Source organism: Oncorhynchus nerka, linkage group LG8 (genome assembly GCF_034236695.1).
Source record: "Oncorhynchus nerka isolate Pitt River linkage group LG8, Oner_Uvic_2.0, whole genome shotgun sequence".
Classification (NCBI taxonomy): Eukaryota; Metazoa; Chordata; class Actinopteri; order Salmoniformes; family Salmonidae; genus Oncorhynchus; species Oncorhynchus nerka.
This window is the reverse complement of record NC_088403.1, coordinates 22,970,168-23,042,256: the sequence shown is the minus strand read 5'-3', so window position 1 is coordinate 23,042,256 and position 72,089 is coordinate 22,970,168. Positions and strand designations below refer to the sequence as shown.

At 43.5% G+C, this 72,089-nt stretch overlaps 1 protein-coding gene across 4 annotated transcripts; it reads right to left on the bottom strand.

The window, feature by feature from the left end:
- Positions 1-30,220: 30,220 nt before the first annotated feature.
- LOC115132965 (sodium-coupled neutral amino acid transporter 4-like) lies at positions 30,221-68,036 on the bottom strand. Of its 4 annotated transcripts, none has more exons than XM_029665719.2 (16): positions 67,930-68,036; positions 52,809-53,033; positions 52,294-52,390; positions 51,871-51,986; positions 50,447-50,520; positions 50,222-50,314; positions 50,059-50,140; positions 49,807-49,889; positions 49,617-49,675; positions 47,528-47,779; positions 47,210-47,289; positions 46,999-47,099; positions 41,428-41,552; positions 34,751-34,895; positions 34,392-34,489; positions 30,221-34,055 (listed from the first exon to the last, which is right to left on the bottom strand). In XM_029665719.2, exons 2-16 carry the CDS (start codon positions 52,919-52,921, stop codon positions 33,951-33,953), a joined length of 1,623 nt encoding a protein of 540 aa, XP_029521579.1. In that variant the 5' UTR covers positions 52,922-53,033; positions 67,930-68,036; the 3' UTR covers positions 30,221-33,950. The 4 variants fall into 4 exon arrangements, with proteins under 4 accessions (XP_029521579.1, XP_029521580.1, XP_029521578.1 ...); XM_029665720.2 differs by having other exon boundaries at positions 67,926-68,031; XM_029665718.2 differs by lacking the exon at positions 67,930-68,036 and adding an exon at positions 56,567-56,692.
- Positions 68,037-72,089: the final 4,053 nt, after the last annotated feature.

Sequence of the window (72,089 nt, the reverse complement as noted above, 5' to 3'; positions counted from 1 at the left end):
ATATGTAACTTTTAGGTTCCTTTACACTGCACAACGGTTCAAAGACAGTTTTTTATCTACTTAATGCTGCAATATGTAACTTTTAGGGCGACCTGACCAAATTCACATAGAAATGTGACTTATAGATTTGCCATTCTCATTGAAAGCAAGTAAAAGAAGTGGCAGATCTGTTCTGTGTGCTATTTCTATGCCTCTCATTTTTGCATTTTTACTTTTTTACTTTTTTATTTCACCTTTATTTAACCAGGTAAGCTAGTTGAGAACAAGTTCTCATTTGCAATTGCGACCTGGCCAAGATAAAGCATAGCAATTCAACACATACAACAACACAGAGTTACACATGGAATAAACAAAACATAGTCAATAATACAGTAGAACAAAAGAAAACAAAAAGTCTATATACAGTGAGTGCAAATGAGGTAAGATAAGGGAGTTAAGGCAATAAATAGGCTATGGTGGTGAAGTAATTACAATATAGCAATCAAACACTGGAATGGTAGATGTGCAGAAGATGAATGTGCAAGTAGAGATACTGGGGTGCAAAGGAGCAAGATAAATAAATAAATACTGTATGGGGATGAGGTAGGTAGATAGATGGGCTGTTTACAGATGGGCTATGTACAGGTGCAGTCATCTGTGAGCTACTCTGACAGCTGGTGCTTAAAGCTAGTGAGGGAGATAGGAGTCTCCAGCTTCAGAGATTTTTGCAGTTCGTTCCAGTCATTGGCAGCAGAGAACTGGAAGGAAAGACGACCAAAGGAGGAATTGGCTTTGGGGGTGACCAGTGAGATAAACCTGCTGGAGTGTGTGCTACGAGTGGGTGCTGCTATGGTGACCTGAGCTGAGATAAGGCGGGGCTTTACCTAGCAGAGACTTGTAGATAACCTGGAGTCAGTGGGTTTGGCGACGAGTATGAAGCGAGGGCCAACCAACGAGAGCGTACAGGTTGTAATGGTGGGTCGTGTATGGGCTTTGGTGACAGAACGGATGGCACTGTGATAGACTGCATCTAGTTTGTTGAGTAGAGTTAAGGAGGCTATTTTATAGATGACACCACCGAAGTTGAGGATCGGTAGGATGGTCAGTTTTACGAGGGTATGTTTGGCAGCATGAGTGAAGGATGCGTTGTTGCGATATAGGAAGCCAATTCTAGATTTAATTTTGGATTGGAGATGCTTAATGTGAGTCTGGGAGGAGAGTTTACAGTCTAACCAGACACCTAGGTATTTGTAGTTGTCCACGTATTCTAAGTCAGAGCCGTCCAGAGTAGTGTTGCTGGACGGGCGAGCAGTGATCGGTTTAAGAGCAGTTGGAGGCCACGGAAGGAGAGTTGTATGGCATTGAAGCTGATCTGAGGATAGTTAACACAGTGTCCACGGAAGGGCCAGAAGTATACAGAATGTATACTTGGTAGGTTCATTGATAATTTGTGTGAGATTGAGGGCTTCAAGTTTAGATTGTAGGATGGTCGGGGTGTTAAGCATGTCCCAGTTTAGGTCACTTAACAACAGCACAAGCTCTGAAGATAGATGGGTGGCAATCAATTCACATATGGTGTCCAGGGCACAGCTGGGGGCAGAAGGTGGTCTATAGCAAGTGGCAACGGTGAGAGACTTTCTGGAAAGGTGGATTTTTAAAAGTAGAAGCTCAAATTGTTATGTAAAATGTTCATTATTTTAAAAATAATTCTACAACAGACATAGCATTGATTTAATTTGCAGGTGACCGAAGCAATGCTTTCCAAAACATGTACATTTCAGTGATGAGGTGATGAGGTTAGGCATTTAGGATTTTTTATTTTTTTATTTTTTAAAATTTTATTTCACCTTTATTTAACCAGGTAGGCTAATTGAGAACAAGTTCTCATTTGCAACTGCGACCTGGCCAAGATAAAGCATAGCAGTGTGAACAGACAACACAGAGTTACACATGGAGTAAACAATTAACAAGTCAATAACACAGTAGAAAAAAAGGGGAGTCTATATACAATGTGTGCAAAAGGCATGAGGAGGTAGGCGAATAATTACAATATTGCAGATTAACACTGGAGTGATAAATGATCAGATGATCATGTACAGGTAGAGATATTGGTGTGCAAAAGAGCAGAAAAGTAAATAAATAAAAACTGTGGGGATGAGGTAGGTGAAAATGGGTGGGCTGTTTACCAATAGATTATGTACAGCTGCAGCGATCGGTTAGCTGCTCAGATAGCAGATGTTTGAAGTTGGTGAGGGAGATAAAAGTCTCCAACTTCAGCGATTTTTGCAATTCGTTCCAGTCACAGGCAGCAGAGTACTGGAACGAAAGGCGGCCGAATGAGGTGTTGGCTTTAGGGATGATCAGTGAGATACACCTGCTGGAGCGCGTGCTACGGATGGGTGTTGCCATCGTGACCAGTGAACTGAGATAAGGCGGAGCTTTACCTAGCATGGCCTTGTAGATGACCTGGAGCCAGTGGGTCTGGCGACGAATATGTAGCGAGGGCCAGCCGACTAGAGCATACAAGTCGCAGTGGTGGGTAGTATAAGGTGCTTTAGTGACCAAACGGATGGCACTGTGATAAACTGCATCCAGTTTGCTGAGTAGAGTGTTGGAAGCAATTTTGTAGATGACATCGCCGAAGTCGAGGATCGGTAGGATAGTCAGTTTTACTAGGGTAAGCTTGGCAGCGTGAGTGAAGGAGGCTTTGTTGCGGAATAGAAAGCCGACTCTTGATTTGATTTTCGATTGGAGATGTTTGATATGGGTCTGGAAGGAGAGTTTGCAGTCTAGCCAGACACCTAGGTACTTATAGGTGTCCACATATTCAAGGTCGGAACCATCCAGTGTGGTGATGCTAGTCGGGCATGCGGGTGCAGGCAGCGATCGGTTGAAAAGCATGCATTTGGTTTTACTAGAGTTTAAGAGCAGTTCGAGGCCACGGAAGGAGTGTTGTATGGCATTGAAGCTCGTTTGGAGGTTAGATAGCACAGTGTCCAATGACGGGCCGAAAGTATATAGAATGGTGTCTTCTGCGTAGAGGTGGATCAGGGAATCGCCCGCAGCAAGAGCAACATCATTGATATATACAGAGAAAAGAGTCGGCCCGAGAATTGAACCCTGTGGCACCCCCATAGAGACTGCCAGAGGACCGGACAGCATGCCCTCCGATTTGCCACACTGAACTCTGTCTGCAAAGTAATTGGTGAACCAGGCAAGGCAGTCATCCGAAAAACCGAGGCTACTGAGTCTGCCGATAAGAATATGGTGATTGACAGAGTCGAAAGCCTTGGCAAGGTCGATGAAGACGGCTGCACAGTACTGTCTTTTATCGATGGCGGTTATGATGTCGTTTAGTACCTTGAGTGTGGCTGAGGTGCACCCGTGACCGGCTCGGAAACCAGATTGCAAAGCGGAGAAGGTACGGTGGGATTCGAGATGGTCAGTGACCTGTTTGTTGACTTGGCTTTCGAAGACCTTAGATAGGCAGGGCAGAATGGATATAGGTCTGTAACAGTTTGGGTCCAGGGTGTCTCCCCCTTTGAAGAGGGGGATGACTGCGGCAGCTTTCCAATCCTTGGGGATCTCAGACGATATGAAAGAGAGGTTGAACAGGCTGGTAATAGGGGTTGCGACAATGGCGGCGAATAGTTTCAGAAATAGAGGGTCCAGATTGTCAAGCCCAGCTGATTTATACGGGTCCAGGATGTACTACTTTGAACACCGTTTGTCAAGTTTGTCACGTTTAGAGGGGAGAAAATAGGTTAGTGAGTGCCATTCCACATTGGAGACACAAAGGGCTAGTAACCATCAGACTGAAAGGCAAACATGTCGCCAAAGAGGAAGTGAGTTTTGTTTTGGTATCACACACACACACACACACACACACACACACACACACACACACACACACACACACACACAGTTGATCCTAAAGAGGAAGTGAGTTTTGTTTTGGTATCACACACACACGCACACACACACACACACACACACGCACACACGCACACACGCACGCACCAGTTGATCCTAATCGGACATGATGTCTGTGCCGGCCAGGAGACAGTGCGTAAACATTGCCTACATCAACACCATCACAAAGACTGGAAAACCAAAGCATGAGGGGACCCACAACATCAACACTACTGTCTGTCATGTGGGATGACGGCTAAAATGAAGGCAGAATCATTTGACGCAGTGGAAAAGTTTTATTTTACAGAATGGACCATCAACTGGTTGTCGATACTTAACAGCAATACAGTAAAGAGTGTTAAAAACAATGTGTAGTATATTGATAATGTTAAGGTCTGTACATTAGGTCATGGACATTATAGAACACATTTAGACTTTTTGACTATTGACTCCAGGGCTAAGCATCCTATATTCAATATTCATTTCCATCCTGTTCAATTTCTATGCTAATAACGGTCATTTGCTTCCACCCATCTTATCTCTCCCAGCATGTGACCTAAACTAGGGTGATTTGAAAAGGTATACTTATGCAGGCTAAAGTGCTTTTACAGTGATTACTACAGTATCAGTTACTTTTGTGGACTGACATGGTTTGCAACATGGTCTGGACCGTCACGTGGACATACATTAGGTTTTCATCACAGTACAGGACAGTGGCGTCCATGTCCAGTTCGAAAAATCTGACACCAATCTTCTATATTTTTAATTAAATTCAGCCTCCCAGCGGCTAGATCGGCCGTAGCATCTTTTTGATATGAAGCATTACCTTGGTAATCCTCTTAGTGGTGGGAAAGTGGTTTAGAGGTGCATTCTTTATAACAGCAGCACAAATTGGGGGGATCACTGCCCCGAGGGGCCTGGGTAAGTAGGCCACTCCCTCTAAGGCTTTTCGAAACTTTCCATGAAGATTTCCTGGGATGGGATCGCCCTCCTGCATCGCAGTGAACCCGCTGACATCTCTGCATCAGTGTGTGATGTGATGGGATGGAGGGGTGGAGGGAGGGAGCGAGGGGAGGTGGGGGCCGGGGTGGTGGGGGGTGGTTTGGGTTCAATCCGGACGGGAAACTCAGGGAAATGGTGTTGCCGCGGGAATGCAGGGCTGTTTGAGCCATGGTGGCTGAGAGGATTAAGGGGATCAGGAGCGGGAAAGGTGGCCAGACACACACACATATACTCACACAAGCGTATACACACACATGTACACACACAACTAATCAGGGCACGTCAGTCGCAACATTCTCTGCAGCCCACGCTGGGACACGATGTCCTTAGGTGGGGAAAGACAGAGAGATAGAGAGACAGATTTACGATGAGCATTGGTGTAGTGGGGGCTATACGACGTATACCCACTTTCTTTTCAGTGGGAATTGCATATTACTTCTTAATCCGCACTAATGTGTATCAAAGTAGTATAGTGAAGGTAAACACCATATCAATTATGTAGTACAATTGTGAAATCATGCACAAAGTAGCCTACACAATCGCAAAGTATGTGAATATAGGCTATTCACATTCACACTGTACACATAGCTAGTTTTAGCAGAATATCAGGCAGCAAGAGCACATAGCTCTCAACTTGTTGTTGATGCATGGAGCAGCTCATAGAATTGAAAGACATCAGTAGCCGGTTATAGACTTCAAACTTCACATTTCTGAAGTTTTTCTATTAAAAAGTGTAATTTTGAGAGTGAAAACATTAAACAACTATAGGAAAATGTTAGGCAAAATTAGAGTATACCCACTTCTCCAAGCACCACTACACCACTGACAATGAGACTCAATGAGACAGACAGACAGACAGACAGACAGACAGACAGACAGACAGACAGACAGACAGACAGACAGACAGACAGACAGACAGACAGACAGACAGACACAGAGAGAGAGAGAGAGAGAGAGAAAGAAAGAGGTGTACAATGAGACTCAATGAGAGACAGACGGACAGGCTTAAGACGACACTAGAAAGACAGGCTTAAGACGACACTAGAAAGACAGGCTTAAGACGACACTAGAAAGACAGGCTTAAGACGACACTAGAAAGACAGGCTTAAGACGACACTAGAAAGACAGACACTAGAAAGACAGGCTTAAGACGACACTAGAAAGACAGGCTTAAGACGACACTAGAAAGACAGGCTTAAGACGACACTAGAAAGACAGGCTTAAGACGACACTAGAAAGACAGGCTTAAGACGACACTAGAAAGACAGGCTTAAGATGAGACTCAATTAGACCACTAATACATTGGCCTAACTCTTTGTAAGTGTTAGAGAAAGTACTCTGAGACTTGTAAAGATCCAACAGCATACGCTGAGGTAATTAGACACAGAAGTGATACACTCAACAAGTGGTAGAGCATGAAAGAAACATCAACTGAGACAAGGCTGTGAAGAAGACATGCAGACTCCGTCTACTTACAGATGAGTGCACTGTTTTCCCTCTGCCACAGCAACGGCAGTCAAAGTTCCTGTCTTCCAGTCGTTGTTGCGTGATTTTGGTCTCTTTGCTCAACAGCATTGTCGCAGTGCACCATGCCGGAAGTGCTGTGAAATACCATCTCCATGACCATTTCCTGTGGAGGACAGGAGGTTAAGGGGACAATATGAGGTGGGCATTATGACACAGCTTCCTGTCTGAAATAGCATCAGCATTTGAGAAGATAAAAAAGAATTATCATGAAGAACTGTAAGAGGTGTTTTCAAGTGTCTTCTGGGAAGAGGAAGGAAATGTGGTGTTGTGATGTTAATCAAGCACATTTTTCATTGTGGCTGAAATGTTGCCTGAAACAGTGGCTAAAATGGTGGCGTAAACATCAGACCGGACTACTACTATTTCTACAACTAGTAGACCAATAGTTCCTCATTGCAAATGGTTAGTGCTCTTTTCTTCAACAGAGTCAGACAGTGTCTAACCACATCAGACAGAATGAAAACAGCACCACATTAGTCTGGGGTTAGTTTCAAATCACTTCTGAACACATTTCAATCCACAACACTTCCTGTTCTCTCATTGCTTACATGTCATTTTTTTGTTGAACAACTCTTTTATTTTATTTGAGCAGTACAATCCTTTAGAGTAGACAAGCTTTTCTTGGAAAAGACGTGTTGACAAGCCGACATGGGTTAATTGTGTGAGTGTGTTACTAGAGCTGAACATTGGCATGTTGGATTCATTTCCTGTCTATGATTGATTTAAGTGCTCACTTTGCTTCCAAAATATGAACAGAAAACATTTAAAAGGTTGCTTTGTGGTTTGCACAACAGTTCTAATGATAAATGTTAAAGTAATTGTGTAACGTGGGTGATGGATTGTGACAAAAAAGACAATTTAATGTTTTATTGTTGAGAAACGTGAAGAAATGTAAATGGACAATAATAATCATAGTAATGTGAATTGCATCCAAAAAATATGACCATCAACTTTCTACATAAAACATGGAGGCAGATTCATGACGGCATGCTGATAGTATATCCGTCATAATTCCAAAATGACCTACTTACAGAGTGGTGTGAATGTATTGTAGGTTTGAACCTCCCAGTGTAGACTGTTTGAACCTCCCAGTGGAGACTGTTTGAACTTCCCAGTGTAGACTGATTGAACCTCCCAGTGTAGACTGTTTGAACTTCCCAGTGTAGACTGATTGAACCTCCCAGTGTAGACTGATTGAACCTCCCAGTGTAGACTGCTTGAACCTCCCAGTGTAGACTGTTTGAACTTCCCAGTGTAGACTGATTGAACCTCCCAGTGTAGACTGTTTGAACCTCCCAGTGTAGACTGTTTGAAATTCCCAGTGTAGACTGATTGAACCTCCCAGTGTAGACTGCTTGAACCTCCCAGTGTAGACTCTTTGAACCTCTCAGTGTAGACTGTTTCAACCTCCCAGTGTAGACTGTTTCAACCTCCCAGCGTAGACTATTTGAACCTCTCAGTGTAGACTGTTTCAACCTCCCAGTGTAGACTGTTTGAACCTCCCAGTGTAGACTGTTTGAACCTCTCAGTGGAGACTGTTTCAACCTCCCAGTGTAGACTGCTTGAACCTCCCAGTGTAGACTGTTTGAACTTCCCAGTGTAGACTGATTGAACCTCCCAGTGTAAACTGATTGAACCTCCCAGTGTAAACTGATTTAATTTCCCAGTGTAAACTGTTTAAACCTCCCAGCGTAGACTGTTTGAACCTCTGTGTAGACTGTTTGAACCTCCCAGTGTAGACTGCTTGAACCTCCCAGTGTAGACTGTTTGAACTTCCCAGTGTAGACTGATTGAACCTCCCAGTGTAAACTGATTGAATTTCCCAGTGTAGACTGTTTGAACCTCCCAGTGTAAACTGTTTGAACTTCCCAGTGTAGACTGATTGAACCTCCCAGTGTAAACTGATTGAATTTCCCAGTGTAGACTGATTGAACCTCCCAGTGTAAACTGATTGAATTTCTCAGTGTAAACTGATTGAATTTCCCAGTGTAGACTGTTTCAAACTCCTAGTGTAGACTGTTTCAACCTCCTAGTGTAGGCTGTTTCAACCTCTCAGTGGAGACTCTTTGAACCTCTCAGTGTAGACTGTTTCAACCTCCCAGTGTAGACTGTTTGAACCTCCCAGTGTAGACTGTTTGAACCTCCCAGTGTAGACTGTTTGAACCTCCCAGTGTAGACTGTTTGAACCTCTCAGTGGAGACTGTTTGAACCTCCCAGTGGAGACTGTTTGAACCTCTCAGTGGAGACTGTTTGAACCTCCCAGTGGAGACTGTTTGAACCTCCCAGTGGAGACTGTTTGAATCTCCCAGTGTAGACTGTTTGAACCTCTCAGTGGAGACTGTTTGAACCTCTCAGTGGAGACTGTTTGAACCTCCCAGTGGAGACTGTTTGAACCTCCCAGTGTAGACTGTTTGAACTTCCCAGTGTAGACTGATTGAACCTCCCAGTGTAAACTGATTGAATTTCCCAGTGTAAACTGTTTAAACCTCCCAGCGTAGACTGTTTGAACCTCTGTGTAGACTGTTTGAACCTCCCAGTGTAGACTGCTTGAACATTTACATTACATTTAAGTCATTTAGCAGACGCTCTTATCCAGAGCGACTTACAAATTGGTGCTTTCACCTTATGACATCCAGTGGAACAGCCACTTTACAATAGTGCCTCTAAATCTTTTAAGGGGGGTGAGAAGGATTACTTTATCCTATCCTAGGTATTCCTTAAAGAGGTGGGGTTTCAGGTGTCTCCGGAAGGTGGTGATTGACTCCGCTGTCCTGGCGTCGTGAGGGAGTTTGTTCCACCATTGGGGGGCCAGAGCAGCGAACAGTTTTGACTGGGCTGAGCGGGAACTGTACTTCCTCAGTGGTAGGGAGGCGAGCAGGCCAGAGGTGGATGAACGCAGTGCCCTTGTTTGGGTGTAGGGCCTGATCAGAGCCTGGAGGTACTGAGGTGCCGTTCCCCTCACAGCTCCGTAGGCAAGCACCATGGTCTTGTAGCGGATGCGAGCTTCAACTGGAAGCCAGTGGAGAGAGCGGAGGAGCGGGGTGACGTGAGAGAACTTGGGAAGGTTGAACACCAGACGGGCTGCGGCGTTCTGGATGAGTTGTAGGGGTTTAATGGCACAGGCAGGGAGCCCAGCCAACAGCGAGTTGCAGTAATCCAGACGGGAGATGACAAGTGCCTGGATTAGGACCTGCGCCGCTTCCTGTGTGAGGCAGGGTTGTACTCTGCGGATGTTGTAGAGCATGAACCTACAGGAACGGGCCACCGCCTTGATGTTAGTTGAGAACGACAGGGTGTTGTCCAGGATCACGCCAAGGTTCTTAGCGCTCTGGGAGGAGGACACAATGGAGTTGTCAACCGTGATGGCGAGATCATGGAACGGGCAGTCCTTCCCCGGGGGGAAGAGCAGCTCCGTCTTGCCGAGGTTCAGCTTGAGGTGGTGATCCGTCATCCACACTGATATGTCTGCCAGACATGCAGAGATGCGATTCGCCACCTGGTCATCAGAGGGGGGAAAGGAGAAGCCTCCCAGTGTAGACTGTTTCAACCTCCTAGTGTAGACTGCTTCAACCTTTCAGTGGAGACTCTTTGAACCTCTCAGTGTAGACTGTTTGAACCCCCCAATGTAGACTGCTTGAACCTCCCAGTGTAGACTGTTTGAACTTCCCAGTGTAGACTGATTGAACCTCCCAGTGTAAACTGATTGAATTTCCCAGTGTAGACTGTTTCAACCTCCTAGTGTAGACTGTTTCAACCTCCTAGTGTAGGCTGTTTCAACCTCTCAGTGGAGACTCTTTGAACCTCTCAGTGTAGACTGTTTCAACCTCCCAGTGTAGACTGTTTCAACCTCCCAGTGTAGACTGTTTGAACCTCTCAGTGGAGACTGTTTGAACCTCCCAGTGGAGACTGTTTGAACCTCTCAGTGGAGACTGTTTGAACCTCCCAGTGTGGACTGTTTGAACCTCCCAGTGTGGACTGTTTGAACCTCCCAGTGGAGACTGTTTGAATCTCCCAGTGTAGACTGTTTGGACCTCTCAGTGGAGACTGTTTGAACCTCCCAGTGGAGACTGTTTGAACCTCTCAGTGGAGACTGTTTGAATCTCCCAATGTAGACTGTTTGAACCTCCCAGTGTAGACTGTTTCAACCTCCCAGTGGAGACTGTTTGAATCTCCCAGTGTAGACTGTTTCAACCTCCCAGTGTAGACAGTTTGAACCTCCCAGTGTAGACTGTTTAAACCTCCCAGTGTAGACTGTTTGAATCTCCCAGTGGAGACTGTTTGAACCTCCCAGTGTAGACTGTTTGAACCTCCCAGTGTAGACTGTTTGAACCTCCCAGTGTAGACTGTTTCAACCTCCCAGTGTAGACTGTTTCAACCTCTCAGTGGAGACTCTTTGAACCTCTCAGTGGAGACTGTTTGAACCTCTCAGTGGAGACTGTTTCAACCTCCCAGTGTAGGCTGTTTCAACCTCCCAGTGTAGACTGTTTAAACCTCCCAGTGTAGACTGTTTCAACCTCCCAGTGTAGACTGTTTAAACCTCCCAGTGTAGACTGTTTCAACCTCCCAGTGTAGACTGTTTCAACCTCCTAGTGTAGACTGTTTCAACCTCCTAGTGTCTTCAGGTTGACCCATATAAGACATGTTCCCATCTTTGTTGTTTCTTCTTCTCCTTGGTTTCTGACCTTCATGGTTTTCAAGAGGAGATTCTGTGGACTTTACTCACAAGGCCATCACACTAGGAGCTCCTGACACACACAGACACTCCACCCCGCCTCCTTTCCACACGCCAGGTGGGACCTAAACCCACTTTCAGCCATATTTAAACTCTAGTAAACTCGAATATAAGCTACATTATACACTTCTTTTTTCCATTTTATTGTAGAAAGACTGATAAGCACGATACAGTAAAATTCTATGCAGAAATGTAATTGACAAAAGGACTCAGGAGTAAAAAAAAAAGTTTAAAAATAAGAGGATTGTGACTATGCATTTTCATGGCTTACCATAGCTAGCATCTTTGAACTTCTACAGTGGACCATACTTTGATAAGAGTTTTGTTTGGAATTTCATGATTGTTTCTTTACTTGGGGGTTCATTTTAAAACTTCACTTCTAATGCTGTTCAGTCATAAATTATTGTTGAGTTCAAACCGATTCCAGCAGCATTTGCAGACTTGGTAGTGAGACTGTAGCTTTTAGTTCAAAATGGAGGATACCATATGTGACTATTCATGTCCTGCCTTGAGGAAGACTATGAAAATCAGAACATAGTCTGGAAGAACTAAAAAGTATGGATTGCAACGACCATCAAGTGCTTCTAAAACCAAGATGAGCCAAGAGAACTGGGTTGACTTGAGTTGCGTGAACCTCTGGAGGGGTGAGAAAGAAGAGTTGGGTTACCAGGTGGCAAGAGGCCCGTTGGCACAGTTATGGAAGGGTCAGGAGAGGCTGTGGAATCTGATAGGGGTCAGGGACCCATGAAAACCTGGAGCTTTCTCTCCACTCAGTCACTTCTTCCTCAGACCCCACAGACCCCACTGGCTCTCTGACTGTCTGTTTCTGTGTCCAACGTTGATTATATAAGTCTACGGTGTCCGTTCACCCACCCACTGAGATAGAGCATATGAGACAGTGATACATACTGCCGATGATCTCTACCGCTGTGCAGGGGGTAGAAACAGTTTATTTGTGCAGTCTCATTATTACATAGGCACTCACATTCACTCAAGTTCTTGGTATGTGCTGTAGGAAAATAGGAACTTGTTCACACACAAACTTAGCTGTCATCATAAGTCTTTGGATCGTTTTTCTCACAACAACATATTGATTGTCAGAATGTTGTCTCCAAAAATGTGTTCAGGCATGACCTAGCAAGTATAGGGACCCTACCTGCAGTTTTCCCTCCCCAAAAAAGCAAAACCTTTAGCTACTTTCAAAGATGGATTCAGTTACTTAAATGATAGTAGAGGGTAAAGATGAAAAGTCAAGTATATCTTAAAATGTGTCCCTTTTAGGTGCTGTCATTGTTACGCCCCTGAAAACAGGGGAGAAATAATCACGACAGTGATACGGTGTTGTATTCTCAATTCAACGTATAGTTCAAATCATTTCACAAAAGTAACACATTACAAAACAACAGAAAACCCATTATACAAATTACACAGCAAAATATCTTATTAACAACGCGCATGTTCATTCACAATCGACATAAAATGGCAGCTACTCTCAGTACGATGCTATTCTTCACTTCAACCGAGCAGGGCTAATATTACTCTCTTCAAACTTAACTCTAACTTCCTCAAGACGTTACTAAAACACACCTTAAACACTCTTGACATGTTAGCGAGTTATAACATTTAAATGACTATTTTTATCATCAATAAAGTACCTGAAAACAGGGGAGAAATAATCACGACAGTGATACGGTGTTGTATTCTCAATTCAACGTATAGTTCAATGAGAAAAGACTGCGATTTTCCCCAGGAATATGGGTGGAGACCAGAGCAATCGATCTCCGGCTCATAGATTAAGAACATTTCGTAGATCACAGATTAACGCTTTTAGGCACTACAAAATAAAGTAATCAATATAACGTTTACACATTACTCTCACAATTCGTACCCTTTGACAGATTTTAACTTTAACACAATTATATGAATGTTATCAATCTCTATCAACTAATACTGAATGCATCTTTTTAACCTTAGATGTTTTAAGATCCTCACATACTATGAATTTACTAATACTTTTTAATGTATAACAGGCTATGAATATTTCCTTTAACCTGTCACACTCTCCCCGACAAAATAAATGTTGTCCCAACATTACCAACATCGTCTTCTTCAACAGTCCGTATGCACTGGACCTAGAAAATCCTCTTCTGTAAGGTAGTACTTGAGCAGAGGTCAAGGGTCACAGTTCAAATATAACTAACAAGTTATATTCACAGTCCATATCTGTTGACCAGCTATATAACATAAGCAGTATTTTCTCATACTATTGATCAACAGTCCATAAATTTTAATGATCTATATGCATAGTCTGTAAATTGTCTCTTTTGACAGTCTGTGAAATCAGATAGTAGTCCATGGTCAAACATGTCAACTCTGTAGCCTCATGTTTGCTGAAGCCCATACATGTAAGGTGGCTGAAAGTAACATTGCTGTAGTGATGGCAGCCATGGAACCAGTCCTGGTGCAGAGTAGACAGGGAACAACTGTGGCTGTGGCTGTATAATGTAGCAGGAAGGGATACCAAGCTGATCATAGGTGATACGTCTTGGAGGGTGTCTCTCTCTTTGTGGCAGCTGGTAGGCTGGTTCCTCAGGTTCAGCTGCATCAGTATATGAAGGAAAGGCACTTGGTGGACGATCATCAGGCAAATTTTCAGCAGGCAAGTCGATCTCCTCAGCAGGCAGGTCTTTAACTGTTGTTGTCTCCTCCAGCCGCTTTTCAACAAGAGGCTGTGCTGGTAGCGTATCAGGGACTGGCACTGCAACTGTCTGTTTCACTGTTGGGGGCCTGTGTTCCCACTCTCTCGCTGGTTCAGCATTCCTCTCCTCAGGTACTGTAGGAGATGTGGGAACCTGTAGCGGCTCATGATGAAGGTCATATTCATCCCCACTTTCTTCATCAGAATCTAGAGTCTGTGATGCAGGCTGGTGTCTCCTCGTTTTCTGACTTTTGTCCACTTTGGTCATTTCTGGTTGTGTCTCAAAAGGTAAGTGGTCACAGGACATGAGCAGATTTCTGTGCAGGACCCTGGAGCGTCCCCTACCCTTTTCTGGTCTCAATTCATAAATCGGCAGGTCTGAACCCATTTGTCTCACCACTGTGTGAATTGTATCTTCCCAATAGTTACGGAGTTTTCCTGGTCCTCCTCTTGGTGTCAGGTTTTTAATCAGAACTCGCTCGCCAGGCTGTAGCACTGAACTCCTAACTTTAGTGTCATAGTACTTCTTACTTCTTTCAGCGGCTTTCTTAGCATTTTCATTTGCAATGGCGTATGCTTCTTCCATCCCTCGTTTCCAGTTCTCCACGTATTCTCGCTGGTTACTGGAACCTGCCTCTGTGCACAATCCAAAGAGCATATCAACTGGAAGCCTGGGTGATCTCCCAAACAGAAGATAAAATGGTGAATAGCCAGTCACTTCGCGCGGGTGCAGTTATAGGCATAAACCAGTTTGTTCAGAGACTCCTTCCAATTTGACGTTTGTGTCTCAGTTAGTGTCTTTAACATTTGCAACAATGTTCTGTTCATGCGTTCCGCTTGACCGTTTCCCATCGGGTGATAGGGCGTTGTCCTGGACCCCGCCATGCCACTGAGTTTCTTTAACTGATGGAACAACTGATTTTCAAATTCTCCCCCTTGGTCATGGTGGATGCGGGACGGGAACCCAAACTTCAGGGCAAAGTCATTGAAGATGAGATTTGCAGCAGTTTTACCTGACTTTGATGTGGTGGCGTAGGCTTGAGTGAAACGTGTAAAATGATCAACAATCACGAGGATGTACTCCTTTGCATCTGTCGAGATGAAGGAAGTCAATACATACCAGTTCAAATGGCTGTGTTGTCACAATGTTTGTCAGAGGAGCTCTTGTTGCATGGGCTGGCTTTTTCTGCTTGACACAGCTACAAGTTTTAGTCACATAGTGCTCGATGTCAGATTGCATATATGGCCAGAAGAAGCGGTCACGTACTAGTGATACAGTGCGGTCAGTACCTTGGTGTCCCATGTTATTGTGCAACTCTTCCATCACTTTACCTTTGTACTGCTCTGGTAGAACTAACTGCTTGCGGGCTGTAGTGATTCTGTACAGAATGACATCACTGTCTATTGTCAATTTGTCCCATTCTCTGAATAGGCATTTTGTCTTTGGACTGAATTTCTTTTGCTCTTTAACTGGCGGTTTGGAACCCGACAGTTTGAAATTGAGCACAGGACGGATGACCGGATCAGATTCTTGTGCTTCTCTTATCCCATCTTTTGGGATCGAGCTGGTTGTTGCAGTGGTTGTCTCACCTTCAGCTGATACTGACATAGATGCAGCTGAAAATGACCAAGGTACAACAGCCTCTTTCTGTACCTCAACTGCTTGTATCGTGGCGGCGATGGTGTTTGGTGGAAGCTCCTCAGAACATTCTCTCATCAGTGACTCTACATCCAGTGGCATCCTTGACAAAGCATCTGCATCACCCTTCTCTCTGCCTGGCCTGTACTTTATTGTAAAGTGGAAATCAGCCAAGTCTGCAACCCACCTGGAAGTGGTTGCGTTCAGTTTTGCAGTCGACAGAATGTAGCAGAGCGGGTTGTTATCGCTGTATACAGTGAAGGTCGGAGCATAGTACAAATAGTCATGGAACTTATCAGTGATTGCCCATTTTAGAGCTAGAAATTCTAGCTTGCTCGAGTGGTAGTGATAGTTCTTCTCAGCTGCTGTTAAAGTTCGAGAGCCATAAGCAATGACCCTAAGCTTCCCCTCTTGCTTTTGATAAAGAACTGCTCCCAAGCCTTGGTGTGACGCATCAGTGTGTACAACAAATGGCTGAGTGAAATCAGGGAAACCTAAAACTGGTGGGTGAAGCAAACACTCAATCAGCTGTTCAAGTGCCTGTTGATGCTGGTCAGTCCACAGGATTGGCTTGTTTGAGGGCACCACATGACTTACTTTCTTTGTTTTTGTTTTCCGTGGGTGGTCAGGTAATTTCTCTGAATCTGCTTTCAGGAGGTCATACAGGCAGCTGGCACTCCTAGAAAAGTCTTTGATGTACTGTCTGTAGTACGTGAGTAAACCAAGCATTTTTCTGAGCTGGTCCACAGTCTCTGGTCTGATTTCTTTCAATGCTCTTACTGCTTCAAAATCGGCTGGGTCAACTCGGCTGCCCTCTGCAGACACTATTCTGCCCAAATAACGGACCTGGGGTTTAAAGAGATCACACTTACTTGGTTTGAGTTTAATGCCATACTCTCTGAGACGCTGCAAAACTTTTCGCACATCATTCACATGGCTGTTGAATGTTTTACTGAAAACTAGCGTGTCGTCCAGATAAGGAATGCAGATGTTATCCCGGAGCCCTTCCAAACACTCCTCCATACACCGCTGAAAAGCTGCAGGAGCGTTCATGAGGCCGAATGGCATACGTATCCACTCATAGAGTCTCCACGGTGTCACAAATGCTGTCAGTGGTCTGCTTTCTTCAGAGATGAACCCCTGGTGATACGCTTTCCCCTGATCTAAGAGGGAGAACCAGGAATTACCACCTAAACTGTCCATGATGTCTTGGACCCGAGGGATGGGCTGGCGGTCGGGATGTGTCTTTCTGTTCAGGTCTCTGTAATCTATACACAACCGGAGGGTCCCGTCCTTCTTACGAACGCACACGACAGGTGAAGAATATGAAGAGTTTGACTTCCTAACCCAGCCCTGGACTATGCGGTCATAAATGTAACCCTTCATCTCCTGATACAGTGGCCTGGGCACTGACATGTATGTGCGCTGTACTGGTTCAGAGTCCTTTAGAGAAATAGTCATTTTCAATCGTTCAATGCAGCCAATGTCATTGTCTGATCTGGAGAAGGAGTGACACTCTTCTCTAAGCATTTTCCTAACAACCTCTCTCTGCTCTTCGGTTAGGTGAGTTAAACCTACTGGTGGATCCCACTGTTCAGTAGCAGTACATGGGGTTCGAACGCTGGTGTGATTCACTGTGGCTGAGGTGACAGTTTTTTCAAAGACTTGGGCAGGTAACACAGTCATAATGGTTTGTACTGTACCGATTATTGTGCGTCCTAGCAGGGCAATGTCGTGGTCAGTGGGGTTAGAGACATCAAGCAGGATAACTGGAAAAACACCTTTCCTGACTCTGACTAGTGTGTCAAAGAACTCAAGGTCGTCTGGCCACTGCGGGTTCAGGTCTGGCTGGAAAAGCATTGTCATGTCATCTTTGAAAGGCTGGGAAGCTACACAGCACTCAATCTGAATGCTACTGTGTTTTGGTACAGCAACCTTCTCTTTCTTGGTTTTCACTGCGTATTCATCTGTCTGTTCTGCGCTAACAGCCTGTATAAAAGCTCTCACCTTGTTTCTTTTGAGGCTTGGGAAAGCTGTTTTTACTGTACTGTATCGTTTAGTATTTTCGGTCATTGTCAGGATGTGCTCGATAACATTGAAACCTATGATGGGATGAGATAGGTGATAGCCTTTCATTACCAGCACTAGGATGATCAGTTCCTTTGTTTGGCCAGTTTCAGAGGCTAGCCGAAAAGTTGTTTCAATCCATCCCAGGTACGGCATTTCAGTCCCATTTGCTGCAGTCAACCTTAGATCATCAGGTGAGTCCAGGATTTCTGAAACATCTCTCAGCCTTGCGTTTGGGAGAGATTCCTCTTTCCATCGTTCATCAATGACCGATACCTGAGATCCTGTGTCCCATAGAGCTTGGAGGTGGTGGCGATTCAGGTGACACTCAATAAGGCACTGTCTGCCGACTAGCGAGGTGACCTTACGGGGGTGGCAACCTTGAGCTAGGGATGGTAAGGAGTGGGCATTTTCCTCTGTGCAGGAAAACCTTTCACTGGTAGAGTACATTTTCAGGTGAGTGCATTTTTTCTTATGTTTAGTCCAATGTTGGTTTTGACATACTTTGGAACAGTACAGTGTCTCTTTACATGATGAACATTGTTTCAGGTTCTCAAATGACTCTTCTCTGGCACAATTTGCACATTTCTGGGACTTTTTGGTAGCTACGGTTAACACTCGTCCCTCAGCGGTAACCCGTTTCCGTTTAAAGGGGCCTCCCTTGATAGGTCTGGCTCCCCGGATTTTACATCCAGCTTGAAAATGTTCTCCACTCCCACATCGGAAGCAGTGTGTGCAGCGTGCATCTGTTCTGGCCTGCTGGCAGACAAAACACCTCCTTGGAGCTTGAGCAGAGTGGTTGGTATACCGGTTAGATGCATATTGATGCTGTGCAGGGTCAAGTGCTTGGGACCGACTGTAGTTGCTGTAATACTGCTGCTGGGAAACAGGTGGCTGGGGGTCCCTATCTGGCCTCCTAACTGGGGGTGGGGCATAGGCACAAGGCGGTGACTGAAACATAGGCTGCTGTAATGTCTCCTTAATCTGAGCAATCTCTGCACTGAGACCTTTTAGAGAGGCTACACCTGTCTTCAGTTCAGCTAACTCTGTTAAAAGTTCTGCGGGTATCGTAGTTTTGGCTTCCTTCACAGGACACTTTGCAGATGGCGTATCTTCTAACTGGACTACACTTACAGTTGTAGCAGGCTGTGGGGCATTAAACCGCTTTTTGTTTCGTCTTTCTATCTCGTTAGCACAAGCAATGTTAAGCTTCTCGAGCAAAACCTCATCTGATGTTTCGCTCTCTAGCAGGAGAGGCTGCATGTCTATCCTGATACTGTCACTCTGGAGACCCGTAAGGACTGTGTGAAAACACATGCTCTGGACTAGAGCAGGGTCATACTTAAGCCCTGATTCTGACTCCTGGGATGCAAACAGTACTTTTTGCCTCAAATCTAAAACGCGCATCAGGAAGCTTTGAGGGGTCTCCTTGCTATGTTGTGCTTCTGAAGCTAGCTGTTTGTAAAGCTCTGTAGCACTCTTCTCTTGGAAGTGGGAACGCAGGATACATCTAAGTGTGGGAAGAGTTAGCTGGGGTTTACCTTCCAAGTAGCTGCGTAGCTGTGAGCCTGGAGAAATAGCCCTGACTACTGCGTCTACTATTTCTACCTCAGGATAGCCTCTGTTAAGTCCATTTTCAATCTGATGGGCAAGGCTGGGCTGTGCATTGGGTGAGAGCGGCACGCTCCCCTGAAGATTGGCATGGTGTTGGGGCTGACGCAGAGAATCACTGACTTTGGCTGCAGAAATCTGCTCAGTTCCCACCCCTTGTTGTGGGGTTACAGTTCTCAGTTCCTCTATTCTGTGATGTGTTCCGGCTGGTTCAATATCATGGTCAATTTGCCCTGTTTTGTTATCTATGCCACTGATCATCTCTGTCATTTCGTCTTTAAGTAGCAACAATTCCGACATGCCGCCATCTTCTAACTCTGCGACTTCCTCTCTTCCAAGGAACATCATAATGCGAGTCAATAATGATATGCAGGATTTATCTTTAACATCTCTTCTCTGTTCGCCTGATATTTCAAGGAAATCACATACCTCTAGTAATTTGTCTTTAGTCAGGGTGTGCAATTCTCCTACTACCTCTTCCTGTAGTTCTTCCAAGGCGCTTGTCATGTTGACAGAACAGGAGGAACTTTTACTGTGCAGGAGTTGACTCTGAATTAGATGGTCCTTACTGTCTCTGATGGTCGATCAATGGCCTCAGTTGACACGTACTTAACCACTAACTTCCAACTTCCCTCGAACAGCAACACTTTCCTCACTGCAGCCTGCCTGAGTTGTTATGTGGAGATTTAGCTGGCTCGGAATTCAGCGACCAGGGTGTGGAAATTGGACATCTGAGCAGCAATCTCAGCGGAGCCTCCAAAAATGTTACGCCCCTGAAAACAGGGGAGAAATAATCACGACAGTGATACGGTGTTGTATTCTCAATTCAACGTATAGTTCAATGAGAAAAGACCGCGATTTTCCCCAGGAATATGGGTGGAGACCAGAGCAATCGATCTCCGGCTCATAGATTAAGAACATTTCGTAGATCACAGATTAACACTTTTAGGCACTACAAAATAAAGTAATCAATATAACGTTTACACATTACTCTCACAATTCGTACCCTTTGACAGATTTGAACTTTAACACAATTATATGAATGTTATCAATCTCTATCAACTAATACTGAATGCATCTTTTTAACCTTAGATGTTTTAAGATCCTCACATACTATGAATTTACTAATACTTTTTAATGTATAACAGGCTATGAATATTTCCTTTAACCTGTCACATCATGACGTTGGCCGGTTGGGGAGGTTTATGACCCCCATAAATACCTTTCCCCCTTTCTCTCTCTCTACTTTATAGAGTTGACTCTTGTAAAGCCTTTGTAACATAGAGAGTCTGGTAACATCAAAAGGTGGGAAACGGAATCATATTTCGGTAATCCAACCAGTTGAAAATATGCATTGGTACTTAATGAATATGATCTCAGATCAGTTGTTGTCATAGACAGACATTACTACTAATGACAGGATGACATAAACCTGTATCTTGGAAAGTCGACACATTCTAGTTATCAGATTCACATGGAATTATTGTGCAATTTAAATGTTTAAATATGAAACTATTTGTAAAAAGATGAAATGTAATTTTAGCTTCTTAAATCAGAAAATGGTTTGTCATAGAGAAACTCTGCTCACTCAGAGGCACCACCCAAGTGAACAGACATTGGTTGTAAACTATGATATGAAACACCATTCTCTTCACCCCGATATAAGCCCGTTGACGAAAATCCAACTTTCTGTTCCGAGGACGTGAGGACGACGGACCTATGTTTAAAGGGCTCAGATAATAACCTAACAAAATTAGCATCGTGTTCAATGTAAAGGTGACGATCGACACGCCGAAAGGATGAATTTCGACTATACCAGCCAGAATATAGCACGAGCTTAAAGGTATGGCAACTTGGTATGAACTTTGAACTCTTATGTACTCCAGAAGTGATACCTCCTAGCCGTTGAGTTAGCAGCAGCCGCTGTGAACGTGGGCAAGGAAAGGACGGACGAAGTAACCAGTCTAACACACATAACGATACTACAACGTATCCAGGTTACCACCAGAGAAATTCTTCAGAGGACAAGAGATCCCTGCTGGGCAACCAGGCCTTCTATCTACAACCAATCTAACGAAGCGTAGCTCAGAGTAAATATTTATTGCATTTTCCTTTTCCAAATGGGCAGTTATTTAGAATGCATAAGATACTGTATTTACAATAGCATAGCTGCCTACGGCCCGATAGAGACACAAAACCTTTTTGTTCCTTAGTCTTCCCGCTCTTTCATTCAGAACCCAATCCCCTTTCTTTGTGTAACCAGCCGTCATATCTGTTCCGTCCGCAAGGGACGTTTTCCTTTATGACATAATTTGTAATCAATGTATGATCCATTCTGTGTCGATGTAATTCTGTGTGGTTATTTAGGTATTTAGTCAATAAATAATTAAACCAACATTTTTTCAACTTGATAGCCAGGGTTTGTGAAGATAACTAAGAATTTACAACTTTCAGATGAGACTGAATAAGGTGACGATGAAATATTGACTGCTATTGAGGTAAAAGATTACCAGGTCTATAAGAGTTTATTCAGAAGATAACATCTCTATAAACATTATTTTGTGGTGCCCCGACTTTCTAGTTAATTACATTTACATGATTAGCTTGATCAGGTAATATTAATTACAGAAATTATTTTATAGAATAGCATGTCATATCACTTAATCCGGCATAGCCAAAGACGCGACAGTGCCATTCCTTAGAGGTTGGCACAGTGGATAGTAATCGGTAGCGTCTGGGAACACAACAAACAGGTTACCCTCATGTTATAACATCATGGTTCCGTCCACAGCATTATATACAGATAGGCCTGGTTCCACAGTCATCTAGTTGCTTTACTGCTACTTTCCTGGAAGATCCATGTGGCAGCACCAAGCATTGCATATCCTGTGACAGAGCACAATGCTATCAAGCCTCCCTATTGGCATTAACATTCCCCTTCAGCCTACATAACCATAATGAACATATCAGTCTAAACACACTAGCTATCAGCATTATGTCAAGGAAAAACATGCAATAACCTAATTACTGGTCTAGGATCACCTATGATCGACACATTATGGCTATAAAGAAGGAGAGAATGTGTGCGGTGTAGACGCCTCTCATTGTATGTCTCTAGTCTAATTTATTTCCTGCACAGTCATTTCCCTCTGGTGCTCTCAGGTTTACACCTGGAGAGAACATCAATGGCCACTCTATCGCAACTCCGGATGACTCTGCGTTTACTTTTTGAAAACATTTGCTGTTGCATACCTCCCAAAAAACAAACAGTGCCACCAAATAACAAGTGAACAGCTTTTGAAGTTCACACCGGAAAGATACGGTTAGCTAACGAGCACTTTTCAGATAAAGTTTGTCAACTCACGTCCAGCATCCTGATACCAATCCAATCACTGATTTTTACCTCAGATAATGTAGCTATTGATAAAGTAAGTTTAAAATGTAGAGCGATTGGCTTGAAAAGCTACGTGCTTGGTTCCGTTAGGAATGACCCATTATGGTTCCGTGTGGCTCAGTTGGTAGAGCATGGCACATTCAATGCCAGGACTGTGGGTTTGATTCTTATGGGGGACCAGTACAAAAATGTATGCACTGTAAAAAATAAATAAACTGTCTTCCGGTAGGTGGCGTCACTCCTATCCAGCGCTAGTCTGTCAGACAATGTGAATGACCTAAATAGATACTTCCTTTTGGGACAGTGCTCTTTCTCTCCTAAGAGCTGCCAGGATCATACAAATACAATCAATTTCCATGGTATGAGTTGGTCACAGGATATACTGTCAAAGACTATTGTCCTGTCACATTATAACAACAAAGTGTACTGTACATAGTGGTCTGAAAAGTGTCTCGAAGACCATTCTGTGGCCAAGGGTTTCTTTCAATCTTACCTTTGGACTGAACCATTGATTTAGGTGGGAGCAATCTGCTGCACGGGATGGCTTATCACTGTGTTAGGAATGTCATTGGAAAAGCTCACGTTCTTTCAAGGCTACAACACCAGTGACTCAGAAATGATCAAAGCTGTGTATCTTATCAACAGGAAGCAATAAACGGGATTCCACCATAAAACCCATGTTGCATCATTTTCAGTGACTCAAAGACTGAACGTGCCATGATGAATCTATTTCCTGTTTGTGACAAGAAGGGGCACATACAGGCACCACTTGAAGAATGCTCCTGTGATGGACCTTAGTGGAAATCAACTTCAGGATTTGAGGTCCTTTTAATACTTACGACATCCAGTCCATCAGCATATATATTAAGGCCATCATTTGCACATGAAGACTTTATGTCCTGGTGCTGTACATTTTGTCCTGGTACATTAGGATCATACTGTGACCATCAACTGGTATACTAACATTTCAGACAGACGCTGCCTACGTACAATACTGTATGTGTCAAGACTGTGGCATTGAATTGGCCAACTAGCCTAGTTTCCAAGGCCATTGCCCAAACCTGCTTTCATTCACGGTTCCATTTGAGTTGTACTTAAATTTAGAAACACGGAAAGCAAGCCGGTTTGTTTGCCTTGACCTTCAGAGTCTGATGCATGTGAGACTCGTTTAGCAACAGTCAACAGTAAACATTGGAGGCAATGTCATCGCATTGGATTGTCATACACAAATAATACTTTATTTCTACATATCTGTAGCCTATAGTCATGGAAGTGCTCTTAGGATTGTTTAGCCCAGGGACGGGAAAATGCCTATGGGCTCTCGTGGCTTCAGAAAAGCCAATGGCTTCTCATTACACCTTAGCCTGTGTCTCTGTGATTGGACCATTTGTCAATCACATGTTGACCAGGTAACAAGGGTTCCTGAGAGGTCAGAATCATGGTCATTCTGAGTGGAGGTGGTGGTCAAAGGTTGCTCTCTCACACCAAGTGGCTGCTTCTCTCACCATATCGCCATTTACAGGGTCTTGACCACCACTTGTGTGTGACACAACAACTACCAGTAAAGGACGTAGGAGCAGTAAACCATTCAACTCCACCAAAACAGATCAAACGGGGTATACTGAAATAGCTTATCATGTACAGTATAGGCTATAAGTAACTAAAATAGCTGATCATAACAACTGATATCTCTAAAGGCTAATGATAACATTTCAACTGTTATATCTAAAATAACTGATCATCACTGATATCTCCAAAATAGCTGATGAAAACGTTTCAGCAGTTGTCGCTAACAGAACTAGAGAGACAGGCCGTCATCACAACAGTTGTCCAAACTCAAACAAATAATCGCTGTCAGACAACCCTACATCCGACGTTCAACCTTTGTGTAAACGTTAACAGAAGTGGGAGAAACTGAACTGCTCCAGTTAGTCTGTGATTGTGTCCATCAGGGTCATTAGTGCAAACCGTAGCAAAACGCACCGCAACGGAACACATTTTGCAATGAAAACTAACGTTTTTTATTGGACATGTTTAGGTTAGTGCCTCCCTGTTTCCGTCCGTTTTCTTCCACTTGGTGCCTAGTGAATACGACCCAGACGTTTCCATTACATACGGTATGTTCCTAATGCAGGCTACACGAGGGTGGCAGGACTATGCGATCTGACAGAGGGCATCTCAAACATGGACACTGGATTATTAAAGGTGACAGTTTTCCTGGAATTCTCCCCACCGTGCAGGACTGTTAATCCTCATAAAATAATGATCTGAGGGAGGGAGGGGAAGGAATGAGAAGAAATGAAGGTAGAGAGAGGGAGAGAAACTTTAGGGGGAAAATAAATAAATAGGCACATAGGGTAAGAATGTCTAAAGTTAAAGTGGAAGAGGAGGAAGAGAGGAAGGGAGAGGGACATTGGAAAAGAGGATAGACAAATTGGATGAGAGGGATATGGAGGGATGAGGTATAAGACATATAGCTGTGGTTAAATATATGAGCACCCTTGCACAATTCACTATTTATTTTAAAACAAGTTGATTTTTATTTATTTCACATACTGTATGTATTTGTTTGATATGCAACTGCACAGGGCCAAGAAAAAAAAGGAGTGATAAAATGGCCTGGACTAAACTATTAAAAATGATCATGAATTTGGTTGGATATAAGTGATTCTCATCTATGTGTAACTTATCTCACCAGTGGTACATTTCAGATGCCTACAGGGTAAGATGCCACTTTCTAAAAGACAAAATGTAACATTCCTCTCCATTGCACATCATTGTAAAGTGCAAGGGTGCCAATGTATTTGACCGCAACTGTAACACATAATGAAGGGCGTGAGAGAATAGTGGAGAGCAGTGGGTGAAAGTGGACGTGGAAGAAAGAGAGAGAGGAGGAGTTAAAGAGAGGGGTTAAAAAGACAAAGGGAAGGGTTAAAGAGAGGGAGTGGTTAAATAGAGAAAGGGAGGGGTTACAGTGAGGACGGGAGGGGTTAAATAGAGAAGGGGAGGGGTTAAAGAGAGGCAGAAGATGTGGAGGATGTGAAGACAAAAGTACAGGGTAGGCAAGCCTTTATTTACCTTGTCATGGCAGTCTGTGTAACATAACAAACTGATCCAGGTTAAGTTATTAAGAGTGCGCACAAGGTATAGAGTTGCCTGTAAACGCAGTAGCTATTAAATAAACACAGCCTTGATGCACTATTGTAAAGTGGCTGTTCCACTGGATGTCTTAAGGTGAACGCACCAATTTGTAAGTCGCTCTGGATAAGAGCGTCTGCTAAATGACTTAAATGTAAATGTAAATGTAACAGCCAAAGATCTTCAACGTTGCAGGGATAATGATGACACCCAAAATCCAATGTCTAGAAAGAAGAAATCCCCCCAAATAGGCACAATTCAATCCAGCAGCGTTGAATGTCAAAATGTTTTACCCAACCAAGTTACTGGAGAATGTATGAAGTAATCCAAATAATTAGTCCACAAGAACTTTGATGAACAATAAACTTCTATTTAAGTGAATATGGGTGTGGTCAGTGGCCAGGCGGGGCCAATTAAGTCTACATACACACCCGCTAAGTAATTATGGAACCTTGTAGTTACATGGATTGTTTGGGACCATAATAGCCATGCAATATAACTACAGGGGAGACTGTCTAAATTGCCTGGTATATGAAGTGAAAGGCCAGTCCTGTAATGGGCACTGTACTGTTTGAGAAGACGAGTCTTAATGTCATGTTGTCTATGGTGAAAAGGCAACGCAACTACACTGAGCTCCAAAGGTATTGAATTCATTGTGAATATTGATGAATGAGAATGTTACAAATATTATACCCCCCCCAAAATGCCAACCTTCCCTGTTATTGTAATGTGGAGAGGTTAGCATGTCTTGAGGGTATGATATCCAACAAGTTGGTAAAGTCAAAAGCATGACATAATAATTGAGTGCTAGGACTATGGGACCAAATACGAAACTTTTGACTACTTTAATATACATATAACTGCATTTATCCCAATACTTTTGGTCCCCTAAAATGGGGGGACTATGGTACAAAAAGTGCTGTAGTTTCTAAACGGGTTCAGCCGATATGGATGAAAATACCCTCAAATTAAAGCTGACAGTCAGCACTGTAGTTCAAATGAAATCAAATGTTATGTCACATGCGCTGAATACAACAGGTGTAGACCTTACAGTGAAACACTTACTTACAAGCCCTTAACCAACAATGCAGTTTTAAGAAAAAATACATTAAATAAATAAATAGAGCAGCAGTAAAATACAGGGGGAACCGGTGCAGAGTCGAGGTTAGTCGAGGTAATTGGGGTAATATGTAAATGCAAATAGAGGTAATTTGCAATGCAAATAGTCTGGGTAGCCATTTGATTAGATGTTCAGGAGTCTTATGGCTTGGCGGTAGAAGCTGTTTAGAAGCCTCTTGGACCTAGACTTGGCACCCCGGTACAGCTTGCAGTGCTGTAGCAGAGAGAACATCTATGACTGGGGTGGCTGGAGTCTTTGACCATTTTTATGGCCTTCCTCTGACACCGCCTGGTATAGAGGTCTTGGATGGCAGGAACCTTGGCCCCAGTTATGTACTGGGTTGTCCGCACTACCCTCTGTAGTGCCTTGCGGTCGGAGGCCGGGCAGTTGCCATACCAGGCAGTGATGCAAACAGTCAGGATGCACTCAATGGTGCTGCTGTAGAACCTTTTGAGGATCTGAGGACCCATGCCAAATCTTTTCAGTCTCCTGAGGGGGAATAGGGTTTTGTTGTGCCCTCTTCATGACTGTCTTGGTGTGTTTGGACCATGTTAGTTTGTTGGTGATGTGGACGCCAAGGAACTTGAAGCTCTCAACCTGCTCCACTACAGCCCCATTGATGAGAATGGGGGCGTGCTCTGGTCCTCCTTTTCCTGTAGTCCACAATCATCATTGTATCATTTCAAATCCAAAGTGCTGGAGTACAGAGCCAAAACCACAAAAAATGTGTCACTGTCCCAATACTTTTGGAGCTCACTATATGTGACTCACATGTACACAACCTCAAATAGCATCTGCATGTGTCTTAGATGTATACAGCATTTGAATTCCAACACACCATGGCTCTGTTTCCGGGGAATATGTCAGTTTGCCGGCTACAATCAATTCCTATCGATTCTTTGCCAGGAGATATTGATGTATGTGCTGTTGGTTAATGGGAAATGGAATCAGCAGGCATAGAGGCATTTATCCTCAATGGTAACACTTCACCTCATCACCTCTTTGTAATGCCTGCCTTTGGTAGGCCGTCATTGTAAATAAGAATTTGTTCTTAACTGACTTACCTAGTTAAATGAAGGTTAAATTTTTTAAAAATGCAATAAATAAAAAAACTATGGCATAAGATGCCCTAAGAAGTCATGACAGCTGATGTCAGCTCATGGCAACTAACTTGACTCAGTTGTGACACAAACCGTTATTTTGCTAAGCTAGTTAGCTAAACTTACAGATGGTCAATTAGCTGACATCTGCCATAGTGTTAAAGATGCAGTCAGGCATTTTAAGCACAACAATTTCACAACATATTGTACAAATGTAACATATCATGTGAATTTGCAGGACGTAACATATCATACATAACTGGATGACGTAGTACACAAAAAACGGAGACCCGTTTTGGCTCGTTAGCACCCCTTTAAAAACTACTGGCTGAAATTATACAAAAGTTCTGGAGAATCACTTTAAGTCATCTGTCATAAGAGTTAATGACTGCATATAATGCATATTATGTCACTGCTATGACAGTGCATCACAAGCCTTACTACAGAGGATTCTGTACTCACCTCTTCAACAAACACATTATTGTGTTACAGCATATTTACTGTATATGGAATTCTCTAGACCAGAGCCGTATATCAACATAAATGGCATTGGCCTAGACCTTTCTGTGTTGAAAGGAAATCTCTGAGACGTCTCATTGGATGAATTACTGTATCACAGTGTCATAGAAGGACACAGAAGGAGGGTCAGTGCATCACTGAAAATGAGGTGAGTATGTGTCCTTGGTGGGACAGGGTGAGGACAAAGAGATAGAGGGAGAAAGAGAGAGGGGGTGGTAGAGGCAGGGGATGATCCAGAGGCGTTATGTAACCAGATCCACAGGGAACCATGCAGAGGAGTGTGACCTGCATCCGGAGTGAGGCTATGAGCTGGTGCTCACACTCAGACACACAGACACTCAGACACACAGACACTCAGACACACGGACACTCAGACACACGGACACTCAGACACACAGACAGACAGACACTCAGGCACACAGACACTCAGACACACAGACACACAACAAATTCAATAATACAAGAAAGTAGTATTCTATTTTTTACTGTTATATTTTACTACAACATTTAGTGGTATTGCTTCATAGCCCAATTTCTTGTAATTTACTTATGGTATTTCCCCAAATTTCATAGCGTAAATAAAATAACATTTATAGCATTCATAATTAACCATGAACTGAATGCACTTGAGCTACTGTACAGCCAGAATAGTGTCTTAATTCAAATGAAACTCACAACCTGCTCCTCATCATTTGAAGGCTGATTCATGATCTTAGATGTTTTTGGTAAGGTGGAGGGTAGAGGACAACACCTCCTAGCTCCCACCAGCCTGTGACCAGTCCTGGAACATGACAAGTGGGTGCTAGATGTCAGGGCTGGATGTTAAATAGACAGGATAGAGGTATATTTCTGGACAGGCCAGTCTGCACTATGTCATTATGCCAGCAAAATTGCTCCCAAATCAAGTCGGTCACAGGCGTCGTCGCCACCTTACGTAACACCAGCCGTGGGCAGGGAGAGAGGGGATTTGGTGAGTAGATATAACCCCAAACAAGTGCGCACGTCCATTAGACATATTGCATATTTGTCACGGAGCTTGAGAGATAATGATGAAATAGCATCAACACTACAGCTGTAGAAGAGAAGGAATGAAATGAAAATGTTATAAGTTGAGGTTCAATAAAATGTAAATGAATTAGACCTTGTTGTCAATGTTGAAATAAATAACAATATTTCACATACTTACAAAGAGTTTTGGTACTCAAATGATTATACTAAAACTGGTCAAGGCATTTATAAGACACATTACTAAAAAATCAAGTTGTGTTTTCAGTAGCTATAATAATCAGTGCAAAAGAGAATTTTGCACTGTTAGTTTATTCCGGGTACTACTTAAGCAATAAGGCCCGAGGGGATGTGGTATATGGCCAATATACCACGGCTAAGGGCTGTTCTTATGCACGACGCAACACGGAGTGCCTGGATACAGCCCTTAGCTGTGGGATATTGGCAATATACCACAAACAGGTCCCTTATTCAGTGGTGTAAAGTACTTCAGGTAAAAAAAAATACTTTTGAAGCACTACTCAAGTCGTTTTTTGGGGTATCTGTACTTTACTATTTATACATTCCTAAGGAAAATGATGTACTTTTTACTCCATACATTTTCCCTGAAATCCAAAAGAACTCGTTATATTTTGAATGCTTAGCAGGACAGAAAATGGTCCTATTCGCACATGTATCAAGAGAACATCCCTGGTCATCCCTACTGCCTCTGATCTGGTGGACTAGGTAGGCACAAGTCCTTGTTCTTCCCTCATTTCAACAGCAGAGAGATGCAGCCAAGTTTATTCCACATTTTTATTGTTCATGTTACATGATATTGAAACAGCTTCACTGATACAAAAATCCCCTTTGTTCAGGCAAATATACAATTGAATGTTAGTTGATCCACAGGAAGCAGACACTGAACGGCAGGACACCGATGCTGACCCAGTGCTTCTTTCGGGCCAGGTTACAGATAAGGCAGATGCTTTTGGGGTAACACATTACTTAAACCCTCCGGCATGAATCCTACTTTATGTTGTCAAACACATGACATGTAGTTTGCATGCCAGTGTGTTTGGTCATTTAACGTATATTAAAGTCACCTGTCATGACTACAGCATGTTATGCTACAACAGTCTACAGTTGTACCTGAGTGATATTGAAGGCATAGCGCTGAAAGAGCCCCTCCCCGACCCCCTTCTTGAGTGTCTGAGACCCCAACATTTGTGCTCTCCGCTCTAGTCCTTCATTGGGGGAAAAAAACATCCCCCTTTTGAATGTTAAAAAATGAATGACAAAATCACTTTGACCAAGGTCTTACATCTGGTGCCGTACCTGACCCGAAGGTTTGCTCCCTAGATGAACTGAAGTTTGCAATTATTAAGGCAAAGATTGGTTTCTGCATTCTCACACAATAGTAAGGTTTTTGTCAATACACTTCATGAAATGTATCTTCACATACAGTAACTGAGGCTGAGGAGGAATTTCAGCAAAGACCCAGCAGCCCCTATCGATGCGGACCGCATCTCAAATGTGGCTGTAGGGTGGTTCTTACTAAAAGCATGTGATCTGAACGTCATTGATCTCTTGACAGCGCACCCACCCGCATGGCATGAATGAAATACTTCAGCTCAACATAGGCAATATCTACCCAAGTCTCGCAAGACATCAACACTGACATTCTACTTGGACCCTGCAGCCCCTGTAGGACTGCGGAATCAGACAACATTACCGACAAAACCATTCATTAATTCAAGGTCTAGGTCCTCCAGATATGTAACTATAAAGAAATGACAAGGGGTAGAGATTTTCTACAAATGTACAAGCTTCCATAAAAAAAAAGAAATATCATCATAGAGCAAAATCGAAAACATTGAATACTAAAATAACATCGTAGAAGACTTCTGGTAAAATCCCTTACAACCCCCCACACACATAATTCAGTGAGTACCATATAATAAGATTATTTACAAAGCATATACAAGTTGTCAGAAAAGACCATGTTTGTAATCCAAAACATGCACACACTATACCATTTCATTTGAAATATCAATTTGTTTCATGCATATGTAGATCCATAAAGGATCTGTAAATGTTGTCCATTCTGGCTGGATCCATTCGGAACACATATCTGCTTTAACACCTAAGAAAACAGGTATTCTATGCTTCGAATGCAAACTGCTAATGTAGCCACCTACTGACAAATGGTTTTTCAGCACGGCACAATATTTGGAAATTCATTTATCGTGGTGTTAATTAATTAATTAGGGCATTTTAAGAAATTATGGTCCGTTGAAATGATGTAAATTACAGTAACACGAGTCACAATTACAGTAATAAACACATACTGTTTATGTTAAATCTACTATCAGCAGCAATCTGGCATAAACAAATCGCTGGTAAAAAAACCATCACCAAATGACAAGCCTGCTAAGTAACAGTGGATGCATTTCATTTCTCTAATCTTTTCCACATTTGAAATTATGACCCATATTGAACTTAAAGGGGCAATCAGCAGTTGAAGCAATAACAAAGTGTTGTCCCCGTCGGTTCCAGAAAAAGCTGAAGGTTGAGATATAAGGATGCAAGGACTGACCATCCATGATATCAAAATTATGGTTTTAACCATGTTTTGAGGCTATATACTGTTTACATTTATGTTGTTTACAAACATTGGAGTAAACCAATCATATATTTTTGGTTCTGATGGGGTACGACGGTTAAACTAAGCTCGAGGCATTCACAATTGATATTTTTCAAGAATCAATGGGTACAAATCATTCATTTACAAGTCCAAAAATGTAGCAACTGCAGATTTCCCCTTTAAGGTGTGAACTGCAAACACAGATAAAATAACTTATCTTGTATCTCAGAAACAGCACAGTCTGGAGGTTCAATCCATCGCTTATTTACCCACAATATTTTTTCCCACAATTGAATTTTGTTACAAGATATGGTTTTACACACTGGGATAGAAGAAAAACATTCTCATGGGTTATAAGATCGCTGTGCCAACACCAATAGCTAAATAACCTGTATGGTATACTGCCAGTAGACCTTCTTTAACTCTCACAGAGTTCTGTTGTTGTTCCTCTTCACTGAAACTAGCGTTCACTAGTTGTATTTCATAGCACAGTTCACTTCACATGAAGTTTAGGAAGAGATGGAGTTACAAGTTGAAAATGATCTCAAGCCATCAACATGAGCTCATCTCCTGGTATTGTTCGCTGCATTTCACCCAAGGGCTCTGTAGTGTGACACATTGGACAAGAAGGCAAAGAAAGAAACACGTCAACTGTCATTCAGTAGATCAGTAGACGTTTGGCCAAGTACCGGTACATTCAAAACTTGGCAACATTCAAATCTCTGCGACAATAACACTGAATGAATGGAGTCTCTTGTTTGAAGCTCAGTCTACTGGGCGGTTTCAAAATGGCTGACAGTGTGTGTTGATCATCACGTTAAGTGTTGATTGGGAGAATGGACATGGCTGAAAATGTTGACTTGGTGTATGTGTCTGTCAATGTGTACGATTGCTAATGTCTGATCTGATGATGCTGTCAAGGGATGTTTTGAGAGCAACACACTAGCCACTGAGAAATATGTGTGTGCACAAACTTTGGTGATGTGATTGATTGTGAGAGTATAAAATAAAATAGAAACTACTTTACAAAACCTAGTTTACAAATATCACTCAGAACAACTTTTTCCAGGCTCTAGCTCGGAAAAGATACTACAGCTGTCATATGTACGGTTACATCGACTTTTCTTTTCCCTAGGTGTACAAAAATACATTTTTGACAATAAGCAAAATAGCTCCAATTAGTGTAGATGGCGTGCTGTATGTGTGTGTGTTTCTTGTGTGTGTCTGGATGTGTTAAAAATACATTAAAACTTGAAACATATGCTAAAAGTGCTCTTTGTTTTTGAACCCTTGTCCAACATCTCTCTCTAATCTTCAAGTGTGCAGAGCCCATTGCCCTGAAGCCACACCTGCAATAACAACCAGCTCCAATTGTGGCAGCTCTCAGATCAGTTCTCGTTCTCTTTGGGTTCTCTAGACCGTTTAATGGTTGAGGTCCCTGCTCGTATTTTTTCCTCTTCTCAGGGAATATCACAGAGTAGAGATGATGGGCTATCTAGACAACTACGGCAGGGCGCGCAGCAACAGCCGCAGCGTCTGACCTTTTCTCCCGTTTCTGACCATCCTCCTCGATTACTTTGTGTCCTTTCGGCGAGCCCCTGTTGTGGAGGATTCTACAGAACTAAACCATCCAACAACAACAAGAAAGAAAAAGAATAACGAACTTAAATTTTTCAGTCGTAGAACGTAGTCCCATCCAGTAATACTTTGTGGAAAGGGGTGGGGGTTGAGAAAAGCGAACCGCCCCTTTACAGTACGCTGACGTACTCAGTCTGTAGGTGATGTGTGGGGGCACCCCCCGGGCCCGGTGACCTTACCCCCAAGGCACAGTCAGGGGAGGGGGTTTGAGGTGAGAGGGGGTGGAGGTAAGGGGGGGTCGTCTTAGTGACCACTGCCGGAGCCGGGAGGGTTGTGGATCCAGTCCATCACGATGAGCGACAGGCTGCTGAACATGAAGATGATGCCCACTACCAGGAAAATGGCCGCCTAAAAGACATCAGGAAAAAAAATAACGACACTGTGAGAGGAGGTTGTGTGAAGTGTTCATATCTGTACATTCAGTGCAATCATTTTTTGCCAAGAACCTCAGTGGGCCTCTGGGAAACCTTGTTTTGGGGGACTGCTGTAACTCTGTAAATCAGGGTGTTGTCTAAGTGCTGTCTGTTCTAATAACAGCTATGGTGTGTCTGTATGGGCATGTTGATGGGTGCTAATTTCGTGTGTGTCATATGTTGCGTGCGTCAGAGTGGCTGTTCTGTGTCTGAGTCACCGTATGTGATTTTGTGTTGAGTGTCCGTGCACCATTGTTTCCCGCACACCTACCGAGATCTTCTGCACGGAGCGCATCGGCACAGACTTGACCAGGCGTAGATAGAAGGCAGCAGGGAGGATGAAGATGAGCATGGTGGCTGCAGAGGAGCCTGTCAGAGGGGAAACAGGAAGAAGACCACCATCAGTCATCTAGCTTTTTCTGTCTAAACAAATGTCCTCACTTAGACAGCACTAGCCTCAGGGTGTGCAGGCATTTGAGCCAGCCCAGCACTAACACACCTCACTCAATGAAATACCTCCACATCAAGACATCAATCAGTGTTAGTGCTTGGTGGGAACAAAATCCTGCACACCCCGTAGCTCTCCAGGAATGGGTTTGGGGACCACTGCTGTGGTTGAGGAGGACTCACCGATGAAGCCGAAAATGTCTCTGATGGTGGGGACGAAGATGACCAGCAGGTTGTTGAACAGGAGGATGAAGGCGGCGATGAGCATGTGACGCACCCAGCTGAACTCCCGTTGGCTGAACAGCATCGTATTGATGGAGGAACGGATCTGCAACACAAACCTCTTTATAATGTCTGATCAACCGCGACATACTGACGATCAGTTGACCCTTAGGATACCACTTGTAAAGTGTTTTTTTAATGTATTGATTAATACAGCACTTTGTCTTTATTTCTCTTACACACACACACACACACAAATTCAAGGGCGAGTAGGTAACTATATCATCAGTCATGTCTGCAAACTAGTCTAAGCCCACAGGCCAATTCCCACAGTTGGCTGCTGACTGAAGTGTGTCAACTGCAGCATGTGAGAGTCTAAGTAGGCAGCCAGGCAGAGAGGCAGGGAAGGAGGCCACCAGCTAAGAGGCTGAGAGCTGCACAGCTCAAGGCATTGAGTTAAAGACTTCACTGGGTGAGAGGTCACGGGTATCAGGTGAAAAGCAACTGCTATGGGCCAGCCGGTTGAGGTAGAGGAGGCGGGGCTTAAAGCGCCATTCAAAAGGCAGAGGATTAACTCTGGGAGAGCCTCCTGTAACGGCACCCTGGGATTGCATCAGCCGAGGGCCAGAGAAGGAGGGACTGAAGGCAGCAGGATAGGCGTGTTCTGCCCCAAGGCAACGCTTGTCACTTAACAGTTTCCCTTTTTTCCCTTTATTGAAATCCTCTCATTTGCTTTTTTAATGACTAATGATACCTTTCCTACGTAGACATTTAGACAGCAGAAAGACGAGACACTCGGCTGGTTCATGTTTCAGTCTAAATACTTGTTTGGGGAGGGTTGATGGCGCGCTGCTCTCTTTGAGTTGTGGATCAAGAGCCAAAATGGCCAACACTGACACCTTGCTGAAAGAATGTATGAAGGAGTGGCAGAGATTTACACCAAAATTATTTTAAGGCGTGGCAGTAACTCTGCAAGGTAAAATTACCTCCTCCCCCCATTGATAATAAACAATCCCCTCTCCCAGCAGTCATGGCATAATTGGGCCGGTGAAAACCTGGCGCCTGGGCGTGACATTTCTACCCACCTGTACGCCAAGGCTCTGAACTATTCAGCGCCCAACAACGATCCTGCGCAGGGCCTTTGGAGTGCACCATGCAATATTTGCCTGCATCTCCCTCCCTCCACCCGCTATGACAGCTCCCACTGGGGTGAGATATGTGGCAAAGCGCCACCGCTGCTAAGGTACCCGGGTCTACCAGGCCAGCCAAAAGCTAGCAACATGGCCCAAAACCAGGGAGCCTCCTGGGCTCCAACCAAGAAAGATTCTGCAACCTTTTCAGCTACAGCTAGATATATGGCATAGTATTACTATGCCTTGGTTTGCCCCTGCTTTTTTCATAGGGGAGGAAGACATTAAAAAGGGAAGAGCAAAAAGGTAAATCCAAGATTAAGAGAAACAATCACACCATAAACTCAGGAATAAGATAGACAGGTTTTAACTTGAGATTTTTGAAATCCTCAATTGACTGACCATCAGAAATAAAACCCATTTTAAACCCTTTCCCACCACATCCAACAAGCCTATTCAACCACTATCAAAGACAGGTGACAGGGTTCACTTTATAAAGCCAGTCAAATGACCCTGAAAATAGTGTATTACAGCAATAACAAGGGCAGATATATAATTAACTCACTAAATATAAGCTTATTTTCCATGAAGTCATTGTGAAAAGACAGCATGCATGGCAGGCTACTTTTGGTCACAGCCAACTGGGTTGTGCTTGTGCACCACAGGATTTGCCTTCTCTGACCTGCCCTCTAGGGGAAAACTCAGCAGCAACCTAACAACCCCATCACAAGAATAACATCACTACAAGGCCAATGTAACCATCAACATGTGACTGCAACAAACAGAATCCCATCTTATTACAGAGCCATAAGCAGCAGAAAATACCAAAGTTAATAGATAGAAGGACCTATTCCTGCGTTTATATTTCTCAGACAAGTGGTCCCACTGCTTTATTTAGAGATACGATCAAGAAAAGGTCAACCACCTTGAGATGAGGCCATAGAATATCACAATATAACAGATCATATTACACACCAACGTTCAAAAACAATGTTGTAGGTCAATTAAAATGACTCATGAAAACAGGAATCGTTATACTTAAGAACACTTTAAGTTACTTTTTAAACATCAAAATGAACAGTTGACTTGAGGTAATTTAAATATTTGTGTTCCTGTTATTGAGGAGCCATGAAACAAAGAGAGCATGGGAACGGGACAAGTCTGCCTACCACATCTAAACACTGTTTCATTAAAACCTGCTGGTTCGTGACCAAGTATCTTTACTGTTGCCTTTAGGTTCTTTACTGTTTGAGCCCACCCTTTCACCTCGCCCCTCCTACACAAGCCCAGCCCTCCTGCTTGTAATAAAGGACATAGTGCTTCAGAGACAAAGCAAACGTTAATCTGGGTGCTGAAGGCTTCTCTGCCAAATGAAGAGCAAAGGACTCTCAAGGGGAGATCTCACATGTCACGTCTCGTGATTCAGAGGGCTGGACACCTGGCAACGTGATGCCAGCATGACTGGTTACTTTCATCTCACCTCTCCTATGTCTCCACAACTATATCCTCAAGCTTGTGCGGTGAACTGAACTCACTGCGCTGAAAATGCGCTTGATGCTTTGTTGAAGCCTGAGCAGCAGTCAAGGGGGGGAAATCAATGGTTTGACGATGGGTTATCTAGGCCTGGACTAATGTGTTTGGAAAAGATACCATGCATATGCCCCACAGTTTCAGGTGTAACAGACCAGTAGCCAATGGCTACAGAGAACACGGCAGCAGACACATCGACATGATTGCGTCCAAACATGTATTCCACATGCTGTACTTGCTTTATGTTCACATCTCCTCCCTTAGTTCCTGTGCTTGACCACGGCCTGCTCAAGGAGCCTTTCGGCTATGGGAGAGGCTGCACAGACACGCCTGGTGCCCTCTGATTCAGAGGAGTTGGGTTAAATGCGTTAGACACATTTTAGTTGAATGCATTCAGTTGTACAACGGACTAGGTATCCCCCTTTCCCTAATGGATGATGTACACTACATGACCAAAAGTATGTGGACACCCCTTCAAATGAGTGGATTCAACTAATTCAGCCACATCTGTTGCTGATAGGTGTATAAAATCGAGCACACTGCTATGCAATCTCCATAGACAAACATTGGCAGTAGAATGACCCGTACTGAAGAGCTCAGTGACTTTCAACATGGCACCGAAGGATGCCACCTTTCCAACAAGTCAGTTCGTCAAATTTCTGCCCTGCTAGAGCTGCCCCAGTCAATTGTAAGTGCTGTTATTGTGAAGTGGAAACGTCTAGGAGCAACAACAGCTCAGCCGAGAAGTGGTAGGCCACACAAGCTCACAAAATGGGACCACAGAGTGCTGAAGCATGTAGCGCATAAAAAACGTCTGTCCTCGGTTGCAACACTCACTACCAAGTTCCAAACTGCCTCAGGAAGCAACTTCAGCACAAGAACTGTTTGTTGGGAGCTTCATGAAATTGGTTTCCATGGCTGAGCAGCCATGACAAGCCTAAGATCACCATGCGCAATGTCAAGCGTCGGCTGGAGTGGTGTAAAGCTCACTGCCATTGGACTTTGGAGCAGTGGAAAGCGTTCTCTGTGATGAACCAGGCTTCATCATCTGTCAGTCCAACGGACGAATCTGGGAAATCTTAACGCTACAGCATACAATGACATTCTAGACGATTCTGTGCGTCCAACTTTGTGCTAGCAGTTTGGGGAAGGCCCTTTCCTGTTTCAGCATGACAATACCCCCGTGCACAAAGCGAAGTTCATACAGAAATGGTTTGTTGAGATCGGTGTGGAAGAACTTGACTGGCCTGCACACAGCCCTGACCTCAACCCCATCAAACACCTTTGGGATGAATTGGAACGCCGACCGCGAGCCAGGCAAGTCCCCGCAGCAATGTTCCAACATCTAGTGGAGAAGAGTGGAGGCTGTTAGAGCAGCAAAGGGGGGGGGACCAACATATTATTAATGCCCATGATTTTGGAATGAGATGTTCGGTGACTTTTGGTCATGAAGTGTATGTGGCGCAGCTGAGAGTCATGTCGAGACGAAGGGGTTTGGTTCAGTCAGTCGTCCCGATAAGCCCCTCACAGATAGGTAATGCTGGCTACCTGGCAACAGCATGGCGCTAGTTAAAACCTGTTAAAGAACGTGATGATTATGTCGATGAGAGAAATAACTTGTCTTATTGGTCACCATCTCCAAATCGTTCCATCCAAATTGATTTTATTCCGAGTAGGATAGAAGCCTAGACAAGAAATAACTTGTAATGTTTGTAGTGACCATCTGGATACAATCTACTGCTCAATGGGGAGAGTTTGCGCTGCACTTGCCACAGTAAGGAAAGGGTAGCTAGATAGTGTAGCCAATAACAGACCATGGTGACAGCTGAAGCACATTTATTGTAGATTTGACCAAAAATGTACAACTACGGCATTAACGTCTAACGTTACATAAAAAAAGATATATACTCAGATAAAAACAAAATGATTTCAACAAGTTTAAAATTCTCGCTGAAGTTTCTAGCCATAAGCATAAACTAGGTAGCTGGGAAGAGCTCATCGGGACTGACTGAACCCAATCCGTTAGTCACTACTCGACTCTTGGCGCGCAAGAAACTAATTAATTTGGGCACTAGGCGTCTTCCTATAGCCTCCCTTCTGACACTGCATTTTGGTGTCAGCTGCAGTAGTCAGTGAGTGCATTGTCTCTCCCTCCCTCTATCTTTATCTTTCCCTCCCTCTCTCTAAGGTGGAGGTCACAGTGAGGGTTTTTCCACTGTCTGCTCAGGGCTTATCTCCTGTAAACTTCCACTGGGACTGTGAGATTCACTCGCACATTCCCATGACCAAAGAAGTGTTCACTCCCACAGCGAGAGAGCTGGTGAGTGTGTGTGTTTCTCTCTCTCTCGGTGTGTGTGTGTGTGTGTGAGAGAGAGAGAGAGTGTTTCTGTGGGCGTGTAAGAATGTGGGAGTATCAGTGTAGCCCACAGACAAAACGGATACTCCCCCCACCTCTTTCCAAGCAGGGCTGACTAGAGCCACGGGGCTGACAGTTCTCCCCTGCCCTCTACTGGTGGCTCAGTGTAACACCACCACATAGTCCATTAACCCTTCCAGCCTAAAACTGTCTCTCCCATCACAAGAACCCATCTCCTGCAAGCTACAGTGACTGTAGGTAAACAGTGGAAATGTGGTGCAGTTGCCCTGTATGGCACTTTGATCACTGGAAAAAAAAACATTCCATAAATCTAATATTACCATCTTCATTAATGTTCCTCGGGTCAACTAAGTCCTTTGAGAGGATCAATTCTAATGGGCACTGCTAAGTGCTAATGCATGGTTCATTGTAGGCTACAAAGGAGGTAGGTCCATGACACCTCTGAGACCCTCAGCCCTTTATGGGCTCCTGTGCCAGGCTAGGGCCAAGACAAATATAGCCCACGGCCATATAGGGGGGTCAGGTACGGCCATGCAAGGCCAACGCTCTCATTCAGTGACTCACACACCAGACAGGCAGGCAGGCAGGCAGCACGGCAGGCAGGCAGCATGAACAGGAGATTACATAATAACCAGTGGATCAGAAACACAGTATCAGACCTGAACTGACACTACAAACCCAAGGCTAAACTGCAGCTTAGACTTGAACAAAATAAGGACGGTAGCAAGTGACTGAACTGCATTTATTTGCAAGGACAGCATCTGGTGACAATGTGCTGCTGAGAGGAGAGGGGGAAATGAGAGACAGGAGAGTTGTGAACATTACACTGTATTCCTTGGCAGCCAGGCTAAAGAGCTTGTGACGAACAAGACGTCTATTGTACCACTGCTTTTTCACATTGACATTTTAGTCATTTATCAGACGCTGTTATCCAGAGAGACTTACAGTAGTGAGTGAATACATTTCCGTGCTTTCACATGCTGAGCCTATTGATGTGTGTCCATCTATGTGTCTCCCAGAAGGAAGAGACTGAATATGTCTGGCATCATGTGGGGAGCAGTGTAGGGGTGTAATTGTTTCAAAGCTGTGTATGCGTGTGTGTGTTAATTTGTGTTTTTGCTTGTACGTCTAAAGTATGATCGAGAGTATGATTGGAGGAGGGACAGAGTGCTCTTGTAAGGAAGCTTAAGACAGACAAACAGAGCTTTGAAAACCTGGGCTGGTTCTCCTTTGGGACCTGGGGAGTTGGATTGACGGGATTGCTGAAAGTCCAATAATGAGTCTGCTAACGTCACAGCAGAACAGTTTGTGCTTCACCAAGTTCAGCAAGAAAACCAGCCGTGTCAACACACCCACTAACTCAGCCAATACAGAAAGAGACCCTCTTGTTGGTATTAAAATAATTAATGGATTTTTATCTCATTTGGATAAAATGTCCTAGGTGTTGAGCGGCGTGTGAATGTGTCTGCATAGATTGTATGCGTGAGAATGTGTGCATATGTTTTGTGTATGTGTGTCTGTGTGCATGCATGTGTGTGCGAGTCTCTGCTTGTGTGTGTGTGTGTCTGCGTGCGTTTGAGCAGATGCCTCGTTGTACTTACAGGGAACAGGACAATGGGGACAGTCAGGGTGACAGCGGTCAGGACAGCCAGACGGACCAGCAGGAGCATGGTGTCAAACTTATACACCTTGGTGAAGGTGTGGAGCAACTCCGCCTCCACGTTTCCTGTGTTTGGGAGAAAGAAAGAATACGAGCTTTATTAAGAGACATACCAATACAAAAGGCCGGAACTGGGTGTGAGAGAGAGATATGGTAAACATACCCTCGTAAAACTGACCACCGATCCTCGGACTTCGGTGATGTCATCTATAAAATAGCCTCCAACACTCTACTCAACAAACTGGATGCAGTCTATCACAGTGCCATCCGTTTTGTCACCAAAGCCCCATACACTACCACCATTGCGACCTGTACGCTCTCGTTGGTTGGCCCTCGCTTCATACTCGTCGCCAAACCCACTGGCTACAGGTTATCCACAAGTCTCTGCTAGGTAAAGCCCCGCCTCATCTCAGCTCACTGGTCACCATAGCAGCACCCACTCGTAGCACGCGCTCCAGCAGGTATATCTCACTGGTCACCCCCAAAACCAATTCCTCCTTTGGTCGACTTTCCTTCCAGTTCTCTGCTGCCAATGACTGGAACGAACTGCAAAAATCTCTGAAGCTGGAGACTCATATCTCCCTCACTAGCTTTAAGCACCAGCTGTCAGAGTAGCTCACATATCACTGCACCTGTACATAGCCCATCTGTAAACAGCCCATCTATCTACCTACCTCATCCCCATACAGTATTTATTTATTTATCTTGCTCCTTTCCACCCCAGTATCTACTTGCACATTCATCTTCTGCACATCTACCATTCCAGTGTTTGATTGCTATATTGTAATTACTTTGCCACCATGGCCCATGTATTGCCTTAACTCCCTTATCTTACCTCATTTGCACTCATTGTATATAGACTTTGTTTTCTTTTGTTCTACTGTATTATTGACTGTTTTGTTTATTCCATGTGTAACTCTGTGTTGTTGTATGTGTCAAATTGCTTTATGCTTTATCTTGGCCAGGTCGCAGTTGCAAATGAGAACTTGTTCTCAACTAGCCTACCTGGTTAAATAAAGGTGAAAGGGCAGTCTACACTGCCCTGCAGCTAGCCAGCTAGCTAACGTCCACCGTTAGCTAGTCCACCGTCTACCGATTAGCAGCACAACTATTACACTCAACTGAACGACTTGATTAGTGTAGTGTTAGCTAGCTACATAGTTGTCTTTGCTGTCTTCGTACCCAAGATAATTGTGTAGTTTAGAGTGTGTAGTTTTATGTCGTCCTTAACATAGGAGACTCTGCTAGCTAGCCAACAGCTAGCCAACGTCTACCGAACAGAACTTCTGCACTCAACAATCCGGTCGCATTTCGCTTCGCTCCACAGGTAGTATCACATTTTCATTTCATTTCATTACAGTACAACGGCTTGATTTGTTTGATCGTACATAGCCGTCTTTGTATCAAAGATAATTGTGTAGTCTAGAGCGATTTCCTAGGTTAGTTAGCCAGCTATTGTCGTTCTTTTAACGCAACGTAACGTAATCAACACTGCTAGCTAGCCAGCTAGCCCCGAATAGCAGCACAGTAGAAACTATTACACTCAACGGAACGACTTGATTAGTGTAGTGTCAACAACGCAGCCAATGCCAACTAGCCTACTTAGTCAACAACGCAGCCTCTGCCAGCTAGCCTACTTCAGCAGTACTGTATCATTTTAATCATTTTAGTCAATAAGATTCTTGCTACGTAAATTTAACTCTCTGAACACTCGTGACGTGTAGTCCACTTGTCATTCCAATCTCCTTTGCATTAGCGTAGCCTCTTGTGTAGCCTGTCAACTATGTGTCTGTCTATCCCTGTTCTCTCCTCTCTGCACAGACCATACAAACGCTCCACACCGCGTGGCCGCGGCCACCCTAATCTGGTGGTCCCAGCGCGCACGACCCACGTGGAGTTCCAGGTCTCCGGTAGCCTCTGGAACTGCCGATCTGCGGCCAACAAGGCAGAGTTCATCTCCGCCTATGTCTCCCTCCAGTCCCTCGACTTCTTGGCACTGACGGAAACATGGATCACCACAGACAACACTGCTACTCCTACTGCTCTCTCTTCGTCTGCCCACGTGTTCTCGCACACCCCGAGAGCTTCTGGTCAGCGGGGTGGTGGCACCGGGATCCTCATCTCTCCCCAAGTGGTCATTCTCTCTTTCTCCCCTTACCCATCTGTCTATCGCCTCCTTTGAATTCCATGCTGTCACAGTTACCAGCCCTTTCAAGCTTAACATCCTTATCATTTATCGCCCTCCAGGTTCCTCGGAGAGTTCATCAATGAGCTTGATGCCTTGATAAGCTCCTTTCCTGAGGACGGCTCACCTCTCACAGTTCTGGGCGACTTTAACCTCCCCACGCCTACCTTTGACTCATTCCTCTCTGCCTCCTTCTTTCCACTCCTCTCCTCTTTTGACCTCACCCTCTCACCTTCCCCCCTACTCACAAGGCAGGAAATACGCTCGACCTCATCTTTACTAGATGCTGTTCTTCCACTAACCTCGTTGCAACTCCCTCCAAGTCTCCGACCACTACCTTGTATCCTTTTCCCTCTCGCTCTCATCCAACACTTCCCACACTGCCCCTACTCGGATGGTACCGCGCCGTCCCAACCTTCGCTCTCTCTCCCCCGCTACTCTCTCCTCTTCCATCCTATCATCTCTTCCCTCTGCTCAAACCTTCTCCAACCTATCTCCTGATTCTGCCTCCTCAACCCTCCTCTCCTCCCTTTCTGCATCCTTTGACTCTCTATGTCCCCTATCCTCCAGGCCGGCTCGGTCCTCCCCTCCCGCTCCGTGGCTCGACGACTCATTGCGAGCTCACAGAACAGGGCTTGGAGGAAAACTCGCCTCCTGCGGACCTGACATCCTTTCACTCCCTCCTCTCTACATTTTCCTCTTCTCTCTCTGCTGCTAAAGCCACTTTCTACCACTCTAAATTCCAAGCATCTGCCTCTAACCCTAGGAAGCTCTTTGCAACCTTCTCCTCCCTCCTGAATCCTCCTCCCCCTCCCCCTCCTCCCTCTCTGCAGATGACTTCGTCAACCATTTTGAAAAGAAGGTCGACGACATCCGATCCTCGTTTGCTAAGTCAAACGACACCGCTGGTTCTGCTCACACTGCCCTACCCTGTGCTCTGACCTCTTTCTCCCCTCTCTCCAGATGAAATCTCGCGTCTTGTGACGGCCGGCCGCCCTACAACCTGCCCGCTTGACCCTATCCCCTCCTCTCTTCTCCAGACCATTTCCGGAGACCTCCTCCCTTACCTCACCTCGCTCATCAACTCATCCCTGACCGCTGGCTAAGAGAGCGAGAGTTGCACCCCTTCTGAAAAAACCTACACTCGATCCCTCCGATGTCAACAACTACAGACCAGTATCCCTTCTTTCTTTTCTCTCCAAAACTCTTGAACGTGCCGTCCTTGGCCAGCTCTCCCGCTATCTCTCTCAGAATGACCTTCTTGATCCAAATCAGTCAGGTTTCAAGACTAGTCATTCAACTGTGCTCTTCTCTGTATCACGGAGGCGCTCCGCACTGCTAAAGCTAACTCTCTCTCCTCTGCTCTCATCCTTCTAGACCTATCGGCTGCCTTCGATACTGTGAACCATCAGATCCTCCTCTCCTCCCTCTCCGAGTTGGGCATCTCCGGCGCGGCCCACGCTTGGATTGCGTCCTACCTGACAGGTCGCTCCTACCAGGTGGCGTGGCGAGAATCCGTCTCCACACCACGTGCTCTCACCACTGGTGTCCCCCAGGGCTCTGTTCTAGGCCCTCTCCTATTCTCGCTATACACCAAGTCACTTGGCTCTGTCATAACCTCACATGGTCTCTCCTATCATTGCTATGCAGACGACACACAATTAATCTTCTCCTTTCCCCCTTCTGATGACCAGGTGGCGAATCGCATCTCTGCATGTCTGGCAGACATATCCGTGTGGATGACGGATCACCACCTCAAGCTGAACCTCGGCAAGACGGAGCTGCTCTTCCTCCCGGGGAAGGACTGCCCGTTCCATGATCTCGCCATCACGGTTGACAACTCCATTGTGTCCTCCTCCCAGAGCGCTAAGAACCTTGGCGTGATCCTGGACAACACCCTGTCGTTCTCAACTAACATCAAAGGCGGTGGCCCGTTCCTGTAGGTTCATGCTCTACAACATCCGCAAGTACGACCCTGCCTCACACAGGAAGCGGCGCAGGTCCTAATCCAGGCACTTGTCATCTCCCGTCTGGATTACTGCAACTCGCTGTTGGCTGGGCTCCCTGCCTGTGCCATTAAACCCCTACAACTCATCCAGAACGCCGCAGCCCGTCTGGTGTTCAACCTTCCCAAGTTCTCTCACGTCACCCCGCTCCTCCGCTCCCTCCACTGGCTTCCAGTTGAAGCTCGCATCCGCTACAAGACCATGGTGCTTGCCTACGGAGCTGTGAGGGGAACGGCACCTCAGTACCTCCAGGCTCTGATCAGGCCCTACACCCAAACAAGGGCACTGCGTTCATCCACCTCTGGCCTGCTCGCCTCCCTACCACTGAGGAAGTACAGTTCCCGCTCAGCCCAGTCAAAACTGTTCGCTGCTCTGGCCCCCCAATGGTGGAACAAACTCCCTCACGACGCCAGGACAGCGGAGTCAATCACCACCTTCCGGAGACACCTGAAACCCCACCTCTTTAAGGAATACCTAGGATAGGATAAAGTAATCCCTCTCACCCCCCCCCCTGAAAAGATTTAGATGCACTACTGTCCCACTGGAGGTCATAAGGTGAATGCACCAATTTGTAAGTCGCTCTGGATAAGAGCGTCTGCTAAATGACTTAAATGTAAATGTAAATGTAAAATTAAAAATAAATAAAAACATGCAATGGTTATGGTAGCTTACTAGTGTTTAAATACATACTACTGGCTCTAGTGTTTAAATACATACTACTGGCTCTAGTGTTTAAATACATACTACTGGCTCTAGTGTTTAAATATATTCTACTGGCTCTAGTGTTTAAATACATACCACTGGCTCTAGTGTTTAAATACATACTACTGGCTCTAGTGTTTAAATACATACTACTGGCTCTAGTGTTTAAATACATACTACTGGCTCTAGTGTTTAAATACATACTACTGGCTCTAGTGTTTAAATACATACTACTGGCTCTAGTGTTTAAATACATACTACTGGCTCTAGTGTTTAAATACATACTACTGGCTCTAGTGTTTAAATACATACTACTGGCTCTAGTGTTTAAATACATACTACTGGCTCTAGTGTTTAAATATACATACTACTGGCTCTAGTGTTTAAATACATACTACTGGCTCTAGTGTTTAAATACATACTACTGGCTCTAGTGTTTAAATACATACTACTGGCTCTAGTGTTTAAATACATACTACTGGCTCTAGTGTTTAAATACATACTACTGGCTCTTTTTCAAACATTTCACTCATAAAATGAACATATAACGGCAATAAAAGCAGAAACAAAGTAATTCAATTGCTGCAAATGTATCTTATTGTGCTTGTGTGTATCTTACCATAGAAAGTGAGGTAGCCGAACAGCGCTGAGAACATGTACATGACCAGCATGGCCAGGATGGACAGGTTGGACACGTTCTGCATCTTTCTCCGGGAGCGACTGGGGAAGACGCAAGTTGAGATGTGAGTTGTATGGAGAAAATGTACCGCAGCAATTTCTAGGAGCGTCTATGCAAACGTTTCTTTTGTAATTCACTTGGATGCACTTACTCTTTGAGTTCACTGTAGATGGGTAGAATTTCAGGGTGGCACACAAAGGAGAAGGCCAGGATGGGAACAGTGTAAGCAGTCTGCAATGACAGGAGAAGAGATTGTGGATGAAACACAGGCCCAGATACACACTCACAGCAGCTATGTACGTTAAGAATTGGGTTCCTCTAAACCTTGATTAATCCCATTTCTGGGACTGTTTATCAGAGGATATTGTTTCCAAAACACAGAATTATGACATGAAGCATTCCGACTCATCACATATACACACAGACGTACGCACTCACCCCACCCACATACAGTAGCTCCACACCTCACCTGAGAGTTGAACACAAAATACTTGGGCGTGCACATCTCCTCCACGTCGTCGGGGTGTGGTTCGAAGCGGACCCCTGAGGTGTGGTGGTTGTCCAGGTAGGAGGCGGGGGACATGTCAGCTCTGGAGAAGTCCATGAGGACGGTGCCGTTGTGCAGGGCGTGGGGCCCCAGGGCTGTTCCATTCATACTGTGGTTGGTATGATGGTACATGAAGGGCATCGGGCAGGGGAGGTTGTACTTCTTATAGATCAGCTGAGAGGTATAGAGGGGACAGAGGGGTGAGATGGGGACAGATGGGGAAATAGGGTGGAGAGGAGTCAAATTGGGACAGAGTGTCCCTAAATGTTACTAGGAACTACCATGGCATGCAAATCGCCCACATTGCCTGTGAGAGCAAAGCCAGCACTGGCATAGTACCCTACAAAAGGTCAGGATGACATTTAAGGAGGAGAAAGTAGGCATGATCAAGACGCCGTGTGGCAAGAATACAAAACCAATGTAGGACGAAATGTACTATTTTGGTAAGAAGTATGTTCTGTCTGCATTGAAACATGACTGGAAGAAAAAGAATGTCAGAGTTTATAAAAAGCTGTAGTTGTTGCCATATTGACAGAAGGTGAAATGTAGCCGTCTTAAATCACATCTGATGGTACTTTATATAATATCAACACCATCATCCATCATTGTTCAGTCATTCAGGGGGCTAAAAATGCTAAACTACCGGAGCAAGCGGAGGCAGGTTAACTTCTTTGGGGTAGGGGCCAGTATTGGGTAGCTTGGATGAAAAACGTGCCCAAATTAAGCTGCCTGCTACTCAGCCGTAAAAGCTAGAATATGCATATAATTAGTAACTTTGAATGGAAAACACTCTGAAGTTTCTAAAACTGTTTGAATGATGTCTGTGAGAATAACAGAACTCATATGGCAAGCAAAAACCTGAGAAAAACTCCAACCAGGAAGTGGGAAATCTGAGGTTTGTAGTTTTTCCAACTCAGCCCCCATTGAAGATACAGGGTGATATTAGTTATGTTTCACTTCCCAAGGCTTCCACTAGATGTCAACAGTATTTAGAACCTGTTTTGTGGAGTCTACTCTAAAGGAGGGGCTCATAAGGGCTCTTTGAGTGAGTGGTCTGGCAGAGTGCCACAGCCTCGGTCTGGCACGCTCATGTGAAAGGTGAAGTTTTATGTTAAAAACATCCTAAAGATTGATTCCATACTTAGGTTGGCATGTTTCTACGGGTTTTAATGGAACTTTTTGAACTTTTCGTCCGACGTTCGGCGCGACCTGAACGCGCTTTTGGATTTGTTTACCAAACGCCCTAACAAAAGAAGATATTTGGACATAACTGATGGACACTATCGAACAAATCAAACATTTATGGTGGAACTGGGATTCATGGGAGTGCATTCTGATGAAGATTATCAAAGGTAAGTGAATATTTAAAATGCAATTTCTGAGTAATGTTGATTACCCAATATGGCAGGTATCTTTTTGGCTGCTTTGTTGTCTAAAGGCTGTACTCAGATTATTGCATGGTTTGCTTTCTCCGTAAAGTTAAAAAAAAATCTGACACAGCGGTTGCATTAAGGAGAAGTTTATCTAAAGTTCCATGTATAATAGTCGTATTTTTATCAATGTTTATTATGAGTATTTCTGTAAATTGATGTGGATCTCTGCACAATCACCGCATGTTTTAGAACTACTGAACGTAACGCGCCAATGTAAACTCCGATTTTTTAATATAAATATGAACTTTACCAAACAAAACATACATGTATTGTGTAACATGAAGTCCTATGAGTGTCATCTGATGAAGATCATCAAAGGTTAGTGATTAATTTGATCTCTATAGCTGCTTTTTGTGACTCCTCTCTTTGACTGGAAAAAATGGCTGTGTTTTTCTGTGGCTTGGTGGTGACTTAACATAATCGTTTATGGTGCTTTCGCTGTAAATCCTTTTTGAAATCAGACACTGTGGCTGGATTAACGAGAATTTTATCTTTAAAATGGTGTAAAATACTTGTATTTTTTTAATTTGGCGCCCTGCACTTTCACTGGCTTACAGTCCTAGACAGGTTAAACTTACCACTCCCAGGAAAAACACCATACAGGATAGGGAGAATCCACTGGTGTAGCCAAGGTAGCCTAGAGACAAGAGAGAGAATTAGAGAGAAACTCATGTACTATCACGCAAACACTCACACACATTATGTAAACAAAGTATACAAAGACTAAATCTAAAACAACCGCAACACACACATACCCACACCACTTACCCAGGTTTTTGAGTATGCAGAGAGGCAGGATGATACCGATGGACACAAACACAACCAGGTAGTTTCCGTTCATGTACCATTCACTGTAAACAACGCAGAGAACAGGTCTCACACACAGAGCATCAATCCATCCATCTATCTATCGATACACCAACCAAACTGTGTAGTGTGTTGAGCCACCTGTGTCAAATTAACTACAAATAAACTGATTTGATGAAATAGTTAACCAATGGCAGACAGACAGACACCTACCCAGAGCTCTGCTCCAGTCCCATGAAGGCACGGATCACTTCTGGCAGCTCATACTTTACAATGAAGAGGTAGCTGGACATGGCTGTGTGCAAACAAACACAAATGTAAATTTCAATATAGAATCATAACGCTACAATGAATGCAACATTAGCTGTTCACTTACCACCAATATTTTGAAGGGTTATCGATCCAAACGCAGCCATTTTCCCCGGCCAGCCAAAAGCTCGCTCCCCCAACTTTTCATAGATGAGAGAGCCTGTTAGAACAACGACAATGTGCTGATGAGTGATATTCAAAGACACAAAGGGAAAAAAGCAGAAAGGCGAAGACAGATAGACAGTGGCTGATGAAAGACAGACATTTCCATTAATAAAAAAATGACACCTACCTCCTTCTTTTGCAGTCATTAGCAGCAAGTGAACGGAGTACAACGACAAGATGGCCACACCCAAGAGAAGGACTCTACGTTGGGATAGAAACCAGTCAGACATTAGCATTGGGCTATACCATACGGAAATGTTACGCAAATCACCATGAACAACACTCGGAGGGGAATCAACTGGGTTACAAAACACCCTACATAATAACTTTCACTAGTTTCCCCCCCTAGTCACTCTCACTCTGTTTTCCCCATTATCTATTTAGGGAGGTAAATTTAGCGTTAGAGCTGCAGTCATATTTCACTTGAGGGGGGGGGGGGGTCCGGATGCTTTCTCGGGCATTCATCTACCGCCTATTTGAGAAGACCATGTTCCAATGCCTAAAGCACATGTCAAAGACACCATCATGCCATGTCAATATATGTGCCAGCTCAGACAAAATAGTGGTAGACCAATGCGTGTCAGTGCTTAGAGACCAGACTAAACTCTGAGCTATTATATGGGTCAATAAAGTAACTTTAGAGTTATTCCGGGAGGGGATGTATGGGTTTCCTGCATCGACTGAACATGATCAGCCTTAAATTCTTACACTTAAAGAGTTCACAAGGGGCCTTTAACCCAATCATCCAGCCTCCAATGGGCTCCAATGTATTAAATAAATATTGAATGACTGTATCAAATGGGTGTTATGTGATACCACCTTCCAGAATGTCAGGGAAGCCCAGAATAGATGGTGAGGAAGTAAGATGTCGCAACTGACATGGAGGACTGACGTTTGGGGACTCCCTGTAAACTCCTTAGGACCGGAAAAAAACCGGCTGCGCCACTATAATAATCAAGTGGGTTCCTAATCTATTTTCTTGTCTCCTGTCCTTCAATCACTTTCAGGGATATGCCGAAAATGACAATGTTTTGCTTAGTGAAAGTACTCAGTCACAAAATAATTTCTTGGTAAAGCCCAGCCATTCACAGTGGAAACAGAACTGAAATAAAGCATCATCATCCTGTTTTGGACATTTGAGAAACCTGGTTATAGGGTTTGATTGAACAGGCTGTTATGGACCGTCAACACAATCCGGGGAAGCTGGGAATGGATGGTGGGATGGAGTTCAGAGGCGGGGCTGTAACATGGTTGCTCACGCCACCTTTGCATGCATGCTGGGGATGGCATGTCACAAGAAGGTCCCGACTTCGAGCCAAAGTCAGTGTCTGTCTATTCCCAAATACATACCCCACCACTCACCCTGTTGTCAAACCCCACTTGCTATACCAAGGACTCTGAAGTTATTTCAGTCCTATCAGTAACACTATACGATGCAGACAGAATACTTTTTACTTTATTAGCTGGTGCTTTAATCACTTGACTGTTGTAGAAACCAAACATTGACCCCGTTCCACATTGTCTCTATGGCAGAAGTTGACAAACACTTACACAAAAAGCACAATGCCAGTGTTGGCCATGGCGTAGGAGAGACCCAGGATGCCGCTGCCCATGATCGCATTACTCAGGTTGAAGACCGACATACCAAAGGAGGTATGTCCTGGGTGCTGAGAGAGAGAAAGGTAGAGAGAGAGGGTAAGAGAGAGATTACCATGACTTCAACTGATCGTAAACAAGAACATTTCTCACGCACACACACACACACACACACACACACACACACACACGTGCATGCACCACCTGTCACAGACACGTAACTACCAGTTCCTACGAAAGGGTTCCTCGGAATGAAGGTTTGAATAAAAGCAGACAGCTTTTGAGGAAATGGTCAAGGTTGTTGTTAAGAGATAGTGTCCATGAGCAAGAGCAAACATGCATGTGTTGTCATCGATAGTTCATCATCAGTCTTCTTACGTATTCTTCTTGATACTCCTCGTACTTCTTCTTCTTCATAATCCCATTAGTGAGAAACTTGTGGCTCTCTGCGTCTCCATCCTCATCCAGGAAGTGACTGCAGATGTACAATCATTGAATCAATCTCTAGTTTAAAATACTTCTTTATGATTAGTTTATGACAGCCGTGTTAGGACTTCATGAGAGGTTACAGGGTCAGTCAAGCTAGTTCCAGCTTCTATTTCTTGTATTTTTTTGGTTGATGGATGAAATGAGATTACAGTGTAGCTAATCTGTTGGCGGTTAACAGTGCAGCTATGAGCTGAGAGATTCTCCTAACCAGTGTATTGAATAGCATTGTGTACATTAGACAATGATCGGTAGGAGACAAGAAATTTATGGTAAAGAACAATTTCTGTACAGTTTGGCAAAGAACACATTCTTGTTGCCACAGCTAAGGCAATGCGCTTTATTTCCAGTTTTTTTTTCTGTAGAAAGTCTCAGATTAAAATAATTGATACAGTATTGAACCACACCTGTTGATGGTGGCCTTCTCTGAGTCGATGGGCTCTGTGAAGCGGTCGTCCAAACTGTCTGTGCTGTCATCGTCTGCCTCCGTGCAGACTTTCTTCAGCTCCATGCGGTCCATGGTTACGGCTATAGTGGTGCAGGGCTGGGGAAGGGGTCACGGTCCAAAGCAGAGCAGTTGTACTCGGTAGGTTGGCGTGCTTTATCTCAGCCTTACACTATAGGGCAAATACCTGCAGAAAACGGCAAAGGGAGAGATGGTAAATATTCAGAGAGCTGCTGATGTGGCAGGAAGCCCTTATAACCAGCAAACATACAACCAATCATTCAATGTTGTCTAAACGTTGACTAAACGTTCTGGGCCTCAACTAGCCATAATTTCTTTGTAATTACACGTTGACTAGCCCTCTATAAAGTGACAATATCCCTAATAAGATACAAAGTAGTACATGTCCAGTCAAAAAGGCCATGGTCACAAGTTCTCTGATTTGACTGTGTAATCTGTCAACAATGAGCTAGTTACTGTTAATGTTATGAAGATACATTAAATGAGTCTTATCTGACTGGCCAGAACTCTAGGGCCTTGACAAAACACTTCAAGGGGAAGAAAAGGTGTCATTCTACACACACCCTTCTGTGTCGCATTCCCCTGAACCCGCAGCAGCATTTTATCTCCCCATTCGATACATGTTGGTAGCTCACGCACTTCAGTGTGCTTTAACTATGTCGTCTTTCAATATCACTGTTCCTGTCACGCATTGGAATCTTGACGTTCCGTGCTGACTGGTTTTGGATACCTTTTGTACCTTTCTGCTATACACTGAGAGTTAACAAAATGGCCTCTAACTGTATTAAGTTCAAACAGATTTTGTAGTCGACGTAGATAGGTAATTGTAGTATTTTTTACTTGACAGACTGTAAAATCCCATATCAATTGTGACCTCAATTTTACATATCTATTTTTAGGGATTAGCACACATTATTTTCCCTAAAAGAACCTCTAAGTAACCCTTTCAGACACAAGTCCATGTTCTATTGCTGCTGTGCAGTTTCCTTTATGACACCATAACCACATTCATTTCAGGCAGGTTAAAGTATGTCTCAACATTATGTCAAAAACACGCCTGAACCCTACATTCAGGTCAAAGAGGTCGGCTAATGAGGCAGGCAAGTTTCCGACCAAATGTTCCTAACCTCTGGGAGAGCAAGCTACAAAGGCCTGTCTGTCTTGCTGTCCACGGTAAACCCAATTCAATTGAACGCACCGAGTGCACTGAAGTAGCGGGCCAGCAGGAGGCATGTGTTCATATTTCCATTCTATTGAACATTTGATTGCTGCTATTACGCAACAACAAGATGAGGCACTGGGCAGCGCACACAGAGTTCTGCTAAATGATTTTAACAGCCAATTACCCACAGTGCTGTTCTTCCCATACAAAGGCTTCTTTGATAGGAATGGTTAAAAACAGACGAGCAGCCAGGTTCCCAAAAGTGGCACCCTGCTCCCTCCCCTGTCCTACCGACCAACACCCCAGGAAAAACACAACGGTGAAACACATCAAAACCCTCGTAACAAACATGGATGTCCAACGCTGTGACAAAGCCATAAACAAACAGCTATGGAACATAACCTCATCCACCAATCCAAGTCCATGAATTAACATTTCAGTGCTGCCCATCAAAAAACAAGCATTGTAAAAACTCTTCGAAAGGAAGTTTTAGTGCTAGAAAATACATTTCAGTCACATGCTATTTCAACTCTGGCTATTTACACTCTTGCCCCAGCCATTGATGAAACTGGGCCAAGTATAAAATCCATCATCCTCACATGATCGTCAAAGCGCGCCACGTTTACAGTCAATAAGCCATTACGTAAGTGAGCCTATGCACAGTAGGTCCTCCATGTTGTACCCAGTCAGGACAGAGATCCATGTCCTTCAGGACTGAAACAGGCCATGTTTCCCTTTAACTCCATGCTGTGGAGAAGTCATAGACAGACTGAACCTGTATCTTACCACACACAACTCTTTTGTTGCGACTGCTGTCACCTACCCTGTATGGAAACGCATAGCCAAGCCAATCATTAGCTGTTTGCGAAGCATTTTTATACATACTTAGTTTTGCCTGGCTTGTCTACTCTACACAGTTCTGGTTTGATCGCATTCTAGTTCCTGCTGTGCCTGGACCAGCTGCGTTCCTGGAACTGCTGTGTGTCCTAGTACATTTCCTATGTCTCCTCTAGATAGACAGATTGACTGGTAGGCCTATATCTTCGTATTGGTAGATATTTGTATATTTGATCAAAAGTGTGCATTGCATACAAATACAATCAATCAATCATTGTCCCAACTGTACACCTCCCCAGTGTGCTACCCTCGAGGAAATAAGAAGGAACCTGCTCAACCAGACTTCACCCCTCCACCCAGGCAGCTAAGCACTCCACTGCTCCCCGTGCATATACCTTGTGTTATGCTATGACTAAGCTACCTATAGTCATAGACCCAGCCCCAGCAAAATCCTTGAACCTTTGCCTTTAATGCACATCTGAAATGTATGCTTTACTCACTGTAGTTAAAACCACTGGTAATTTTGCATATGATTGTTTGAAACGTGTTTTATATTGAATAACAACAACTGAGTGAATGTGATTTAAAGTTGTCACAGTGTGTCTGTGTGTGCATTTGCTGTTTGATAAAACCAATGTGATAAATGCATGCAAGTAGAGGGATTTTAATTTGAGCCTAGTTTTTGTTACAGCAGGGAAAGAATCCTGCAGCAACAGGGAATGTGAATTATTACGTGGATTATAATTAATGGACATTTTGTGTAAGGGTTGATACATTTTTCGTTAGGGCAAGTTAAGTCGGACATTTTAAAGTGAAAATCACAAACTTTAGAAGCCTTTTCAAAACCTCACATACACTACAAGTTTGCATGTCCTGCTGTTAAGGAAGATTCCTGCAACAACAGGATGATCAAATTAAGATACGGCATCTGTATGCCAAATCGTTTATTGCATTATCAAACACAATATTTGATACCAAGCCTTGTACATTGTGCAAATAAAGAACCTTCTTGAAAATGACTAACGCCTAAATCTAATGTAGTGTGCTTGCATACAACAAGGCTACAACACTTTTAATAGAAAACTCAGCTCTGTGACACAACAAACACTGATCAAAACTTGAGATTCTTCTTATCCAATTTGCCAACAGCGTGACATCAATCAACTGAATGGGAAAAACATGAACTTCATTAGTTTTATATATCCAGAAGTAGCAGAAAAGGAGTCTGTGCAACTTACATAACACTCAACTCCAAGTTTAAGGACACAATAAAAGTACAGTACCAGAGGATCCCATTCTTACTGGAGGTACACAACACATCATTAGCTCAAAGATTAGCTCTGTCTAACTCAAACTACCACTCAAGTTATGCAAGTCCCACTTCAGCAGTGGCTTGGTTATCTCAATAACCCAACAAAACATCTAATAAACCCACAAACAAATGCTCAAAGGAAACCAACTGAATACTTCAACCAATGAAATACCTCCCACAATCTCAAAAGCACAAAACAAACTAATTCAGCTAGGTGCATCTACGGTTTCTCAAGAAAACTGTGGAAAATTCTCCACTTTTCAATACAAGATTTTATTTTCTCAGCAGTTTCAATTTAGTGGCTATTTGAATCAAACTTAGACCAAGGTAACTAAAGTTCCCTGACATGGGAAGTAGATAAATCATGTGGAAAAGGAGACATACTCACTCATTCAGAGATGACAGAGAGAGGTTCCAAAGTGTTGTTTTGTTTTTGTTTGGGGGGAGAATGAGGACAGTGCTAGTGAGCAGCCAGGAGAGGCAAGAGCTGCTGCTTTTTTGTAACCCAGGTGAGAGGAAGGCTTTTAAAGAGCAGGGGAAGGACCCACCCTGGCCAATCACATCAGGAGCCTGAAGCCAACCACCCCCCCCCCACATCAATGAAAAAGGGCAAGAGAGAGAGACTGAATCAGGAGAAGAAGAAGAAAGGGAGGGGTTAGAGAGAGGGGGACAGTACACAGACATCCTGAAAGCTTATGCCAAGATTGCACAGTGAGCGTTGTTGCAGCAACTGCTGTTTGTTCTGTGTTGGCCCGCCGAGCACACACCCCAGGTGGTCATCCCTGGGTGCAAACGATACCATCCTCATGCTGCGGTCACTGTCCTACCCTGTCCTGCCCTCAACCACACACACCTCCCTTCCCACTACCCCTACTACCATGGGTTGACTCAGCGTGCCGTTAAGCGTTCAGAGCCTGCCAGTGACAACTGGAATCCACCGGGGAGGCTGTGACACTGCCCGCCAATCAGGGGCCGCAGCTGCGTGTGCCGCTGAGTGCAAGGTCTCACTCCGCTGAAGGATGGGGTCTTAACAGTCCAACTTTGTAACCCCCCTCACACACACCCATTATACACAGAGAAACTTCAAATTAGACACATGAAATGCTTCTTTTGAGTCCACCAACCTCCACATTTTCTGAAATAAAATAAATATTACTGAAAGTATTGTCTGGTCCACACCCATTACAGCAGAGAGTATTGTCTGGTCCACACCCATTACAGCAGAGAGTATTGTCTGGTCCACACCTGTTACAGCAGATAGTATTGTCTGGTCCACACCTGTTACAGCAGAGAGTATTGTCTGGTCTACACCTGTTACAGCAGAGAGTAGTGTCTGGTCTACACCCGTTATAGCAGAGAGTATTGTCTGGTCTACACCTGTTATAGCAGAGAGTATTGTCTGGTCTGCACCTGTTACAGCAGAGAGTACGGTCTGGTCCACACCTGTTACAGCAGAGAGTATAGTCTGGTCCACACCCATTACAGTAGAGAGTAGTGTCTGGTCCACACCTGTTATAGCAGAGAGTATTGTCTGGTCTACACCTGTTACAGGAGAGAGTATAGTCTGGTCCACACCCGTTACAGCAGAGAGTATAGTCTGGTCCACACCCGTTACAGCAGAGAGTATAGTCTGGTCCACACCTGTTACAGCAGAGAGTATTGTCTGGTCCACACCCATTACAGCAGAGAGTATAGTCTGGTCTACACCTGTTACAGCAGAGAGTATAGTCTGGTCTACACCTGTTACAGCAGAGAGTATTGTCTGGTCTGCACCTGTTACAGGAGAGAGTACTGTCTGGTCTACACCTGTTACAGCAGAGAGTACGGTCTGGTCCACACCCGTTACAGCAGAGAGTATAGTCTGGTCCACACCCGTTACAGCAGAGAGTATAGTCTGGTCCACACCCGTTACAGCAGAGAGTATAGTCTGGTCCACACCCATTACAGCAGAGAGTATTGACTGGTCTACACCTGTTACAGGAGAGAGTAGTGTCTGGTCCACACCTGTTACAGCAAAGAGTATTGTCTGGTCCACACCCATTACAGCAGAGAGTATAGTCTGGTCCACACCCGTTACAGCAGAGAGTATAGTCTGGTCCACACCCGTTACAGCAGAGAGTATAGTCTGGTCCACACCCATTACAGCAGAGAGTATGGTCTTTTCTGCACCTGTTACAGCAGAGAGTATTGTGTGGTCTACACCTGTTACAGCAGAGAGTAGTGTCTGGTCTACACCTGTTACAGCAGAGAGTATTGTGTGGTCTACACCTGTTACAGCAGAGAGTATTGTCTGGTCCACACCCGTTACAGCAGAGAGTATAGTCTGGTCCACACCCGTTACAGCAGAGAGTATAGTCTGGTCTACACCTGTTACAGCAGAGAGTATAGTCTGGTCTACACCTGTAACAGCAGAGAGTATTGTCTGGTCTGCACCTGTTACAGGAGAGAGTACTGTCTGGTCTACACCTGTTACAGCAGAGAGTACGGTCTGGTCAACACCCGTTACAGCAGAGAGTATTGTCTGGTCCACACCTGTTATAGCAGAGAGTATTGTCTAGTCCACACCCATTACAGCAGAGAGTATTGACTGGTCTACACCTGTTACAGCAGAGAGTATTGTCTGGTCTACACCTGTTACAGCAGAGAGTATTGTCTAGTCCACACCTGTTACAGCAGAGAGTATTGTGTGGTCTACACCTGTTACAGCAGAGAGTATTGTGTGGTCTACACCTGTTACAGCAGAGAGTAGTGTCTGGTCTACACCTGTTACAGCAGAGAGTATTGTCTGGTCTACACCTGTTACAGCAGAGAGTATTGTCTGGTCTGCACCTGTTACAGGAGAGAGTAGTGTCTGGTCTACACCTGTTATAGCAGAGAGTATTGTCTAGTCCACACCTGATACAGCAGAGAGTATTGTCTGGTCCACACCTGTTATAGCAGAGTATTGTCTAGTCCACACCTGATACAGCAGAGAGTATTGTCTGGTCCACACCTGTTATAGCAGAGAGTATTGTCTAGTCCACACCTGATACAGCAGAGAGTATTGTCTGGTCCACACCTGTTATAGCAGAGAGTATTGTCTGGTCCACACAAGACATCTGCAGAAGCAGAGCAGTACAGTCACATAACATCACTCACACAAACAGATCTAAAATCTCCCCAGAATAACCTAAATAGCATGTTGTATATTCACATTTAGTATTTGTAATTAGTTACAAGATAAGAGACGTGGACAGAGTAGGATCTGGCCAGTAGATACCCTATAGTGGGGTTATTTCTGCAGCAGGAGACCCACAGGTTGGGTCAACAGCAGCTGGTAAACAGGGGTTGTCAATTACAGGTCAAGGGGCCCCCTGACCTCTCTTATCTTCCAAAACAAAAACACCAAACCAGGCCACTGGCACCAGCAAGTAACTGGAACAGCTGAAACACCATGTCACCACAATACTACAGGCATTTCTAATAGGGTGAATACAGGGTTCTGTCCCAAGAAAGACGCATGCACACCCACAAACTGTGCACAGCACTCCAGTCACCAGACTCTTACCAGCGCAGTCGTCCAGCTAGCCTCATTCCAGCAGCCTCCACAGCTCTCTAACCAATTATAAAAAGCAGGAATTTTAAGGCAACCAAAATAAGTCGGTACCTCAGACGCCATGTGACTTGCTGCAAATATCTCCGGTAGGCGGTGAATGATTGGCCAGATGACATATCACCAGGATGGAAAGTCACACTTTTGTTGCGTCAAATAAACCAACATCTCTTTCTGTCCAACATCAACATTGCTGGAAGAATGTCTGGGCCCTTACATCATAACAGTTTAGAATGTGTTTCTCAACACATTTTGAGCTTAGCTATGTAACTCTATGCTTACGTCTGGTGAACCATTAGAAGCCATTCGCCTGTGCACTATCAGGTGTGTAACACTGGCATTCAAAAGCAAAGAGGATATAACACTCCTTCTGGTAATCCCTCAAATGCTGAAAGGTCAATAAGGAATGAATGAATACAGTGCAAGAGATACACCAGCCCTTCCACACCCTAGCTACGAATACAACAGGTGTAGACCTTACTGTGAAATGCTTACTTACAAGCCCTTAACCAACAATGCAGTTTTAAGAAAAATAGGAGTTAAGAAAAGATTTACTAAATAAACAAAAGTAAAAAATAAAAAATAAATAAACAATAACAAGGCTACATACAGGGGGTACCGGTACCAAGTCAATGTGGGGGGCAAGAGGTTAGTCAAGGTAATTCAGGTAATATGCACATGTAGGTAGGGGTAAAGTGACTATGCATTGAAAATAAGCAGCGAGTAGTGTAAAAAAAAGGAGGGGCCAATACAAACAGTCTGGGTACAACATGACATCAAAATGACTCAGGCTACAGTGATCAGCTGACCACCTCAGGGTAGTTTAGGAGAAAGTCAAGGGTATCCTATCTATGAAGCAGCGCCAAGCAGAGACACATCGGTTCCCATTTTTACTGTATGACTCAGCCAGGGATTACATTGATATCCATACAATGTTTAGTAATTACTATTATCATTACCTATTAAAAGTGTCCTAACCACCCTGTCAGTCAAGTTGATACCCACAAATCCACTATTTAGATGTTGTCTGCACATGCAAATTAATTATGAGTGGCATGTACATCTCTTTCTCTCTCAGAGAGGTGACACATTCCACATGTCCACTCTCCGAGGCTCCCTGCCACAATTTCAGCTCCACCATAAATGCCTTGGGTGTTATGGGAGCCCAGTTCAAGATGGGGTCGACTCGTGTATCCTACTTTGAGATGCGCTCGATCCACTGCTTATCTACACTAGCTAGTTACTATTATTGGCTGTGTGAGTCCTTGTATCCATTTGTACAATTAGTAAAGCTTTGAATGTCGGCCACTGATCAGTTTTAAACCCAATGTTGAAATTAGGTGTCGCTTCTCCCCATTCAACTCGCGAGAATGCCAGGAACTCAAATTTGCAAATGCAGCATTTAGCTATTGACATAGGAAAGGTTGCTTCATAACACTGCTGCTATTCACCTGTCCGGTATCAGTAAATACCAAGTGGTAATATTCTCTATTCTCAGCTCTCTCTCCATCCAAAAACTTGCAAGGTGTTTGGTTAGGCCTTTGCCAATATCATCTAACAAGTAGGTGTGTTCGCTAGCATTCTCACAGGTCAGAGCATGTGAGCTGGCGTCTATGGAACTGAACATGTGGGTTGAGGGTAAGCTCCAAAACATGCAAATATTTCCATGAGGATCTCCATACAGATTGAATACAGTCAAATAGTGCATTTGTTAGCCTTGATGTCCACGTTAACCAACAGTGCTGAGGTTTTGCTTCTACACTAGAAGCTAAAACTGGTTCTTCGGCTGTCCACATAGGAGAACCCTTTGGAAAACAATTTTTGGTTCCAGGTAGAACCCTTTCCACAGAGGGTTCTACATGGAACTCAGAAGGGTTCTACCTGAAACCAAAAAGGGTTATCCTATGGAGACAGCCGAATAACATTTTTTTCTAAGGGTGTAGAGTACTAACTAGCCTACAACGCAAGCATTATGCAAGTTGAACCTGAGCATAAAAATAGCCATGCAAGTTAGCCTGGACGACACAGGTGACTCTTGAGCACAAACGGTAGCTTTAAGAACCAAATTAGCATTGAGAGCACAAGTTATCTTAAAGAACACATGTTAGCATTAAGCACAAGTTAACCAAAAGAACACAAGTTAGCATTGAGAGAGCAAGATGGCCTCAAGAACACAGGTTCGCCTTGAGAACACAGGGTTGGATTCATCTGTGGGATTTTACTGAGAGCATAGCTAGACTGGAGTAAGGGAGAAATGATCTGAGAGAGCCTGAGAGACTCCCATCAGGCCAAAGTCCACATAGCAACAGAGCTAAATATAAGCCATTCCTCAGAACCTCACAGCTCTACACTAGCTGTGACATGACTGCCATGCTTTTACCACTTCATGCAACACTTGCACCTGAATCCATCAAACCATTACAGTTGAAGTGTTCAAGAGAACTGTTCAAGAGAACATCTGGTTTAGTCTAAAATATCTTGGCATCCCATGTGAAAGTATTAATATTGTTCAAATTCAATCTCTCAGTGAAAACTGCTAAGTATGAAACACACGAGAATCTGACTGCCGATTGGGTACTTATCACAGTAGGAGGCCGATCCTTCTCTTGCTAGAACACAAGACGTACCTTCTGTGTACTTGTAGAATCACAATGGCCGGCGGTGACCAACAACTTGACTTTGAGCCAATCAAAGAGCACAAACCTCCACGTGGTGGAGCCGACAGGAGTGACAATAAGAAGGAAAAAAAGAGAGCTAATCCATCCTTTTAATCAGAACTGTCCTACCTAAAACAATAAAGCTGCATTAAAAAAAATAGAAAATCTAAAAGTTTTGTGATTTTTTGGTAGGTTTGATAAATGTGCACTAGCATATTAGTTAGCTAGCTAACGTTGGCTTGCTAAGTGAGCAAGGCAGTCACACACACTGCATATGAAACAAATAGGGTGGTAAGTGCAGCACAATACACACAACATTATCCAAGCATGCTACCTAGCCACTGCAGCTAGAAACATTATGATTAAATCACAAGGGATAGCTGTTGAGAGTCAATGCAGTACGTTTACTTTACCTAGCTAGCACATCAGAACCCTAGCTAGCAAATCATGCTAACATTAGCCAGCTAGCTAAAACTGTACATGGGCGGTATGCGATTATGGAGAGTAAATAAAACAATGTTTTGTCATCTTGCTAGCTAGTTATCTAGCTGTGGCCATCTGGCTAGTATCAACAAGGGCTTTTTACAACAATAGCAATATTAGCGCATCTAGCTAGCTAACATTGACGAGACAAAGCAACACACACAGACATGTATTGGCAAAAAACGCTACTGCCACCGTCTGGTAGGGTGTATTTTAATAAGGCTGAGTGGCTGATGACTTCAAGGTCTTTGCTGTCTGAACACAGAAGAGATTGACTGCCAACACTCTGTTCAGAGGCGCTAAGTACTGTCAGCAGGCAAATGTTTGACAATCCTACCGGTGTGTCTGAGCCATTAGGTATTTCAGAATTGGAGTTGGGATTCATCAAAGAAAATATTAGCCATCAATGTAACAAATGTACTGTATGAGTTACAGTCACAAGCATGTACTGTACTAAGCATAGGAGGATGGTGGCACCTTAAATGGGGAGGACGGGCTTATGGTAATGGCCAGAAAGGAATAGGTGGAATGGTATCAAATACATCAAACACGTGGTCTCCATGTGACTATGTACATACGTACGACTCAGTGACCTTGTTGTACATATTTCTTTGCTCAAGCCTTAGCATCAATACTGGCATTTACCATGCTGTACATATTTTTGTCAAAAAATAACAAATGTACATACTCATAACGATCTTGTGAAGGGTATGGTGATATGTATTGGTCAGGTCAGCACAAGAGCCTGATAGTAATAGCAGGGCCTCATATAAGGTATAATCAAATACAACAATGTGTGACCAGGTTTGTGGTGAAGAGGATCACAGAGGCATGGTCCCTGCGTGTTTGAGCTGGACCTCTGCAGTAAGATCTATTTTGTTGGCCTGATGGGGTTCAGGCTGTAGTCGTTGTTGTTTCCTGGTACTGTACAGGGTCCGTTCTAACTTTGTTTGTGAACACTCTCCCCAGGTCCCCCTTGTTCCGATGGTCTTATCAGTCCATATTGATCTGCCCATGGCTTTTGTTGGCTGATGACGAAGTTGCACTGCTTGACGTAGAACCACATCTGAGTGGCCTTGAATTTGCTAGGGGAGGGTGCTCCCGGGGCCAGGTGAGGCCCTGCATGTTTTTTAATTTTACCTTTATTTAACTAGGCAAGTCAGTTAAGAACAAATTCTTATTTTCAATGACGGCCTAGGAACAGTGGGTTAACTGCCTGTTCAGGGGCAGAACGACAGATTTGTACCTTGTCAGCTCGGGGGTTTGAAGTTGTAATCTTCCGGTTACTAGTCCAAAGCTCTAACCACTAGGCTACCCTGCCGCCCCGATGTCATTAGACACTTGCTCATAATTGCGCAATTTTCGAGCCAGTACGTGCTGGCAACTGAGACATTTGAAACCGAGACTCATCGAGCGATTGCTTCCTGTAAAACCTGCAAGGCAAACTCACAATCCACCATAAATTGGAGTGGCAAATTCTTCCATGCTAGTTATTTACAGGAAGTAATCACTTGTAGAGTCTCTCTGTTTCAAACCCATTGGCGAGTTTGTGTGTGACCGGCTATCAGGCAAACTCTTAAAACCCTGAGTGGACTCATGTGGTTGGCAGCGCCCAGCTCTAGTCTGGGACAGTATGGTCATTTAGAGATATGCCAGGTTCCTTCAGGGAAGGGGTGCACTATCAGCAAACCTGTTTGCCTTTCACTGCTTCATGCCATTTTGAGAACATTCCAAACTAAACAGAGGTGGTGGAATAACGCTGGGAGAGACATTTATGTAATTGTCCAGAGTGACTTACATTTTGTAACATTGGAAATGTCTGTTTTGATGTTACGTAATTTTCATTTAGTGGTCTTACATAAGATGATGTGATCTCATACGATCCTCTGTTGACTATCACCTAACCCTTTCGCCTTTGAATTTGATGCAATTCATCCCTAATGCTAGCCTATATTGTATACAATAAAGTAGTGGTAAGAAAAAAGATGGGTAAACGTTGATCGCCAGTCGTGGTGAAAAAGTGAAGCTTCCTATTCTTTCAATGCATTTTTCCGCAAAAGGTGGATAAACTGTTGGGCAAAAAAAGGTGGATGAATTGTGTTTACCCTCCACTACATCACTGATGATTTTTGATGCTACCAAAAGGTAACACATTCCCAATTGAGTTCTGTGGAATGATTTGCAAAAGGTTGGCTAAATGCACGTGACAGGACTTGGGTTGCATTACCTAATAGCATTGGGCACTACATCAGCCACACAGTTGCGTCATGTAAGAACTGTGAGATATGAGCCAGCTTTATGTCTGCATTAATTATGTACCTTACCTGCTCTTAATGTACTGCATATAAAATGTATAGATGGTATAGAGATTTGACTGTCAGCCTGCCTGAGGGGGCCATGAGCAAACTGGTTATGCAGTAGGATGTGGTATTACATAATGTGATTTATCGATGGAGGTTAGTCTCAGAGATAAGATCAATTATTAAGAGACCTGGTTCAAAGCCATTTCACAAATTTAAAGCTAGCCTAGGAAATATTTCTTACCATAGCTAGTGCAGGGCGTATTTAAGTTCCATATTCTTATTGTTCAAACTATTTAGTTGCATTATGCAACAGTAGTGGTAAAAATAGCCAGCCCTCACATTGTATGCCCTTCTCAGATTTCAATAGGACATAGTGACAGTGTTTTAGAAAATCACCCTGAAATCCTTTGATTCCTTTGCGGAATATAGTGGATTAGTGTTAATAGTAGCTGCCATGCACCACACACCTCAAACCGACTTTGCGACCAGCTTAAAGGGTAAATTTGCTCTGTTCCACACAGTCCCAATTGCATCAGCTGTCATTGCTTGAACATGAACAGCTCTGGGCTTTTAACCTACATCTGTTCTGTCACTCAAGCCACTGCATCACACACCTCACACTGACCAATGAAAATAGCATGCCCATTTCTATATCCCCACTGACAGGTGTGTGCTGAGAAAAAGTGCCAGGGCCTGCATTTGAACACACCTGCACACTGCTGACATGAAAGTCTTTGACATAGAATGAACCCATTTTCTATTAGACCGTAAACAATGAAAGTTATACAGTGTTCTCTGTAATAGCCTAGGCTTCTGTCTGTCACCAAATGGCTACATCAGTAGATTAGCTGTGAAATCAAGACTTTATCAAATGTGAAAAGCATTTCTCACTTTTGCAAGTAATTTCCAATCTTTGTCTCTATAATTTGTGTTACCATTTGTGAGAATAAATAAAAAACACCACAAACTTTTACACTTTATTAATAGTCCTTTTGACAGGAGTCAAAAGAGACTTCACAGAGAGATAGAGATAGTTTACCCATATTACAAATGGACCTTATTTGATGGATACCTAGAAAATAGTCTGTGGACACAGTCAGCAACCCAAGATGTGGGTTGGATTTTACCAAGCAACAATTTAGTAACTGCATTACCTACCTAAAATTGCATTGTAAAGTTCAAAACAACAGGAACTGTATGAACCCTTTTGGCATGATCTAGATAACAGACCTGTATTATCACTGTGATACATTCGGAAGCTGGACATTTTGTTTTAACTTCATGTCTCACTTCCTGAACCTTCACGTCATAAAAAACAATTAACCAAACTGGGAAACTGTGCTCCAATGCTAGCCTATACGTGTGCTGCACTTGTTAACATCAGAATTTGTCTACATATGTGTGAAACATTACCATTTAGTGACAAACTTGAGGTCAGGCCACCTGAATTTGGTTGCCCAACTCAAAACCAATATTACTTAAAATAATCTCATCTCACAGTAGTCTGTATGGCTACTATAAAAATATGTTACTGGTGGCAAAGGTTTCCTAATAATGCATGCAGTGTCAGTGGGAGTTCACCAGACAATATATATAACTCTTTCCCTGAATCACTTACATTATTTCTATTTAAGATATGGCATGCCTGAGCCTCTGTTAAATTAGGCTCACTGGGCTGATAATGTACAACCTTCCGTCAATGCTGGTACAGAGAGGAGTGTTTTTAAACCACATGGATTTGAGAACCCTATGTACTTTTATAATATATCTAAGTTTACATATTCAAATAACAAAGTAGCAAATAGAGAGGTGAAATTAAATATGAATATTCTCAAAGCATATCCCCATCAACGACAAAGATAAAGAAAAAGCTTAAGGGTTAAAATGACTTAACCCTTGAGGAATCTTTTTGAAATACGCACCTCCCAAATCAACGAAAGAAGGCGGAATCAGTCTGTAGGCTAAACCACACACTCCAACATACCTCGATTTCTCATTTATTTCTACATGTTCAGATATTTCCACTATATTTATAATTGTACAACTATTAAAACACACGTACAGAAATTATTATTCAAAATAACTATTACACCTTTGTAAACTTTATAACTCTAACAGTGTCGTTGTGAAGGTTATTGAATGGTTAAAAATAGTGATTTTCACGTTCCTTTGTAGTATGCGAAATACACACGCGGGGCAGTTCCAAACTTTCTTCTCCAAAACACATCAAAATAGTGACTTACACATGTAATATCACTTACTGGCGTTATAAGAATAATTAACGGTCTACCATAGAATATTTGCCCTTCATGTAGGCTACACGACACATGTTATTTGCGCGAAAAACATTATTATTTAACGTTCAGGCTACACCCAACACAGCAAATGTACTCCAGGGACTATGACATTTGATCAGATATCATGGCTAATACATAACGTTTTTTAAGTATCCGGTAGTTAATTTAAACGATACATGTATTGGCTAAACAGATTACTTGAGAGATTAAACCGCAATTTTCAGCCTTGGTTAATTTATCTTGTTGATGTTTTGTCAATAATGTCAACATTAACCATTAGCTTTCCGGTGCGAATTGCAAATGGGATACAGTGTTTCAAAATACCGACGTTGACAAACAAGTATGCAATACCTATACAACTACGGGAGAACATATATACGCTAAACATTTGAAAAAAGCTTAAATGGGGACCTACCTACCTAAATTTTAATTGTTCGGGACTTCATAGGTGGAGGACAAGTAAGCGTAGTGAACACCAGTAAAGGGAGACCCTTCCCATTTAACAACCGAGGGACACAGTGGAAATTTCCACCATGTGATGGCAACTCTTCAAGCATCATGTTTCACTACCAAGACACCCTCCGACTGAACGCAACCAATTGGCTGTTGTATCTCGCAGTCGTCGATAGGCAATGGCAGAACATGGACGTTGTATGTTGTATGATGGACAGTGACAGTGGCCGACTAAAATATGTAAAACGTAGGCAATATGAAGAGCAACATTGATTTTGGAGCGCCTTCACGTTGGTGTGTTATCTTCGTTGACATTTCACATTATGTTTGTAGAGTAGACGCACTCAAGGAGTCGGCACCGTTACCATTGTTTGCGCGCGCTTCATAAAGTTTCCAAAAACCTTCAATTGTGGATGCATTTTCATTCAACACGTTCACTTTAAAATTCATTTCAGTTGGATAACTGATTAAAAAAAGTAATTACTTATATGAAATAATTGAACATGCAACAACCTACAGTGTTTTTCTAAAGATGTCTTGTCTTCGTAATCCTAGAACTCATTATGGAAAGTTTTTTGCAGTTTATCACTGTAGGGCAGGCTATCCTGAAAATAGATTACATTTTCGTAACCCAGGTATCCTAATAATGCATTAAAAACAATTGCCATCTAGCCAGTCACCAAAATAAAAATCTAGCCAATCACCAACATTTCAGGTAAAATGTTGATATAGGACAAGTAGTTTAATTATGTTGGCCTTTTGCATTTTGGTAGGCCGTAATTGTACAAAATAATTTGTGTTTAACTGACTTGCCTAGTTAAAATAAAGGTTAAATTAAATTAAATAAAAAAATAAATACGCTCGCTCCACTTTACAACAGCTTATGAATGGTTTAATATATGTGTAATATATACAGTCACAAAGATCTCATAAAGGCATGGTGCTAACTTTTTATATTTTCTAGCTACACAAATTGCCGAACAACCTACTACAGGTGTAGGATCGTAATTTGATCACCCTATTGCGGGATAACTTTTCTGAGGTTTAAAAACGCTTCTGAAGTTTGACATTTCAAGGTGGAAATTACAGACTTGATTTTCCCTTACGAAAAATGTATCAACCCCTACAAATATTTATATTAATTATAATCCACATAATTCAAATTTCCTGTTGCCGCAGGATTATTATTATCTTGCTGTAGCAAACTGGCTCAAATTAAGATCCTACATCTGTATGAAATTGTCTGTACTTTTACATTATTGCTACAAGGTAATAACACCCACATAGTGACAGATGCAAGGAGCATGTCAGATGCAAGGACGTTAATGGAGCCAATGTAATCAAAGAACTGAGTGAGCTGTATAAATTGGATACATAAAATAAACAGCTCAACTGGCTATACCTTGCTTGTCTCAGCAGCTCATAAAATCAGTTTTCACATTCTCAAAGCTATGAGTCAGCAACCAACCGATAGAGCAAGCCTGCTAAGCATACTAAAAACGATATAATACACAGTACCAAAATGAGAAAAATCACAATTCATGCACTGAAGGTGATATTGACACAAATTAATTTCCTGCAATTAACAACGGATTTAAAACTTTGGCATAACAAAAAGGTTTCATCAATAACTCCACAAACCAATCAAAAGGGACATATTCAACCATACTTGGTATCCTGATAAGTAATAAACAACTTTCTGTTCAGCGACAAGGCACTCATACTACTCACAAATTAGTATGTAGAATTATTTTGTTTTCAAGTGCAAAATAGTCCTCTTCTGGACTTGCCCTGAATAATGGACTGATTAAACAAGGCCTGGCTATTGACATGGTCAATATGACCTTATTACCTTGCACACCATTATCTTGAGGTTCAGGGTTCAAGTTTGAGTCCACTATTTTGACTATGCGTTTACTGTGACAGCCATACATTATAAAGTGGTTCATGCCATATTGATCAATGGCAGGACTTTGACAAGTCCTCACATTTATGTGATTATTGGCAAAAACACATTCCCAATGATTTGGGAGCAAAGTCTCATGATTACTCTGCCTGAACCTACTGTCTCTCTAAAAACAACAAATGTGCTCAGATTAAGAACATACTTGAATGTCACTAGTCAGGTCAGTGAAGACAGTCAGTTTCTGCTTTCTACTTGTGAGGATGAGATGCTATTCTGGCATTATCCTTTGTGTTCTGGATTGAAAAGCATGGCTTCTAGAGACCTTGTTTTATATGATATTCATTTAATATTTTATCCATTCTGTCTGTTTGACTGAGTATTTTATTTAATTTCACCTTTATTTTAGCTAAAGATATAGTTAATTTTTTTCACTCAAATATCACATTAATACACATTAGACATGGCAAAATATATAGAATATATAGAATTGCAAGAAAACTAGCTTTAAAACTGCAACATTTATTTTTACCCCATGACAAAATGTATAGAATTGCAAAATTATCCACACCAATAAGAGGGGTGTCAACAGTTTGTGTCATGAACAGTGCTTGTTCCCATAGAAATAGACGTGGGGGATATATCACAGACATAAATTGTCAACATATAGTACAGATGTAGGAGGGCGCGGAATGTTCCCCAATGCTGGAAGGCCCCCCCCCAAAATGGACATTTTTGTAGGGGTTGATATTTTTTTGTAAGGGAAAATCAAGTCTTTCAAAGTGGAAATTATGAACTTCAAGAAGCCTTTTTAAACCTCAAATACACTACAGATTTTACATTTATTGTTAAATTCCTACATCTGTACAGCTGAACATTCTGAAAACCTGCAAACTCTTACTGGGAAGGGACTGGGGGATACCCAGTTAGTTGTATAACTAAATGCATTCAACTGAAATGTGTCTTCCGCATTTAACCCAACCCCTCTGAATCAGAGAGGTGCGGGGGGCTGCCTTAATCGACATCCACGTCTTCAGAGCCCAGGGAACAGTGGGTTAACTGCCTTGGACAGGGTCAGAACAACAGATTTTAACCTTGTCCGCTCGGGGATTCGATCCAGCAATCTTTCAGTTACTAGCCCAACACTAACCACTGGGCTACCTCTAGGCTACCTGCCACCCTACAGTACATCAGTAGATGGTGAGTACGCTAATGTTTCCCTATCAGGACTCTGATTCTGGATCTGCTATGATTAATGGCTCAATTATTTCTAAACAATTTCACTGAAGTCCGTGGAGAGGCTGGCTTCTGTCGTGCATTATCTGAGATCAGTTGTCTCACGCTCTGGTTTAGAGAGTGATACCTACTTAAGCACTCACAGGAGGAGGGTCAGTGCCTACCAGCTGACAGTGATTAAAGACTCCTACACTGTAATGAAGTTTGCAATGAAGACATGTAGGTCTGATCTAGGGAACCATTTGAGGATAGGAGTCAGGTGACGCCAGAGCAGACACGGCATGAGTGCCGCTATTCCCTTTGAAATAAGTATTTTCCCTTTTGTATATTTATCTATGGTACCAAGCATTTCTGATAAACATACTAGTTAAATATGTATTGCCAGTAACAGTGTGCTACATCAATAATTCACCACGTTTTTACAAGTTCTGCTTTATGATAAAGGACGTATTAACAGTATTTGGGGTGGGTATGATAGAGAGAATAAAGTAGACGGCACAGGTCAAAATTTTGATTTATGACCCTGTGTCCAGATGGCGTGTACAAATATGGGCCTCCGCCCAGGACATCCTGTTCCTGTGGTCACGTGTTAGAGGGTGTGTTATTTTATATCTATATTGCATCCTTCAATCATGCTGATTGATGTCTAGGGACCTGGTTGAACTGGGGGGGTTCTGTGTTTGAACTTTTGAAAGAGTATGGCCCCAAACCCCCAGTTTTATTGTCCTTATGGTTGCTATGTGTGTGTGTGTGTGTGTGTGTGTGTGTGTGTGTGTGTGTGTGTGTGTGTGTGTGTTAGAAACAAGGTCCCTTGGCATTGTGTCCATTCCAAGCTTTCAACAACAATTAAACAGCCATCTAAATAATGTTTCTCAGCCTAACACACTGTTGAGTTCCCTATTTAGTTATCTTTATATGTACATGCACAGAGCTTCCAGATGGCTCCAGCCTATGGATGTTCGGTGCATGTACACCGAGGAGATTAGA

Bases quoted from the DNA above. Each gene is read 5' to 3' on its own strand.
- LOC115132965 (XM_029665719.2), bottom strand. From the start codon at position 52,921: ATGGACCGCATGGAGCTGAAGAAAGTCTGCACGGAGGCAGACGATGAC. The intron at 51,987-52,293 runs GTAAGAAGACTG...TCTCTCTCTCAG, and splicing joins AGGAGTATCAAGAAGAATAC to CACCCAGGACATACCTCCTT. The intron at 47,100-47,209 runs GTAAGTGCATCC...CGTCTTCCCCAG, and splicing joins ATCTACAGTGAACTCAAAGA to TCGCTCCCGGAGAAAGATGC.